This window comes from Amblyomma americanum, chromosome 9, assembly GCF_052857255.1.
Source record: "Amblyomma americanum isolate KBUSLIRL-KWMA chromosome 9, ASM5285725v1, whole genome shotgun sequence".
In the NCBI taxonomy this organism is placed as follows: domain Eukaryota; kingdom Metazoa; phylum Arthropoda; class Arachnida; order Ixodida; family Ixodidae; genus Amblyomma; species Amblyomma americanum.
The window spans coordinates 89,754,059-89,826,147 of NC_135505.1; the positions used below are offsets into that span (position 1 = coordinate 89,754,059).

The following is a 72,089-nucleotide window of genomic DNA, read 5'->3' on the forward strand; positions in this document are numbered from 1 at the left end:
GCGCTGACGGTTCGTTTTTAAGGCGTCCGCTTTGTGTTGCCTCATTCTTTCCGCGAAGTTCTTCGTTTCCCCAACATACCAGGCCGGGCAGACCGAGCAGGGGATTTTGTATAGAACGCCTTGGGCCCTTTCTTTACGCTGCTGGTTTTTCGGGCGGGGGAGAAGGCGTCCAATGGTGGTAGTCGGTTTGCGTGTTTTCAGCACCTCTTCTTTGCCAAGAATCTGAGCGAACATCTTGCTCACGGCTTTCACGTATGGTATTCGAACGCGTTTTCGCTCCTGGCGCGTGCTTGGGGAAGGATTAGAGCTTTTATGTTTCTCTTTTTTGTTTTTGGCTCACGGGTCCTTTGAATGAACTGGTGTGCTCATTTTTGGCAGATATGAGACTACTTGGTTTTGCTCGTTTCTTTTTTATCCATGTGTAGAACGCCACCGAGGCGGCTGCGTTTTTATGGAGCAAAACGCTCAGGCGCCCATGTGCTGCGCGATGTCAGTGCACGTTAAAGATCCCCAGGTAATCCAAATTATTTCGGAGCCCTCCACTACTGCACCTCTTTCTTACTTTCTTCTTTCACTCCCTCCTTCATCCCTTCCCTTACGGCGCGGTTCAGGTGTCTCCGCCGATATATGAGACAGATACTGCGCCATTTCCTTTCCCGAAAAATTCATTTATGTGAAGAACATATGGTGTCGGCTCTCTTCAGTAAATATATAACAAATGTCTTGTGGGGAGTGGGATGGTTCGGGTGAAATGAAGGCACATACCGTGTGGGTTGGCTTTCTGTGTACTGAAGACCGGAAGCCTTTGTCGTGCCTTGTGAGTAGAACGTCGCGAAAAGGCAGACTGTCCTGCTGCTCACGTTCAAGTGCAAATTTTATCTGCTCAGTTGAATTGAACTGAATTCAAGAAGCTTCGCGGCGAAGCACCAAATGAAACGTAGTGAAGCGCGTCGTTTCGTGGAGCGCAGTGCTTTACACGAACTTGATGCAAGGAAGTATCCCGTCCCAGTTCCCATGGTAATCGTCGGCATAAACCGAAATCATGTCGGCAACGGCCTTGCTAAGCCGCTGAGTCAGTCCATTTGTTTGAGGATGAAACGCTGTAGTCTTTCGATGGCTGGTGAGACTGAGCTGAAGTATCTTGCTCTTAAGTGCCGACATAAACGCGGTTTCCCTGCCATTTCATACGACTGTTGGGGCACCGGGATGAGGCACAATATTGTGAATGAAGAAATGCGCAACATTTGTTGCAGCACTGCGGGGATGTGCTTTGGACTCACAGTAGCGGCTGTGATAGTCAATGGCAACAGCAATATACTGGTCATCCACAGAAGATGGCCTGAGTAAGTCCAAACTTGCTTTTTGAAATGGAAGGTGCGGAGGATCGGTAGACTGCAGGAGCCCGGCTGGTTTATTACGCGGCGTCTTCCGGCGCTGGCACTCACGACAGGTTCGTACGTAGCGTTGGACAAGTGCAGAAAGCCTGGGCCAGTAGTACTTTTAAGAGCGTGAGCTCTTACTCATCACGTTTGGACATTTCGTGGGATCTGCAACCACCCTTAGATCAGAGCGCCATCTGTGGCAGCAACTGCTCATTACGTTTCGATTTTTCGTGGGGTTTCACTACCATCGTGAGATACAAGCGCCATCTGTGGCAGCAACTAGGAAACTGCACATCTCTCATTGAGACTTGTAGCACCGGCGGGAGCGCAGCCTGGCGGCGCAACTCGACAACGGGCAGACGTGCATCGTAATTTCTCTGATAGCTGGCGCTAGGCTTCGATAACTCCGCAAGGTGGAAAAGTTTGTTTACTTTTCCGAACCGCTGAGGGTTTCCTTCACTGGCCCTGGTAGATGCGGAAAGGCTTTCGTTTTACGCACGGCCAATAAAGCTGACGCTCGTTACTTCAACGTCTTCCAGACGGTGGTGGCCTTCTTTTTGCTTATCCGCACCAGCGTGCGGTAATATCGCAGATTGCCCGAAAAAAGGTGTTGGTGGCGCGCACTGAGAACTTCTTCACAAGGCATAGGATGCAATGCGAGCAGTTAGACAGTGTCCTTTGGGTCGTAGTTCTTTTTGTAGAGGACACCATCGGCCAATAAAAACGGTGACAATCCTCGCTTGAAGAGTCGGGGTGGAGATGGAGCGCTTCCTTCGAGGTGCTCGATGGAGGGCAACAGTTCGGAGCCGGCTCTCTGTTGGTAGGCGAGGATGGACGTGGCATGATCACCGAGGAAAGGTCAATCACGACTTTTCCTCGCTCGCACACGATTTTGTGGCAGGGAATACGAGCGTGCTTTAGACAGCATCGCTGTGTCTCTGGTCGGACCTGTGCACGATGGCTACATCAAATTCTTGTAACCGAAGGCTCCATCAAGCAAGCCACCGAAAGAGATCTTTCAGGTTAGCCAGCGAGCACAGTGAATGATGATCGCGCACGACCCGAAACGGGCGGCGATAGAAATACGGATGAAATTTCGCGACTTCCCACAGCACAGCGAGGCGAGGAATTGTCTTCGGAACAGGACAAAGTGCGACTGGCGTAAGCAATCACGATTTCTATGCCATCCTGGCAATGAACAAGGACCGCACCGAGGCCAAGTTTACTGACAGCAGTGTACAGTTCCGTATCGGCCTCCTCGTCCAAGTGCCCATGCATAGGCGTACAGTGCAGACGGTACTTCAGTTCCGTGAAGTCTATTTCTTGGTTCTGTCGCCTAAAAAATGGTTTGGCGTCTTTCATCAGTGGGGTGAGATGCAGAGCCAGCTTGGAAAAATTTGGAAAAACCGCCTATAGTACGCGCAGAGGCCCATAAAACGACGAAGGCTCTCTTTGTTTGTTGACTTGGGGAATGGAGCTTTGGCGGCCGTCTTGTCAGGGCCTGGGCTAACACCTCGAGCTCTGACAATGCGACTGAGAATCTTCACCTCACTAAAGGCAAAGTTACATTTTCTGTGTTCAGAGAAATACCGGCGGAACGTATGGCCTTGAAAACAGCATGCAATCGCTTCAGATGCTCATCCAGCGTGTCGGTGAAAATCCTGACGTTGTCGAGATATGCGAGGCAATACTGCAACTTAGGCCAGAGAGTACGGTTTCCAACATTCTTTGGGAATATGGTACAGGCCAAAAGTGAGCACATTAAACACATATAAACCGTCAGAAGTAATAGAGGGAGTCTTCTCTCGGACGTGTTCGCCCACCTCTATTTGCCAATACCCACTGTGGAGGACATGTGACGAAAAGAAGGTGGCATGGCACATAGGAAGTCATCAATGCGCACTGCGGGGGTGCGCATCCTTTTTCAGGAAGTAGTTGTAGCTAGCGCCTGTAATCCATGCAGCACCTTAGGATGCAATCTTTCTTCGCGAAGGGGATAACAGGCGATGCCAAGGGGCTCGTGGACGGTTGTATGACGTCGTCCTGGAGCATTTCTCTAAGTTGGCGGTGGATGGCGTCACGTTCTTTTGAAGACACCCGATAAGGCCGCGGACATAGTTGTCTTTAGTCGTCGGCAACTACAATGCAGCGCTTGGTGAGCGGTGTCTGTCGAACATTGGAAGTTGATGTAAAACAGTTGAGGAAGGAATAGATAAGGCTTTCTACGCACCGTTTCTGACTGGCCTAGAGGTGCGAGTTCACGTAGGTCGTCGTGGTTGTAGCCGTCGCCTCGTCGAGGTGCGCATTGGTGGGGAAAGAGTACTGGCTGGTACACTCCCGAAGTTCATAAAATAGGCCACTACCAATTTCATCGTCAAATATGGCGGGTCACGGGTAAAATTTGTCACTATGATGCCGGTACGGCTATTGGTAAGTTCTACAAAGCATCGAGCTAAACAAACTTGCCGAGCGAGGAGCAACGACAGCTTCACTTCAGCAATGCCATCAGTGCCGGTGCCATAACTACACTAAACTCTGACGAACTTTCTCGATCGTGGAGGGATTATTAAGCGGTCATTTCAACGGGTGGCTGGGCGAAAAATGGTACCGCAAGCTCTAGAAGGTCAATGACGACTCCATACTATTGACGGAAATTCATGCCGAGAATGGGATCTTTTGAGTAGTCGTCTAAAAAGGCACAGGTGCCAGTGAAAGTGATACCGCAGACGTTGTATGGGGATAATAGTGTTTTGGAAATTATAAAAACTGATTTGGCGTTTACTAACGACTTGCTAAAATCTCTAATTGCAACTAGCGGCCTAACTCTACAAGATACAAAAGTTGACTATTAAATATTAGTTAAGCACCTTACTACTTAAAACGATTCACCGACTTCCTAGTGTCCGCAAAAACTGGTAATACTCTGCCACAGAAGCTATAGTTTTACACCAAAAGCCTCTATTTGAGCATTTTTCAATGTTTTCATTGAAACACCTGGTATGTGATGGCTGTGTAGGGATTTATTGTCGTCTAATAAGGCACAGGTGCCAGTGACACTGATACCGCGGATCTTGTTTGGGGATAACAATGTTCTGTAAATTCTAAAATCTGGTTTGGCTTTGACTACCGACTGGCTAAAATCTCTAATGGCAACTAGCTGCTACTGTAGCTACTCCTCGGTACGATGGACGCTCCACTAAGGAGCTTCCGTATTATGTATATATCCTCGGGGTCTTTAAAGTGCACTGACGTCGCTCCGCTGAGAGACATCTTGTTCCTTTCACCCCACCGAATTGTTTCCGCCATAGCGGGACTCTCTCCAACAGCCTTGCTGTCAGCACCCGAATACCAAGGTATGAGGGACTGGACAGTTTGCTCTTTGCCGTATGGTACGTTCTTGTGACAGCTGTGATTTTATTGCGTAATTTCCCCTTCAGGTTGCGGTAAGCGGGCGCTGTATTTTTTCAGGAAACGTGTAAAACTTTTTCTCGGACGTTCCAAGCAATCTTACAGTGGCCGTAGTTTTTGTTGCGCTGTCAACGGCGTTTGGCGCTGGGATTTTGTCCACGTGTTCCCCATTGCGACCATTTGGTGAAACATTTCTGCGTTAGCCCCATAAACGCGTCGCAGATATTCAGCTGACACTGGTAGATCTATTGGAGAGCGCAGAACAACCTGCAACATGGTAGCTTGTCGTTTATAGCTCAGGCTGCCCGGTGTTGCGAAACATCTCAGAGTGAAATTGTTTCGTGCGCTGTGTCGAGCGCTATGTTCTCTTTATGACTGATTATGTGAAGCGGGGCAATTGCACTTTTTCGTTCGTGTTCAAACGCTCCACCTTAGCGCCAAAGAAGTCACCCTGAAAGCGTCACCCTATTCGTCTATTAAAAAGTTATGCTCGCCTTAATATTAAGCAGTTCTGCGTGGCCCACTGCACTGACACAGCATTAGAATAATTCACCTTTGATAAAGTGCAATTAGATAACACAAATTATGAGATCATTAGGTATGTTTTCATTAATTTCTTAACGGTGACTGTTCAGCTGTTCACGCTTTGTTGGACTGCAACAACATTTCTAGCGATTTCTAGATGCGGCGAATTATCTCACGCGCCGACAATAAAAGTATTCGGTGTGCTATAACATTTTCAATCTTGTTTGCGATATCGAATTGGTTGTCAGGATGCTTTTCTTTACAGAAACAATATTGCTGGTTTTGTGGGGGGATAACAAATTTCTTGGCTCTGTATGCTTTCTTGGATGGACGTAATGATGATAGACATGATCATGAATGGATATAACGTGATATAACAGATACAAGCTTAGTTGCCATAACTCAAAACTCTTTCACGAGATCTCGAACTTACCTGCTCTCTATACTTCATTTGACTAACTGTACTGCTGTAAGTATATTCCTGTCGAAAGCGAGGCTGCGTACGAAATGGCGGGCTAGGTCATGTTTTACACCTACCTAAGTGGGGTTCACCTTCGTTTGCGGAGGAAACTTCCCTAACATTCAGCCACTGATGGCGCATCATAACTAGAGTGACATCAAAAATCAGCAGCATGTTGTAAAGATCACGTAAGCAGTGTAAAAGTCTCCAGCCTCCGGAAGAGCCAGTGTGTGCGAGTTCATTAGCGAGAATTGTACTCGTCGGCCTTCGTGGCTTTTTTTTCAGTAAGAATGTAGTAGGAGCAACAGCATTGCTTCTAATGCCGTCATTAGATGCATAAAAGGTTTATTCTCTCTCTATCTCTACTATTTTATCTTAGTCACAAAATTTGACTGAACTTTGAGGCAAAATTTAACGGCTTCAAATAAGGCGAGGCTGCCTTTGACTGTGCGCGGAAAAAGGCGAAGACTTTGTGCGAAAATGCTTGAAGTGAGCGGCTGCGCTGAGAGTTAGATAGCCACCCATGCTCACCCCCTTCCATCGCTTTTCGGGTGTTTTCCTCGAAAATGCCACTTCCTCGCCGTATTGCAAAGGCCGCTGGTTGAATAGGACCAGAGCCATGCGCCCGGGAGACCAGGCAGACGCCGCTCGCGTTCTGATTTCGTCACGAAAAACCTATTCTCTCTCTTGGTGCAGCGGGAGCGAGGAAGATGCCTGGCTTTAACCCGAGTGACCTTGAAAACGAACGATCGTGGAAACAATCTATTCTCGAAGACCAGAGCTGCCGTTGTAATTCATTCACCGGGAAAAAAAAATCTTCTCAAGCTAATGGTGCAAGAAAAACCATGTTCTGAACAAACTTCGAAAAATGCAGCTAGGATGACACATTACCTTAGCACTTAGCAATGCAACTATTTTTTACACTTATTAAATACATGAAGTTATGAAAGCCACGTATAATTGTGACTAGTTCCGATAAAAATGCTCTATCTATCGAGATGCTACTCGTATTCTCCAATTCTGCACATTCTATAATTGGCCGCACTGCGCCCTGAACCCCAACAGAGCACAGCATTAAGAAAACAAGGTCTACTGATCCACTGCGGGAAAACAATACGAAATAAGAAGAAAAGTAATATTAAGACGCTCTGAAATAGAATTCTCGGCATACTTTTATAACAGCAACTCTAAAGACAATTCGGCATTTAAATTGGCCGCAATAGTAGCGACACCCACAATTACGGCTGAAATAAACTTTTCAGCTTCTTTGAAACAAATATTACTGCAAAACGTGATTCAAAAAACAGCACCTAGGAGGTTTGAATTTCTGATATATCGGTAATCATGTAGAGCTCGCCGAAACGCGAAACGCGAAGCTCATGATGACACTGGGAGCTTTTACTATCCATATCAAATATCTTGGTGCCAGGCACAACCTGGCACACCGAAGAACATGCCGGCAGACAGAGGGACACACGAGCTAATTGTTGATGCGTTAATTTGGATTTAAGGTAGCTGAGCCTGTAGTAACGGTGAATGAGCAGTAGCAGTGGCCATTATGTAAAATTGCCGAGATATCCTAGGTTATGTCCTTCAAATCATGGCATGTTTTCCACTAGAGAGATGTTTCCGTTTTGTGAGTTGTACATGGGCAAAAGTGTTCTGTGTTGTACGCCCTTGGTTCATAAACGCATGCGGTCTCAATTAAAGGTCACTGTCAAAGGCCGAAATATTTTGCTGCCACAAGATGAACAGAGGTCGCGCTGAAGCAACAGCGTGCGTTATTTTTCAGACATTAAGTATATGACGCGCTATTTTCCAGTGTGAAGTGAACTCGAAATGAGTTTCGTGAGAATCCAGCGCCCTCTCAAGTTGGTCCTAGGCCTTTGCGTGCTGTGCATCTTCGTTGGACTGGCGACTGTGAAGGAGCGGCTCGGGCCTTCTGGCACCTTCCTTTCTGAAACTGGGATGGACGCCAGTATGCAGCGCAACGTTTCTGCCAACGCGGACGCAGGTGCTAAGATCTTTGCCATCTTAAAGCAAGTCAAGAAGAAGCTCATCGGCCATACTGAGGATAATGCCACCTCTGCTCAAGCAGATACGAGGCTTAGCGATTCGTCAATCAAGAGACCAGTTCACAAGTAAGTGACAGCCAAGGGTGGCCACCGAAAAGCAGCTTCTGGATGCCAAGCAGGATCCACTGTTCTGAATACTTCGTTTCGTATAACTATGCAGTAGTGCATTAAAATAGTGTAGGCCATTACGAGCCAATATCTACATCTTGTGCTGACTAGAGTCGACACTTCTCATTAGCATCGATTACATTTAATAACCGATGTCGAGCGGCATGTTTTACAAGCGCGTTTATATTCGGTGGCTAATTCTCAGCGTTAATCTAAAATTAACCTTATGTAAATTTATGCAGCTTATGTAAATTTATGAAGATGCCTGCCTGTTGGCAGCACAGATCGGCGGCCTCTTCAGTTTCTAGTTTTCTGTGGAGTGGTGGGTACATCGTATGATTCGGTATATAGTAGCTTAACATCATAGGGCTGCCGGGATAGGTTAGAATTAAGTTCTCTACCTCGAATGTGTTCAGGGCCCAGTAGTTTCCCTAACTTCGGGCTAATCTATCAGCACCTATTGAAATTGTAGGCCGGTTAAGTCCTGTTTGGTCTGCTCCATTGAGTTTGGTCAGGATTTAGTGTGCGTTCTTATCAGTCCTTCCTCTTCGGAAATTCCTGCATACTTTTTGAGAATCTGTTATTATTGCCCGCGGTTCCCTTGGTTTTTATTCCTCTTGGGTTGCCGGTGCGACAGCGACTTCCTCCGCTTCCGTCTTATCGTAGCGATGTAGGTTAATGATTCTAATCGATCGATCCCTGCCTGCTGCAAGCGCTTTCTTAGTGTTGCCTGACTGCAGTTCGGCGTCTATAAATCACACACCATTCGTAAATTTCAATTTCTCTGCGACGAATTGGGCCCTTGCCTGTCGCATTCCGGAGTTGAGGTTGGTGGTCATGTTGTTGGGGATCGGGGTTATCTGGTACCAGCTTCTTGCGGCGCGGGATAACTATGCTACTTTTTTGTGCTTGGAGGTATCCGTTGTAACCGAGTCTCTCTAGTTCATTGCTGCTTGAGGGTTGTTGTAGAAACTGGGTTCACTGCTATATAAGTCAAGCTTTGGCTAGTTTTTGAAAAGTGTTATAAAGTCCGAGGGCCAGATATTTCCAACTTCAAATGTTCTTTTGTAGGCGCAGGGTTTTTCTACGCTATTTTAATGATTGCACCTGCATTTTTCTTATCCACTCATTTACTTTGTAGTAGGGCCGGCTCTATGTTACCCTGCTGACTACCAGACTCCTCGTTAGGCACAGTGTTCCTCCCTTCATTCCGCTTCTTCAGGTTTGTTACTCGTGCTATCATACGGCCGATGTGTTGGGCGGTTGTTTTGAGGACGGTGAGTGCACGTTAATATTTTTATTATATTTGACCCACATTCCTAGAGTCCAAACAATCGTTGTCTCTACATCAGTCCGTAATAATAATAATAATAATTGGTTTTTGGTGGAAAGGAAATGGCGCAGTATCTGTCTCATATATCGTTGGACACCTGAATCGCGCCGTAAGGGAAGGGATAAAGGAGGGAGCGAAAGAAGAGAGGAACAAATAGGTCCGTAGTGGAGGGCTCCGGAATAATTTCGACCAGCTGGGGATCTTTAACGTGCACTGACATCGCACAGCACACGGGCGCCTTAGCGTTTTTCCTCCATAAAAAACGCAGCCGCCGCGGTCGGGTTCGAACCCGGGAACTCCGGATCAGTAGTCGAGCGCCCTAACCACTGAGCCACCGCGGCGGGGCTCAGTCCGTAATCGATTTCAATTTCTAGGTGGAGCGTACGGTCCTTAGCGTTCAATTCACTTTCCCTTAAATATTATTTTGATTTCAGATTTTTCGCGCGATCACTGTAGGCCACTTTGACGCGCATGCTTCTCTAGGGCAGTGGGAGGTGTTTGGGCAAAAAAATTTCGAGCCACCACGGTGGCTTAGTGGTTATGGCTATCAGCTGCGGATCCGAAATGCGCCGGTTTGATCCCGGCTTCAGCGGTTCCATTTCGATGGAGGCGAAATGTTTGAGACCCGTGTACTCTGTAATGTCAGTGCACATTAAAGAATCCCAGGTGGTTGAAATTATCTTGAGCCCTCCACTATGTCGTATTTCATATCCTGAACCTCTTTGGATGGTCAACCTAAAGTATTCGGAGTGTTTATGCTATTCTCGAGCTTCAGGAATTCCCCATTTTTTCCCATTTCCTAGGAGTGACATTTTTGCTTCTAAGCATTTTATGTTAGAAATAATTTTTTATAGTCAGTTTGAGTAATCCGAAATAATATGTCGGTATTGTTGAAAACGGTGTTGTAGCTTAACGTTGAATGGGTGCGTTTCACCTTTTTTAGGATGGTTATTTTTCAATAATACATAATTAAAAGCTTTTAATGCTGCATGGACTCCGGGCAGATGAATACAAACGAGTGCATGGTGAGAGCTGATTGATGTGCACGGGCCAATTACCTCTCTTATCTTCAGAGAAAAATGACACGCGGTTAATTGGTGCATATTTCCCCTAGTTTACTATCCCGGTTCGGCTCACCAATCGTCATTACAAACGTTTTTCGATCAAGAGATTGTTTGGAACGTTTTCTGATGGTTGCCTTGTTAGGGCATATTTGGTTAACAATAAAATAGTGAAGTCGTCTGTGATCTAAAAATTGACTCCTACCATGAGAGGTGAAATATTATTTGGGAATATCAAATCAATGAGCTTTCCAGGGCGTTAAAGAGCAATGCACAAGGTGGAGTAAATAACTACTCCATTACATCACCGAGCAGGCAGTTGTTGTATAACGAACGGTAAGTAAATTGTATTATATCTATTAAAATGTGACCTAAAGAGTTTTTGTTTGTTGCTATTGAAAGTTTACGGGATCCGAGTTCGTGACAAAAGGGTTCTTAATATGCGGAAGGTCAGCGCTAAAGACAGCCAATGGTGGTGTTTTGTTTGAAGCAAAAATGGAAGTGTGAATTCTAAAGAAATTGATTGTCTTTTTGTTAGAAACGTGATGTCGCTATGATGTTTGTATGATATGGCGTTGGAAATAAAGAACATAGACTGCTAAAGGGGCGATCGTTGGGCTAGCGGTCAAAGGTAGCTTTCATTCGATATATACATGGTGTTAGCCGTCGGCAAAAATAGATATTGGGTCGTGGCGGAGTGCGTCTGGTCTTCTAAGCTCCCAACAAACTGAGCTCGTTGTGCCAAAAAGTTAATGGAGGTCAGCAAAAATAAGTTTAATGCAATATAAAGCATTGACGCAGTATTTGAAATGTAACGACAAAGTTATCTATGAAATCCCTCTCTTTTGCGGTGCTACTTACGTCCGGCAGACCGATCGCTGCATTAACGATAGATTAAGAGAGCACGCAAATTACTTGAGGAATAGCACAGCTGTCGCTATTCCCAAAAACGTGAGTACTTGTGTTGGCGTTCGTCAATCCGGGCAGTGCAAAGTGCATCAGTGCATAAATTGCATCAGTGCAGCCAATCGTTGGGCCAGCTGCTTAATGGATGCGCAAGTTCCTTTCTTAGCTTTAATTTCTTGGTAGAGTTTCTTCAACATGGGAAGGCTGCGGACACTTACATTTTCATATTATCAACATCGCTTGTGAATTCTGCGTTAGTGAGCAATTTTATTGCAAATATTTTACTATAGGCAGCAGAGGTTGCAGCGCAGAAGCTTTTAGAAGTTTTCAATGAGATATAATTGACTTGCATGTAGACCACAAGATAGCGAGGGCTGTTCACTGCCGCTACCTCGACTGCCAAGTGGCCGATGCTTTCTGTTGTAGATCGTTATGTAGCTTGGTCCGGCGGTAAGAGATGGAGGGGGGGGGGGGGGACAGTTTAACGCAGGGGGCGATTTAGGTTTATTTCATGACTGGTGATGAAATAAGCCTTATTGACTGACTGTGTCTTTTTGACCGTCACACGTCTGGGCCATAATGGAGGGGTTCTTGTACGGTGAAACAGACATGTACGTACACCACAATATATTCAGGGCCGTTCAGTGCCGCAATCTCGGCAGCGAAATAATCGATAAGTTCAGGCTCTAAGCTATAAATGCAGATAAAAAATGAGGTTACCATAACGGAACATAAAAACATATCCTTTTACGGAGGAAGTCGCAAGCTTGATTCGTGTGTTTGGAGCTGAGGGTATTGAAACTGGCTTTCTGCAACTCAAGTAGTATAAGGCATCCTGAAAGCACAGTACGAGATGCCATAGCGGAACCTCGTGACATTAAGTGAAAATAAATAAAATGCAGTTTTATGTCTATTTTTCGACACAAGACGAAAGGGCTTTTGGAGATAAATGTAGTATAGCTTAAAAATACAGAACAGAAAAATATAGAATATACAGAAGAATTTCTAACACAGCAATTTGTGCATGAGCCCTTCTTGTGCAGTTGATAAATAGGAAGTGCAGATAAGAGAGAGAAACAGTTTGTTTTGTGTTATTGATTTAGTAGACTCCTGTGAACGATCTGCCATTCTTTGCCACATATGGAGCAAATCTTTCCAATATCCAGCTAGCGGAAATTTTAGGGCATGCTGTGCGCAATTTAGCCCACCGTCCCGGCCTTGCCCGCTATTTTGCTATTGATACGTGCCCTATGAGAACGATTTGCTGCAAGCTGCTTTGAGTGGTGTGGTGGAACAGATTGTTAAGGTGAATTGTGTTCTTAAGCGAAACATTTAAAAGTATTCGACTAATGTGCAGTCTCCATGCCACGTCACACATATTGTCACCGTTTACTGTGTGGGCTAGCAGTACTCAAAGTGTCAACGTTGGCATAACCGCGCTTCATACTTCTTTATCTTTGGTTGCAGTAACATTTCATGCGAGATGTATTTTCGCGCTTTCCGTACTCTTTGCACACGTGCTTCGTGCGGAAAAATCTAGCGGTGTAATCTGTGCTACGCTTAGACTGCCCCAGTGCAGGAATTCATGCGTGCTGGCCGTTGTAGTTAGGTCATAGCAATACAGTTGGCATGTCAATTTTTCAGATTAGAGCTAAAATTGTCCGTACACCCCCGGCGACGGAGGAAATCTGGGACAACTGCGACTAGCGTGAGATTAGGCGACGAGCGCGTGTTTGCAAAGAGCGTATCCCGTGCGCTCTGCCTGCTGCACACTTGCAGGGCGCGTGCTGAGACAGTGTCACAGAACGGGCACAATTTGGGAGGACTGGCTATGGAACGGTGCCGGCAGGCAAGCTATGAAGTAGGCAGTGAAAGTAATGAGGACGCTACCTCTGTCACAAAAATAAGTGACATTTAGCATAGCGCGTGCCGCTACCGTAATTCCTGCCGCCTGCCTAAGCTCGCGCGTTGGTTGGTCAAGATTCATCAGGCATTCTTATCCAAGGTCTCCGGCACGTCGCAACATCTGTCGTGTTCGCATCGATTTTGATTAGTACCTACTTGTCAGGCGTGGACCCATGTTGCGAGCATGTCGTGATATCTGGCGTCATCACGAAGCGCCATGACGAAGCCATTGACGCTGCTGCCAGGGTCTGACCATTGTATATGCTAGCGGTGCATTCTCTCTGGAGTAAAAAATCGCCATTGTGAAGCCGTGCGCATCTGCCTCCGCAGCTTCTTTATTGTAAGTAATCATCAAATACCTGGCGTAATTCTTGCGGCTCCAAATGACCCTATTCCAAACTAGATCGTATAGGAAAAAGAAACGAGAATTTATCGACCTTGTTAAGTGGCATCTTGAGCACATGAATGGTCCTAGATCCAAGTGCACGGCCCTAGATGAACAGAAGGGCAGAAACCGTATGGACAATTGTTTTTGTAGAAATAATTGTGAAAGTGTAACTGTTAAATGCATTCCTGCATGAAACTAGAGTGGTACATGTGCTCGTCGAACTCTGGTCGCTGACTTCTCTAAGTGCCACAAAATGCAAATGAAAGTCTTTACAAGTGCAATTTTGGCCTCTACTTATTGCCTTTTTTTCTCTCTGCTTAGCTTGCAGTTTATCCATGTAACATTGCGTTTTTTTTTCCGTGATTCAGTATGCCGGACCTCCATGTTGAGGCGCTGTAATTGGCGCATTCGCTTTTTTCTAACACTATTCTCTACGCACTCTTTTTTTGGTTCTCTGCAGCGACAGAATGACGTTGGTGTACGCCATCTGTAAGGATAACGTTAAAATCGGCATGAATGCTATCAAATCTGCCGTGGCTTACTCCTCGTCACCGATGCGCATAGTCATCTTTGCAGACAAGGAAAATATTAAGGCGATTCCGAGAGCGGTGAGTATGGACACAGATCTTGTGTCTCGATAGATAATCAAGCAATATTTTTAAATGCCTTACGACTATTTATTACCTTAAGTGAAATGAAAAAGGCATGTAATTTTTTTAAAGGGCATCGAACCTCCTGGAAGTTTTTAAAATATTGTAATGATGTGTATCTTCAGCAATAAATGTATTTAATAGCCCCAGCGAGAAATACTGCCTTATGCGTTCAGAAACACTTTCCCTGAGCAATATACGCGGGATATTTTCATGTGCGCATGGCGGCTGCGTGCGTACTGTTACTCTACAAGGCGCCATCTGTCGGTGCTCGCTGCTCAGGGAACTGTGGGTCGCGTGGGCGCAGTGCGTGGAACGCATGCTGTGTGGACGCGGTCTTTGCAGCAGTCGTTGATGCGCTCCATCACCTAACGTATATGGATGTGTGGTGTGCATCACTACTCACATTTTTCCTCTGTCAAGCTCTACCATGGTTTTCTGACGCACATTGTTACGCATAACTTAACATCAGAAAGGTAGTAGAAAAGGTAGGGTGCGGACTGAAAACTCGTATTTATAAACATATTTCTGCGCTGCTGTGCCACTTCTTGCTGTCCTTTACACGAGCTGTCATATATAATGACAATTTTATGCACCAGAATGTGCATTTATTGATTTCACGCGATGGTGTAGTGATGAACAAGGGAACCGGACCGGGAAGCTTTAGACTTAAGTTTCTCCACGAGATATTAACTGGATACGTTTGACAAGAGACGGATAGTATTAGGTATAATTCTTGATTTCAGCAAAGCTTTTGATCTCGTTAACTATCGAATACTGCTTCGGAAACTTAACTGCTATGGGATTCATGGTAAGGCTTTATCACTATTAACATCTTATCTACAGCATCGCAAGGAATTTGTTGTTATGAAAGGACACTTCTCAGATGTTAAAACGGTGACTACAGTAGTTCCCCAGGTAGCATTCTTGGTCCGTTTTTTATGTTATATATTACAGACTTTGTTTTCAGAAGTGAACCTGACAAATACATATTATATACACACGATATAGAAATGTCCTTTTCCGGAAGCAAGGGCTCAGACTTAAGTTCTCGTGCGAATGGCGCCCTTTCGCAAATTAACAACTGGGCATGTAACAACCGTTTGAAGTTAAATTCCAATAAACATAAAACAATTTTATTTAATAGACAAAACACGAATATTGAACTGCCTTCCCTACTGCTCAACGAAAATGTACAGGAAGTTGTACCCTCTTATAAAACTTTAGGAGTTTACTTCGCTGGAAACATGTCATGGGATAGGCACAATGACCATTTGTCCGGAAAATTATCTAGCACCATCGGTCTTAAACGTCGCTATTGTATGACTTTCCCCACATCCGCTAATACCTTCTTTTTAAATCGCTCTTCACTTCATATCTTTGATTAAATACGGCATACTTGTGTGGGCCACTACAACTACAGAAAGAGTGCACAAGTTATTCGTCTAGCAAAAACATGCCATAAGAATTATATGTAAAGTGCCATACGAATATCCCACAGCTGACGCATTAAAATACTAAATGTTATTCGCGTGGACTCAATTTATGCTTAAGGTTATGCAAATGTTACAGGTCAAACGTCATAAACAACATCCGAACCCTGGCCGAATTAGCCGAATTACATAGAAACATAATTTCATACCGCACAAGTCATCCTGAATCCTGGAAAATTGCTAAATGTCGTACAATTTATTGAAAACAGGTGCTAAAATTCACTTTGTCTGCTACCACAAATTAGCTACTACATAATGACATAGATGTTGCGAGATTGTTCAATAAAAATTTGCGCAATATCTTTAGATAGTTAACGCATGTGTTTTCTGATTATGCTTATTTTATTAACTAGTCCTGCTTGTTCTGTATCTTTCTTTGCAAATACGACATTAAGCGTTTTATGTTTAGCTTTTTTTGCCCATGTACACATTGTGTCTACGAATCGCTTATATATGCTGTGTAATCTTCCATTGCCCTCTCTCTGCCTATATTTTTATTGATATATGTACTCATGTTGTGTAACATAATAGTGGGCGCCCCTGCTGTGAAAGAATGGATGCACTGGCTTAGTCAAGCCAACATCACCTGATGTTGAATAAAGATCAAATCAAACGCGTGTTTTTGATCGTCAATAGTTCGTCTTCAGCATTCATGGGCTGAGTTTACTATTCTTTTAAGTAAAGACATCTTGTGTAAAGACATTTAAAAAGACAGCTACGATTTTAGTCATTTTCATTTGTCGAAGAAACCGGCGGGATAAAACGCTGGCTTTAGTACCTTTGTGTTGTTGGTATCTGCCTGTGTCACAGCAAAATAAACGATATTTTGTTACATTCTATGACTGTCAGCCAAACGGCTACAGGACTCTGTCACACGCGCCGAGACCTTCCAATAGACTTAAGCGACTTCGCGCAGCAGAATTCGTAAAAGCTGTCTTCACTGCTAATTTACGCAAAATATTATAAATGAAGCACAACTGCGTTGTTATGCGCAAGTTAGCATAAAGTACGAAAAAGCTTGTTTTCTCTTACCCCAGAGACTCAGCCGAACTCACGTCGAAAATTGTGGATGTGACTCTCGCATCAGCACGCAGATGGCAACACATTATTGCGGGGGTTGCGTTATGGCCGGCAGGAACGATTACGAGTGCAATGGAATTGTAACTGGATGCCACCCAGATACCTAATGCTTAAAATTCACTTAAAGCATTTACTACGCGATTCAGCACCAAGACGACAGTGATAGTGCGATCACTTGCTAATTGCCGGGAAATATAACTCTAAGATTATGCTAAATGTCCTCTTTAAAGCATCAATTTTCTTTTCTGCTGCAATTAATTCTTGCGTGCGCTTATCCTTTTTACCGATTAAAACAGCCTTGCCATCGAGAGGTACGCACCATTTGCACATATTGCAATGCGCTACAAGCAGACCATCTTGTTCATTTTTTTCCATTACATTGCCCTTGTGCTAAAGGAGGCGAACAGCACAAAGTAAAGGGCAGAAAGAAGGACACACTCTTTTAATTCATGTTATTCTGTCTTTGCACACTATGCACAATTTTCGTGTTAATTTGTATTCGCGGTGTGTGAGTCTATATTCTATATACTATCATGATTTTGGCGACAACAAGTAGTAAGGAAAGCTTGACAGCACAACACTAGACCAGTCAATAGGCAGCATGCTCTTGAGGAGGGGAGCCGGTGAACTTAAAGGTATCCCTGTTCCAGCCCCTCAAGTGTCAACGTGTTTGACCCTGAGCGCCGTTTGGCATTGCTCCCTTCTTATAAGACGCGCACGCGCAATGGCACATAAGCACAAAAGAAATTTCGAACCTGGGTGGTCACCGTGCGAAATAGGGCTTCAAGCGCAAAGCATAGATGATCCCTGAATGGGGTAGGGTACCTCCTGGTTACCGCCACTGACTCGCCGCAAAACTTTATAAGGACCAAAATAGAGACAAATGAGCCTTTCGGACCAGCCTCTGCGCCGAAGAGGGGTAAGCACCCAAATCTGGTGGCCAGTATGGTTGAAGACTTGACTGTGCCGGAGGTTTGTACCAGCGCAGTTTTTTTAACTTAACGCTGTGCGATGTGGAGGCGTGCTACTTAACTGGCCTGCTCGGTGTTTCGGAAGAACTGTCCGGCCGCGGCTGAAAGTTTTCATCGCTCGCGCAAGGGGGCAGTGCATCCAGCATCATCTGAACCTCCCCGGCTTCGAGGAAGGTGTGAAGCCTGTAGTCTATTGGATTGCCTCATTCTAGGCGAATGTCACGTACGGCAGGATCATGTCCCAAGTGTAGTGTTCGACATCGACCGATATACATCATTGCATGTCCACTATGGTGTTGCTAAACCGCTCTGTCAGCCCGTTTGCTTGCGAGTTGGAAGCATTACTTTGCAATGGGTCGCACCAATAACGCGAAAAATTTCGGCCGTCATCTGCAAAGTAAAAGCCGTTCCTCTGTCAGTAATGGCGTAGGTCGGGGTGCCGCACCGAAGTGCAATTTGGTTCATGACGAAAGCTGCAACTTGAGACACTAACTCTAGATAAGGCCTCGGTCTCGGCGTGTCGAGTGAGACAGTGAGTGGCAATGATGAGGCACCTGTTGCCCCACGAGGGCATAGGGGAAGGGCCGAGATAGTCCATGCCGAACTGAATGAAAGAAGTATACGTTGGTGCAATAGTTTGAAGGAGTCCCTAAGGCTTGAAGGACGGGGACTTACGGCCCTGGAACTTGCCGACAACCCTGGACATAGCGTGAAAAGAGTGGCGAAGTTGGCCCAGTAGAACATATGGCGTATTCTGGAGAACGTGCGAAGGTATCCCTAGTGGCAAAAAGTTTGTAGAAGGAGGCAAGCCCCCGAAATGGACCGAGACAATGCACATAGACAACGATGTGGTGCGCTCCGTCGCAGCAGGCGTGCATATGGGTCCCGCAGGTTGCCCAACCAACCCAAGAAGAGGTGGTCTGCGACCGCTTTGAAAGGGCAACCATATATTTAAGGGACAAATTTTGCAGCGGCCACAATAATGGACAGGCAATATCCTTCTTTTGTGCAATAGTTAATTTTGGCATGCGACAGAGTTCAGCTTGCATAAGTGATGGCTTGTCGTTACACGAGAACTTCGCCAAGCCGGTGTTGCTGGCATCGGTCTGTATTTCAGTTTCACCTTGCTCATAAAAATGGGAAATAACAGCGGCGTTCGGAGACGAAGGCGTAGCTCGGCAAAAGCTGAGTCTTGCTCGTGGGTCGGAAAAAAGGTGTGTTGTCGCGGGTGAGGCGCGTCAGCGGTTCGGCAAGATCAGCGAAATTTTTCATAAAACTCTGATACCAGCTTCAAAGCTCTAGAAAGCGGAGTAAAGTTGTCTTGTCTCCTCGGGTTGCCAATTTCCGCCACAGCTCCAAGCTTATCGCGGTACGGCTTCACGCCGACGGCGCTGACGACATGGCTGAGAAATTTGAACTATAGCTAGCTGAAGTGTCATTTTTGTGGCTTCAGTGTCAGGTAAACTGAATGAAGCGCTTCGAGGACCGTTTCATGTCCCGTACCCCCAAGGTTAGCAAGAGTTCTAGCCCTACATTCGTCGACAGGTCAGTTCACCGTGCCGGCCGCACGGTACGAGGCTTACCACCTGAGATTTTCCCATCGGAAATCTCCGGGAGCCACTCGGCGCCACCTGTATGCCTGGCGCGACTACACCCGACTACACGCTACTGAAACCTCGCATCCCAAAGGCCTTCCGAGTCGACATCTTTGAAGACGTGTATTGGTTGCAGCACTGCGGGATAGTTGCCGCGTTAACCAGCGGAATGACAACACCCAACTCAGGAACGTATACTTCAGCCTTAACGACGGCTCTCCGGCGTGGTTCGAAAACTGCGAAGGGTACCTCCCTTCCTTGAGTGAGTTTTGGCGTCGTCTCCTGGGTACCTGAGGCAAATCGGAATGCCGCGAACGGCCAGAACGCTCTATGAAATCTCGCATTCAGTTCCGAAAAGATAATGTGACAGCGTATGTAGAAGACATGACGGGCCTCTTCACGTGCGCGAACCTTGCAATGTCCGAGGAAAAAAACCTGCGCCGCATCACGCGTGTTGACAGAGAAACTTATTGGTGGCCTCGCACAAAGCCCTCCAAAAACTTTCACCGAGTTTCTCCCGGATTATTTCACCATTGCAGAAATGCCTTCAGCAAAGAGCGTCTGCGTAAGGTCGCACCATGGCCGCTGCCTCCGTTTACGGTGTGTTCCCACCGCATTGCACAGAAGCCATTGCATGGCGGAATCTGATCCGATTCACTGCGCGCCACGGACTCCGGCAGCTGTACGTCGTACGTACCACGGACCCAGCTCCACTGGGAGTGTTACCTGAGTGGAGGTGCCCACTGATGAACCCCGCCATCTCCATCTCCCGTCTCCTCTGAATCTCTCACCATCTCAAGGACGCCGAAAACCAGCGAATGCCCTGCTTCCGCGTCGGCGGCCTTCGATCCTGCTCCTGCTGAGGCGGTGCCACGGCTGCCTGCACCCTTGCTCCAGTACGTAGAATACCTCCTATTGTCTACGCAGAAAAGTACCGTAGGATGCACGCCCTATCGACGCCCATTGTACTTCCACTGCGTCCAACTGCATCACCTTATTGGCGCTGCCTCCATCACTGTCTGTGCATAGAAAGCTTTCCTAGCGATGCTCCTCTACCCCGAAATTTGGAAGGACTGTGCGAATTTAGGCCGATACTGATTTCTTTGAAGAATAGTGCTGGTTTTCGTGTCGTCCACCGCAGCTTCGGTCCTCATCTCCCAGGGATCAGCCTTCAACATTCACCGCGTATTCTGACCGGGGCAGCAGAGGACCGGTCGCTCAGCCTTCGGCGGGAAAAAAGATGCTGGCAAACTTCGGGGGTGGACTTGCTTGACATCGCTGTGGCGGAGACTGCCCGTCGATACGGACACGGCTCAACGACGTATGGACGGTCAGAAGGTCTGCGGTCATCAATCACTCCGATAGATCCACGCCATTACATCGCACACGCAACGTCACGAATTGCCAGGGGAAGAGCCTGCTAAGATGGACACTTGTGAACAATCAGCGTCCCCGGAGGCTAAAATTTACGACTGGTTTTCCTTCGACATACCTTTTTATAAACGGTGGTCGCCATGGTGGAATGTAATTGGATATATATGCTAATTATTCAATTATAATTAGCCAGCTCACCACCGCTCACGCACTGTTGGCTGTAACACAGTTCTGTACGGCGAGCTTTGTTCTGATTACACCTCTCGAAAAGTGGACCACCCAAATTCAAATGAAGAAGTCTACGTTTGGGGTCAGCTGTCTTGTTATGAATAATTGTTCATGATACCTTTTCTAAGGTGTAGATTTTCTACTTGAAAATGGGGAAATTGTTGGCTTTGAGGTGGCAAGGTCACGTTTTCAAGTGAGAATGCTGCCATACACCGCAATGCTACGCGATCAGTCCAGATGGTCCATGGTTATACGGACACTGTCACCCTGCTGCCTTGAACGAGCGTCTTAATTGCTGTCGAGTGTGACGTACTTCAGGACGGTGGCGGGATCGCCGGGGCCAACATTTCATTACTGCCCACGCAAGGCGTGCACGTGGTCTGCAGTCTGATCCAACTTCGAAATGACCTTTCACAGGTACTCGTTACCAATTTTACGCAAGATCATCGGCACCTTCTTTGCGGCACTTCCGTAGCATTTTCCAATTGCATCTGTGATGATTCCGAGTTCTCCTCCGAAATAATGCGGCCCCTATTTCCCTCAACAGTCCCGATGTCAGCTCTCTTTTTTTATCCAGAAAAAGGAAGCAGCTGTGTGCCCTGTTGAGTTTCAGAGTGTTTCGCCTCTTCATCGAAAGTGCCTCAATCTACCATCACGAAGCGCGACATCCTGCCGCTCGATTACGTATACCCAATCCGTCAACAGCCCTAAAGCACCTCGTCGACAGTGCCCGAAGCCATTAAGTCTCGAGCTATCAAGATGGGCGGAGATGGCGTTAACCAGCCTTCCAACAGCGCATGATCACCGCCCCTAATCCTCGTTAGAAACAAAGACGGCTCGTTGCGCTTTTGGGTTCATTACTGGACGCGAACACAGTCATCGAGAAGGACGTTTACCAGTTGTAACGCGTTGACCACTCTGTCCATCGCCTTCGGCGTGAAAGGTTTTTTTCATCCACCCACCTTAAGTGTGGCTACCGTCGGAGTAAGGTCGATGAACGGGACTGTGAGAAGACGGCCTTTGTCACTGCCAACGCGCTTTATGAATTTAAAGCTCGACGTTTTGGTCGCTGTTCTGCACCTGCCATATTTCAGCGGGCAATGGACAATCCTCGCCGGCCTAAAAGGGCTGTGTTGCCTAGTATCTCCAAGAGATGGTGGATTTCGCAGACAATTATTCAACACGTTGAGCGCCGCCTGGCAATATGTCTCTGAGCTTCTCGAAAATAAACGGATGGATGGATGGATGGATGGATGGATGGATGGATGGACGGACGGACGGATGGATGGATGGATGGATGGATGGATGGATGGATGGATGGATGGATGGATGGATGGATGGATGGATGGATGGATGGATGGATGGATGGATGGATGGATGGATGGATGGACGGGTGGGTGGGTGGGTGGATGGATGGATTGATGGATGGATAGAGGGATGAATGGATGGATGGACGGACGGACGGACGGACGGACGGATGGATGGATGGATGGATGGATGGATGGATGGATGGATGGATGGATGGATGGATGGAATGACGGACGGACGGATTCCTGGATAGATGCACGCATAAAAAAGAGGCACAGGGCTGAATGGATGCACCCGGAACCTACATAAGCAGTTCATAGATCCTGCAGGTTCCATATTGGGAACCCCTGAAGCATCAAGTTCTGGAGCCAGAGCAGAGGCGCGCCATATGGCATGGCAGGTCGTTCAAGCATGCAAAAAAGCACAACGAATGGTGCCCACTGGCAACGTTGAGGTGTGTTTCATACTAGTAAGGAGTTTACTTGAAAACAGCCCAAGCTGATATTCCCGCCACAAATGTCGGTCATCCCAACCTACCTTGAATCCCAACCTGTGTATCAAATTGCTGGCCTAGGCGAACAAAATTTGAAATGCAGTGTATTTTTAAATTAATACCTCCAAAAAGCTCACATTAGAGGGCATTGATGGACACTCGCCAATATCAACGAACTACCAGAGGAGAACAGTTGACTTCAAAGGCTCTTTAGTTCTTTGAAAGTGCACACATTTGGCTTTTCTCGTTTAACTGCAGGGAGGCTTTATTCAGCGCCGTGACAGCTTGGAGAAAACGTCTAGATTTGCGATGCGACAGCGTGTAGTATATTTTTACAGTGCTAGCTATTTACTGCCGCCGCCGTGCGGTGCGACAGCACCCGCTGGTCTTCCTCTTCGTCTTCTGCGCTAGCGTTGTTTGGCGGAGTGCGCAGGCTGAGCAAAACCTGGTGTGCCCTTCTGCCCTTTGTGCTAACGTGCTACCGGCTCTCAGTGACAATATGTAAAATATCAAACCAGCGAAAGGTTTTTGTACAGTTAAGAAGGAATATTGTACTTTGTGTTCTCATTTAGGCGGATTTAGGCCAGTTCCTCCACCATGTTCGCTAACAATTTGTTCAAGAACTAGTAACAGTTAGTTCTACAGGAGGGACTTATTCATATTAACGCTTAGTCCGAAAGTCAGTAATGTATACGTTGAATGCTTTTACATGGCCGTCAGTGTTCCCAGAAAAACGGGCGCCGCCTTCCAAACAAATAAGACCTGTCCTGTGTTTCATTCGAGTCCACACCGATTTCATAATACCTTGTAACGTGGCTGCAGAATTACAAATCGAAGGTATTTGTGTTTTCATCACGAACAGGCAGTCTAGCTGATGAATTTTCCTCACTTCCAGAGTGCACATCAGCCTCATGTGCATATTTCACATCTTTGAAGAGATCGATGTTGCATGATATTCCGCCTAGGTACCCTTTTTTCTTTATCTGCGGCAGCGAGAGGAGACATTTATTTTTGTTTTCTCTCACTAATGTACCAGAAAATTCCGGTGATGTCTTGCTGAGCACAGCAGGTGACGCCGCCGGTCATTCCGAGGAACATATAATGTAGACTCGACACCATTTCCCTAACTTTCCTCTGAATGACTCTTGTACTCGTGACAAAGATAGGTAATATATGCTAATGGCAGGGCATGAGAACTTGCCCTTTTTAATTTTGTCTTATTTGTTTGGTGTTTCGCACTTGTCTGAAAGCGAAGAGACTCTCTCCGGTGGTTGAAATGTCTTTTGCGTCTTTCTCTTATGTGCGCTTGGCTTACGTTTAAGGCAGACATCGGAGCTTTTCGCCTCGGGACTCCTCACACCTGGTCCAGCAGTCCCGAAAAAGTGCAGAGTTTTATAATTTTGCTCTGTTGCTATGATGCCAATTTTCGTTAGATATAGCTATTTAAAAACACATTAGCATGTTTATAGTGAAGTAGAGCCTTCCTTCTTCACCGCCTATTCGTCTAAGGTTCAATTAATACATCTGGCACGACTCGCACGAGTAGAGCGGTTGTGCTTCTCTGGGTTAGGGTACTAACACTTATGAGCGCTGAGGGCATGTAGGATTCGGCTGTCGGTTTTCGTAGTACCACTACTTACATCTACTGGCAGATGGTCACCACCTAAACGCCGGTCATTAAAGCGTTTCAAATAAGAAAGGCAAGACGTGAAATTCAAATCACGAGAACAATGCTTTTATAATAAAGGATATTACTACTCAAGACGTTGCCATATGCATGGCTTTGTGGACGAGCTTGTTCCTTGCTTTCTACTATACCATTTAAGATTTCAACTGTAGCAATGCGAATATTCCCGCGCATGCTTTTTAGTTTATTGCTAATTTTTCGAGTCTGCGTTCCAACAGCCACAATAAACCAGCAGATAGGTGTACGAATCTGTTAACTCTCGATATCCCAGTGCAACCATGCGACCCCTTAACAAGTAAGAATCGGCCCTTAGACCCTCAAGAGGAGCCGTCTAATGGTGGTCAGTCGTCACTTCTTAGGCGCTGGTTTGAGGCTGACTACTTAGTGTGTGGTGAGACATAAACGTGGACGTGCGTCATTAGTTTTAGGGGGCGTCTTCCATTAGGTCTTAGCCAGTTTTCCATTTGGTCTTAATCTTTCTGGATCCACTCAAACTTGCACCACGGCCTGTCTAATCGAGTTAGTCCTTGCTCTTAAAAACAAATGCCGGGGTTATAGGGTGAACTTTTCAACGGCTGCGTGGATGTTGATGAAAATTACTAGGGTTATAGATTCTTATGCTGTTACGACACAACTGTAATTTATTATTTGAATTTAAGTGTCAAAAATATATTCGAATAAAAATTTCTAGTTTGAATGTCAGTTGAGAAGATATTTTTAAAATAGTTGTTATATTCACTTTTCGGCATAGATGACGTAAAAAAAGCTTTGTATCGAAGCTAAGGAAAGCAAGTACTGTTTTACGATTCGTTTCTCCTCAAATTAAAGCACTCGAGAGAAACTTCTTTTCTTGTTTGATCGTTATTTCAGAATTTCACTTTTTTCCCCAAACAAGTTCATCAACGGAGTGGAATAAATGCCTCATATTATTTTCGAGTACATTTAGCGTCAGCAGACACCTTGAAACTAAATTTTCGATGAATAATATGAAAAGGAAAGTTTTCTTGAGTGTGCGTTTTTTCTGGAAGAGTAACTCAGAAACTGGCCTCAGATATTTTAGGAACTGCAAATATTTTTGGAAAGCTTTTCTGTCAAATAGAAACACTTGCCACATAGGTACAATGTTCTTCTTTGATGCAGTGCTGTCGAATAGCAAATACTCATATCCCTTTTCTCTTATTTCTTTGTCTTCCGCCATGGTCGCGACTCTCTGATCGAGCGTGAAAAGTCGCAAAAATTCGGCAACAAATAAAAATAATTGGCCCAGGCAGCAAAAAAACTGTAGCTTTCTAACTATTAAAGGCTGCGAAATCTCTTGAAATGCCATTGGCCACATTTTCGCGCCCACTGACTTGATTTCTTTTTACGTACCAACTACGGCCGGCAAGGCCACCGGCAATATGCATTTATTGCTTCCGTTCCAAGGAGTGTCTGCTGCGTTCTTGACGAAATACCTTGGCAGGTCAGGAAGGGAAAAAAATAATGGCGATATATCTGTTTGCCGCTGTCCATATTGGAAACGAAGTTTTTGCTCTTTGCCGGTAACCGATGAAAACACTGCATTACCTTCACTTTACTCGGGTAGTTCATGATCAAATGTAGACACACTTCCCTTATTTATTTGTGCACCTCGAATAACCCAATTAAAAACAAAGTATATATTTCATCAAAATCAAACTTTCGCTCTAATTTGGAGGCTCTGGAGAGCCTAGTCCAATTATTGTTCTCGGTAAAAAATGAATAACTTGCGCTTTCTGCCATTTTATTTGCCTCGGCCAAATTAAGACGTTCTAAGTTTTAAATGAAGAAGAGCTCAAATCATTTCGCTTTGAAACATTTTTAGTAACAGCAGTTCCCTACAGGGTTGAACGTCATAGTTTTTCAGCGCAACGGCACACAGCCAAAGTAAAGAAGGAAAAGAAGAAGGACGAACAGAGCGCTGTGTTCATCCTTCTTCTTTTCGTTGGCAGTGTGCCGTTGCGCTGAAAAACTATGAGCTTGAATCAAGAATACCGACTAGCCCAACAGATAACTCTACTGAAGTACATCCCTACAGGGTAATAGCAGAGGCGTCGTTCAAATATTATTTGTCACACGATACCTCCGGACACCAAAGCAATTGTAATTTTTTTCACTTCACTTTGGGACACGTCCTAGCAGAACTTAACTCAAGCAAGTCGCCTGTATAAACGTAATCTGCCCTAGGCAACTCACTCGACTAGTCGAGGGGAGCTTTGCTAACGAGAGGAAAAATTCGTGCTATCTGTGCGGCTGCCGGATTGCAATCGAAGGAAAATAGGCCGTTTAAAAACAAGCCCCTGTTAGGCATCGCTGAGCTGATCGATGGGCGCCTGGTTCCTTGGCAGTTAGAACAAAAAGCGCGACAATTTTAATCAGATTTGAGTACTTTTACTACTGCTGGTACTCTATATTTTAATGATTTGCCACAATTTCGTATCAATTCTTTCTCATGTGCTAAGTTCCTTTTTTCTTCTATATACGCCTTTGTGTAACATTGTGACCCGTCTACGCATGGTGCAAGTGCTCATCGTGGCCACCCAGTGTTCTTAAAAGGGTGCGGGTCGATGTGCTGCCAGCGGCTTTCCCAAAGGAAGAAGAGGACAGATGGCGTAACATGTTTCGACCGTGCGCTACGCAGAGGCTTTTCGTGCCGGTAAGTGGCCTTCATTACTAGCCTGCATTTGTAGAGGGGTACTATTTGTTGCCTGATATTTGTGGTGTCTCAGTTATTTCCACGTGCACCAGATGATATTAAATTCCGTACTTAGGTCAGCCTCTGCGCTCATCTGTTGACAACATAGTAACATGCCTTCTAAAATACACCATAATGTTTGCAACGAATTCAACAATATTCCTGCAGCCATTCATTGTGAATAGCATAAATATAGCAGGAAGCTATTTTAAATCTATTTCAAGCAATCGTGGAAAAAAATTTGGAGAACTGGATATTGTAAGGTACTGTTAAGGAAATATTGAAGACAATGATCCATTCTTCCTATGCGTAGCAAAACCTTCCTTTGATCTTAAATCTTTGGCAAAACGCCAACAATTTCACATCAGTAACCGACCAATGACAATTATTGAGTTCAGCAATAATTTTCTAGACGTTCTTTCGAACACACAAAGTGTTTCGTATGCTGTGTTTAAAAACCCACTGAGACAGAATGGCAAACATTCTTTCGGGACCTTTGACAGTTGTACCAGTCAGCAATCCTAAGATATCTACGCGGTCGCTGAGCTAAAGCATTCAAAGCATTAACGCTCGGTACTGAGATTCTGATCAAGCAATGTTCATCCGCGCAGAATATCTTTTGTCCATTGAATTAGTCCCGCTGATCAGCTGAGTGCTGACATCAATTTGTGCTTGCGTAATTAGGGCTCGATGCTCTCACATGCACAAACACCATCCTAGCTATGAAGAGGTATTTGAGTTTTAGCTCAAATTATTCAACATCACACCACGTGAAGGAGGGTGTTCGGTCTTGCTTCGTGTTGGGGCGTGTTTACAACGTATATTATTTTCGCGTCGTGAAATCTTAAAAAACCTTGTACTCACACTAATTTATATTTTTTATTATTTTTTATTATAGATAGCTCAAGGGCCCTTGAGGGGTTTACATGAGGGGTGGGCTAACAACCTGGTGTTAATAGAACATAGTTTCGATGGCTTTCTTGAAATGGTCCGGGTTTGTAAGAAGGATGGTACTGGTGGGAAGACTGTTCCAGTCACGCGCTGTTTGGATGAAGAAGGAATTAAGATGGGTCACGGTGCGAGCAGGAGGTGGGCAAACGGCCTTGTGGTGGCTTGTGCGGGCTGAAGAACGATGAGCAGGTTGGATAGGACAGTTGTGAGTAAAGTTATGATATATTTTGTGATACAAGTATAGCCTTGCAACAATACGGCGTTGCTTGAGGTTAGGTAGGCATGCATTATTTTTCAGGGAGGTAACACTGGTGGATTATAAGTAGTTTGAGTAGATGAATCTAACGGCACGATTCTGCGCAAGTTACACACAGTGGGTTAGGTTAAGTTGAGCGGGGTCCCAGATGGCTGATGCGTACTCTAACTTTGGCCGAATTAATGTTTTATAAGCTAGCAATTTAACTATTGGTGAAGCTAGACATAAATTACGACGTAGGTAGCCGAGAGTTTTGTTAACATTGTTAATTATCCGCGTTATATGGGTAGACCAGTTAAGGGTACCCGAGATGTCAACACTAAGATACTTAATGTAGTTGCGGGGTAAAACACTAGAACTGTTAAGAAGATAATTTGGGGTAGGGTACTTTTGTCGTCTGGGAAAGGAAACAAGCGCAGTTTTGTTAGTGTTTAAGACCATCAGCCATCTACGACACCACTCCGCCAGCCTTAATAGGTCACATTGAAGAGCATTATTATCTGCTGCACTATTAATAGAACGGTAAATAACACAATCGTCGGCGAATAAGCGGATGTTTGATGAGATATTATTAGGCAAGTCATTGATGTAAATTAAGAAAAGGAGAGGGCCAAGAACTGTACCTTGCGGCACACATGAGAGTACGTCAGAGAGTGAAGAGATTTGTTGTTGGCTTCAACAAACTGCTGACGATTAGTGAGGAAAGCCTGTATCCAGTTAAAGACGAGCGGGTCAAGATTTAGTTGTGAAAGCTTTAGTAGTAGGCGTTTGTGAGAGACTTTGTCGAAAGCCTTCTCAAAGTCGATGAAGAGAGCGTCAACAGGTATGTTAAGGTCTACATTAGTACTTATGTCGTGAAGGAATAAGGCAAGTTGAGTGTCACATTTCAGTGAAGGAAGAATGCTGTTGTTATAATTGTTCTAAACATAATTGTAGGCAGTGAACGCTTTAACTATTATCGGCTCTGCAGTCACTTCTTCCAGATGAAGATGCCGTCATTTATGCGGATACTGACACGATGTTTATGCATCCGGTTGAAGATTTGTGGCGCCTGTTTTATGCTATGAATGAACAGAAGCTGGCAGCCATCGCACCAGAAACCGAGGATCCTGCTCTCAACCCATACCGCAATACCTCACTATATCCATTTGTCGAACCGTTTGGTAAGTTGTCCTGAAGAGATGAATGGTCTGGAAAAAACGACAGCTCTCTGTGATGTCTTCAAAACGTGTTCTAAATGTCTGCTTCTTAAACTGATTCCATGATGCATGCATTAAAATTGACATATTGTTTACCACTCATTAACGCGAGATTCAGCAAAAGTTGTCAGTGTCGTTATAGCTTAAGATATGTTGTCGTAAACATATGAGAGCGACCTTAAATCTGTATACTTTTTGTGGGCTCTTATGTTTTCCACACACGGCTGGTTTTCATCTGTCCACTCTGTAATCAGCCGCTCTAGAAGCGCAGTGCCGCAAATCATGCTCTCATTGGGCGGCGAGTTTCGCAACAGGTGCCGCAAACGGACAGTGCCTCATTCTCCCGCTCGCGCCGCACGCCTCATCCTCCTACCGCAGCAGTCGCGTTCCGAATGGCTACTGTCGTATGCGTTTCTAGGCTTTCGCTACACCCTCCTCCTAACAGCCTACGCTCTTTCCACATCAACCCTGCTTCTCATTCTAGGGTAAGTACCCTCCTATTGATTTCCACGGCAACCATATACCGGTTGCGCGTTCTCACGCTCTAAGCCATATCACCCTCCGCTTGGACATATTCCCGCTCGCATCACAACCTCCTCCGTCCCCGGTCTTACTGCCAGCCTCTAATACACGGGAGCACGACTCGCCTTCTTCTCAGGCCTGGGTGCCGGGGGCAGAGAGGGAGGCTCCTTTTCTCTGATGGGAATTAAAGGTGTTTCAATCACTCAGTCCACGTTGACCGCCTTCCATTTCGTTATCGTTGTAACCATCCTCTCATTAAGCCTTCATACACTCTCTCCATAAACTTTCCATTCATATTAACTCTCCTCGTCCTCCCAGGTCAACTAGCCTGGGTGTGGTTTACGTGAAAACTGACGGCCAGTTGCACTTCTTACGTTCTCGCAACACCCTCCTCCTTCCAAGGTAACCATACTCTGGTTGAGACTTCGTTCTCTCGCTACCTTCCTTTTTTCACGGTCACCACCCTCCGGATGGTTCCTGTGGCAGCCATTGAGCGTTTATGCACTTCTCCGCTCACCTATTCCATCCTCCTTGCACGGTAACCGCCCTCCAAATGGTTCCCGTAGCAACGCAACCACCGGTTACGCCGATGATGACCGCTACGACAGGCAACTACGACGCGAAACACAGGAATTGACGCTTGCAGCTATCGCTGTAAAAGAAAGGCGAATAATCGGCATTCCAGGATAACACTAGCGAAATTTTACTTTTAACGCGCCAGCGTTAAGGCTGTCATTGTGTTGAAAATCTGGTGTCGTCATCGGCGTTATGGGCGATAATTACGGTGGTGTGCATTTGCTCAGGCGGCCACCCCCGCAGTAGCAACCATGGTGGTAAGCTAGGTCCATGGTCTTGTGGCTTCATCACAACGTAACCTCCGGATGTTGAGCACACTAACTACCTTGGCAGATAGCAGTTATATGAATTGTGGATGTTGATCGCTAAGAGGAACTGGTCGCACAACACCCCCCCGGTGGCAGCAGGTGCCATCTGAGGGCAGTGGTGCATCCGTGCACAGCTATACCATTGCGTAAGGAGTGGTTTGAGGACACGCAGGGGCATATAATGTAAGTGTGAGAATGATAAATGCTGCACATATGTGGTATAATTCACTTTCTCTGTCGCGTCGTATCTTTGACGCGATTCTTGTGCGTCATCTACAATTTTTCATATGTGAGTAGTTGTTACAGTGCATTAGTCGTTAACTCCAGTCATTCGATTTTGCAGTGGTTTATAGTCTAATTAATCTCTCCCCAGCGTTTAGAAAGCACCAAATCACGCTGATAAGAAATAAAGGGCATAATTCAATCAAGAAGATATGGCAACCAGTTCTTCCGTAGTGGCTCTGAAGGAAGCCTTTATTGCCCGAATCTCGCCGATGCTGCAAGTCGATGAGCAGCGCCACAATTATGGCGCCCAACTTTATCGACGCGCGATAATTAGTTTATCAGGAGTAGAAAAAGTGATAATAAATATGCACCACAATTTTAACAGAAGATTATTATAGTGTTCCTCCAGAATACGACGGATATTTTTCCAGAGCGGAAAGCTGCCTGCGGTGCTGGTAAAAGTCGACTTCAATTTTTCGTGTGCTTCCTTATTAATTACCCATGAAAACTAGGGCACGGCTACGTCTACTATATAGTTTGTGTTCACTGAAGCACTTCACCGAATCAAGTTGTAAGGCCAGCGTTGTTGTGAACGTGCCTCCTTGTTCTAGTCCTGCGTCTGTTTCGCTGGTTACACCACTGCGCCATTGCGCCCCGCCTGGAGAGGTGAAATTCTTACAGAAAAAAACGAAACAAAATATCTCCACCTAACTTGTATACGCCATCGCTCTTTTGGTCCGGTGCTAACAAATCCGAAGCAGGTGAGGACGGGAATGCGGGCAAGCTTGGTTCTTTGATTAAAAAGTAGAAAATCTGCCCTCACGGGCCGTGTAATAAACTCCGGTTGTCTGAATCGACCAGAACTCGATGGCTAACAAACTGCCATGCCACTTGTGGCGTTAACATGTGCTCCTCAGCGCTGTTCACAACACAACTATAGAAGAAAAATACAAAAAGTTGCAGGACGCCACTGCTAGCTCGGAACTGTGGAGCGGCTGTCTTCTATACTTCGCTATGTGGCCACTTAACGTTAAAGGTATCGAAGCGAGTTTTTTTAGCTACAATTAGCAAAATTCTCCCGGAATGTGTTATTGTCGACTATATTTCTGAATTTTAAACCAACTTACTACTTGTTTTCCTTTTTTTTCGCACTTTCTAGCTAAAGCCTACTGTTTTCTCGCTTCTCCGCGTCCTCAGACGCTACTCCTGACAACCGTTGCATAACTGCCAGCTGATACACAATCTAGAAACCATCCTCAGGTGGCCGTGATTTCACACTGCCACTCTTGCGTAATGCAGACGGCGGTGTTTTAGCGCATTTAGCTTGCCAGAATTCGTTCCTCTCAACCCATTCTTCCTCCCTGGCTGCACAGTACGGTTCAGGCGCACACTGTGAGTCCGACGCTATCCTTTTCCCTTTTGCGTAACATTACCCTTTCCACCTCTAGAGGATGACATGCACTAGAATATCCCGGAAGTGCCGCAACTTCACCGCCTCCTCGCCTAAACTTTTCGTACCCCATGTACAAAAAAGGGTAATGAACGTTCAACCTTAAGTACTGTATTGCCGATTCTTACCAACTAACTGGTGCTGATCAGTGGATCTACAGTGCCAGCACTAGGAGAATTTTCCTGGGTCAGCCTAGCCATAATGGCATATGTTTCAAAATTCAACAAAATATTCTATTCATGGGGAGAGTCTTGTCCGACCGATACAAACTCTCCACTGCACGGTGTAGTAGAAATGCACGAGAGATAAAGAGAAAAACGTTCGCTGCCGTTTCAAAGCACCTGGCCTGAAAGCATAGTGGTAGGCGCTCGACGGGCGCTTCGGGGGATTTTAAATTCGATTAAACTGACGACATGGTTTCTCGTAATGCACTTGAATAGCAAATTTAGGTCTGGTAATTACTATCGAGCGATTGTCTAATTGTCGTGCGCCTTCAGAGAACAGAAGCTAGAAAAATGTACCAGTCAGTCATGTGCTATTTTCGGCCTGATTCTATTTATCAGCGCCGCCTTGTCGTTGTCATTTTTTACGTTCTGTTGCGACGCCTGCTGTTTTGTCCTGCAGTGTTCTTTAGTGTAATAGCAGTGCATTACCCGCACACTTTTGAACCGGTGCTCCCTGCGGGAGGCGGCTTTGAGGGTAGGCATATTTCCTGGAGTCTCTTCCGAAGAAATTACCCAGCCTGTAAAGCCGCCGTAAATACGCAAACTATTAAAGCAGCCGAAGTTTTTTACGCACACGTAGATGTTAAGCACATTCTACTGCTCACGTTAAGGTCTGGAGCTATGTCTGCTCGTGAACATTTCTTCAAGAGAATTACATAAATAATGAAAGAAATAAGGAGGAAAGAAAGAACGATCGCATGGAGAAGTGTGTGATTGACTATGGCTGCAGTAAAGGAGTAGTGAAGCTGATCCATATCTGACTTCTGAGGTTTAAAAAGAGAAGCAATGAATTGTGAGTTTTTTCAGCGGAACCTTGGATGCCGCGACAACCAAATCTGGACAAGCAACCTGGGGCAAAACAGAATGTTATCCGAAGAATAGCAAAGGGGGAAGCAAGAGGAATTAAAAATGGCTGGCAATTGAGATGCATACCAAGTAGCGAGATTAAGAATCTGACAAGGATAAGATGAGCATTTATAATTTGTGAAGGTTTATTGAAGATCGGTGTTAGAGTAAGCCGCATCTTAGTGCGATTATTCCATGCTCTTGGTGACTGGCACTTTGTCTTATATGCCTTGGTCCCTGTGTGTTTCTCTTGCATTTTGCGCAGGTCTGAACGCCGGTGTCATGCTGATGAATCTGACGCGCATGCGCAAGATTGAATTCGAACGCCATATGCTGGCAATTCACCGAGAGTTCGGGTCGCGATTGCGGTGGGCAGACCAGGACATGCTGAACGTTTTCTTTGCGCGCAATGCAGAACGCCTTTTCACCCTGACGTGCAGCTCAAACTTCCGCTACGAGCACTGCAAGAGGAAGCCTCCCTGCTTTCACAGGCCTGTAGCTGTGATTCACGGCTCAAAGTTGATATTCAAGGAAAATGTGGACCTCGCCTTTACAGCCCTTCAGACCTACATGGAAAAGGTGAGCGACACGAAGCAAAACCAACCACTAAGCTAGTCACTGCCTAGATATGGATTCGGTAGCAGCCTTTCGACATGCTATCACCTATGATGGCTGCGCGCAAAGAATGCTCACGGTAAATATAGGCTGAGCCCAGGAATAGGATTGAAGACAGCCCTGTTATAATGTATGGAGTTTTCGAGAATAAAAATGAGCCAAAAAGGCTATTCATATATGTAAGTTTCATCATCATCATCATCATTTATTGTCCCTTAAAGGCCCCTGTCGGGGTATTACATAAGGGGGGAGCGTATACAAGGTTGATGTGGAAAAACAAAAACAAAGGTCACAAAAATATAACAATGCAATATAGGAACATAAAGAGAAGCAAGGAACGCGAATAGTTAGAACGGTGCATGTAAAAAATGCCTTTAGGCCACAAGCACCACACACGTCGGCGAGAGGTTTGTTTATATTCTTCCTGCCTTATTATAGTCACTTTTTCATTACTGGTGCTTTTATTTTCGCTGGTTTTAAATTCATATTCAGTAAGTGGCTTCATTAGCCTTACGGTTGCCTGTGGTAATGTGTAGATTCTGGTGACTTTTCAGTATCTAAAATTGTTTTCTACGAAACCGCGGAGACTAGATATTGAAAGCAGTCTCTACCAGTGGACATGCTTCGTTCGAAAATTGTCTTGTGAGTGTGTTGCAGGTCCCAACCTTCAGAGAAGAGCAAATGTTATCACCTCAAACGTTTTTCATTTATAGGCTTCGCTTACCTCTTTATTTACCCGCCTGTTGTCACCACTAGAAGCTCGCTGTTCGCAAAGTCTTAAATGGTGCAGGTGTACTCTAAAGAACATAAAAATCTGCTAACCAGGGAAGCTTTTCCCTGAAAACGAAGTGAAAGAGAACAGAAGGCTTTAAATAGCCCCGAAGCAAAGGCCACAACGCTCAACGGAGAAAGAATGTAATAGTATTTATTTCTTCCTATATTTGGAAACTTCTCGTGCAAATGTTAAATAACCTTTTCAAGGTTTCTAAGCTTTACATAGCTTTAGGTATTTAGGAGCGATGACTCATCATGATCTCTGCTGTACCGTATTAAAACGGCGATTTGTGAAAAAAATGCAAATTGCATCAAATAATCCGAAACAAATTGCATACTGAACATATATGTGCGTCCAGTTTTGAAGCAAACCAGCTTTCTTTGGGGCCCTCATCAAGTGTAACTACGAGAGCAACTCAAAAACATTCAAAGCACAGCAGTGTGTTTCATCTATTCGGGTCATCGGATAACTGATTGTGTTTCTCACATGCTGGAACGCTGTGGTTTGGAACTGTTAGAAGCCCTTGAACAAAAAAAAAACCTACTGAAATTGTTTTCTCAAATAGTTTGTTATAAACTAGAGATCAATAAAGAAGCAGATAATCGCCACCCTCTAAAACTCAGTACGCACATGAAACACAGGGTCTTAACAAAGACTTATAAAGCACGCCTAGATAGCTTTCAAGGTTCTTTCTGCCCTGGTTGCATTCATTAATGGAATGGCTTCCGGACTGAAAAGTTGTACCACATGTCAAAGAGTTTGAATGTTTTTAGGAATTACACTGCAGGCAAATTGAGGAATAGGAAAGGACCATTATTTTCTCATTTCTCCTATTCCCATTAGCGCTTTCATTTATGTTTTGTTATTCCCTGCCGTTTCTGCGTTTGTACTTTTACCGTGCGTTGTAATCGTGTTTCCAGTGCCTGATATCCTAGTATTGCTTTGAATTTGTCTCCTATATAAACCATAAAATGAGAGCTAGAGTATTCTTAAATAATCTTAAATAACAAATAAATATATTAATGGCGACATTCAACAAAAGTAGCGGGAACTGCTATTCGCGGTAGGCTCGCCTATATATTCGGATTACGTGTAGTAACATGGCCGGGGTTGCAGCGAGATCACATTCATATGGCTTTCATGTAGTTGATGAACGCATGCAAGACTTGAAGTATGGTTCTATGCTGATTGGTATAACACATATTAAAAGTCGGCCTCAGCCCAAGCCATCCGCATATACTTCGTGCCTCCCTCTCGGAAGTGGTGTTCCTCGAAGATGCTGCACAATGAAGAGCGGAAATGTATTCCCTGTGCTCGATGCGCCAGCGATATGCTAAGATGATGCCAGGTGACGCAGAGAAACCGAATTTCGGAAATCTTCGTCTTATTCTCCTTAACGCCCTCGGAGACTAAAGACAGCTATCTACAGTGCAACTGATGTCACGCAGAGTGCGTGTGTGCATAATTTCGCGCTGTCATGACGTGTCCTTTGTCGTGCCCCGCCACGGATACATGGTGGACGTGCAAAGGAAGATTTTGCGCTTGAGTAACAGGAGACGAAAAGGCTAAACTTTCAAGATGGGACTAATTTTTTTGATAAGGAAGAAGCCCTGCACCGATGCCGATGGATGAGCTTCCATATTCTAGGACATTCTAGAATGGGCCTTGAAGCCATAAGTTCTCCGACTAAGAGATGTCGGCCGCGGTACTACTCAGCTATTTGCCACGAGAACAAGATTACGGCATCTATCATACATGGCTCGGGCACACAACCAGCATTGTTTGACTCAAAATTATTCATGTTTTGTTTTTGTTTTCACAGCTGGCTTTCTTGTCCGTATTTATTCTCAACCGTCTTCGTCAGCCTTGAATTTTCAGTCTGATATGGGCGGGCTGGATAGATGAAATTATTACATACTTTCGAGTTGAGGAATACTGACATCCTGATATTCAAACCCATGCAGCATCTTAACAATGTACTGTGAGGGGGACATTTGGACGGGTATATTTGAAACAAAGATGATAGCGTTCAAATACCACGTAGGAAAAGCGAGATCAGTGTGAACGCTACATTTGCATCTGAATAAATTGAAAACGCATTTCTTCGAAGGGTAAACCATTTTTAGGTGGGCAAAGCTCAGCGGCTATCCCCAAAGAGTAAATGCTTGATTTCACCACCGTGTTGAAATCCCGAAGAAGGCTGGTTTTCCCCCTGATAAACTTGAAGCGTTTTGCAGGGGCTGTGAAGAAAAAAGCAGAAAAAATTGCACATTGCCCGCCCAAGCGAATCTGCAGAGAACAGAAAACAAATCTCTAAGGCTAAGGCTTGTGTAAACAAGCTGTCGCAGAAGTACGAAACTTGCGTAGATGTTCAATTTTCTGCACTCCGAAAGCTATCCAGACTTCGTGGTCTTGCTGATCACAGGAGGGACAATAAACCACTCTGCGGAGCAAATCACAGAAAGGCGTATGTTTCTTGCGCCATAGACTTTGTATAACGGATTCCTCTCCGCTTGTGGCAGAGTGTACATAAGGCAGAATGCTAAATTCCTGAACGTAAGGCTGGGACAGCATGCCTCGTCCATTCATCGGAATACTGACGACCTTTTACGCACACGCTTAAAGTGTTGTAAGTACTGTACTCTTTCTAAATCGCACATAGCATTTGGAGTGCGCTTAAGATGAGTTGGCCAGAGAATTCTTGGAACCGCATGAAATCTGCAAATGCCGCAGTGAAACGTGTTTTAGGCAAGCTTATTTTTTCGCTTGATAACGGAAGACATATTTTAAAGATGTACATTAAAAAACTTTCTTGCACATTCATTGTTTTCAATATTTCATGAGCCTACATTTATATTTTGTTCGCATGATTATTTCTGCAATTTTTTTTCATGCTTGCGCATGTGTGTTTTTGCTCATAGGGACGCATTCTCATTTCTTGTGTTGCAAATGTAGCATCCGGCCTTTCCTCGCCTTTACTGCACGAAGTTTTAAAGCTGCACTTTCTGTTCCATAGACTTAGCATACCTGAAAAATGGTGTCTACTTCATTGTTATGCTATTTTTATCTTGTAGTTGTGATCTCCAATCTTTTCTGTGAACATATTTGCTGGCCTATTCCAGCACTTCAATGCCAATCGTAAACTGCTGGTTCCTTCTGAGTACGATGATCCTTCGCTTTCCTCGTTATCATTGCCCCCACCCTTGTGTAAAAGTGTAAATTCTGTGTGACGAGCTGCCATTCTTTAACATTACAAAACCGGGTAAAGCTATCAGCATTGACATGCTGTGGAACTGTGTTATCTAACGTAGTTAAATAGTTTTTCTTAACGTAATTAAGCAGGGTATGACAGTTGATTACCTTCGGCACATTTCACGATAAACTCATCGATGATTCCAATTTCTGCTATTGACGAGTACCCATTCCTAAAACCAGTCTGCTTTCGTGTTCAATTGAAGTCTTAAACAGTTCTGATTATGATCGCGGTTGCCTAAGCAAATAGCTTGTGGTAATTGAAGTCTTAAACAGCTCTGATTATGTTCGCGGTTGCCTAAGCAAATAGCTTGTGGTAACAGACAGCCGTATGTACCTTTCCCAGCCTTTAGTACCTTCTTTCTCCCGTATTTGCGAGAAGAAGCAACAGACAGCCTTTTGTACCTTTCGTGGTATTCAATTAATTCTTTCTCACATATTAGTCGGGTGATTCATTGGGCGCCTCCAGTGCACTCGAGTTCATGTGGATTGCACAATTCTTCCTTTGGCATGCACTTTTCTCTCCTTCGCAGTTTTCAAATACTGTGGCACGTAGTCGGCGATGACTAAACTTTTTCTAGCACCTAGGGCAAAGGAAAAGCACGCGCATATCACGGTATGCACGCATGGTTGGCAGGTGGCAATGCACGGCATATAATCATGTCGAAGCAATCTGCGCAATATGGGCGCTCGAGCAAGAGGAAGTCATAAAGGGTGCGCTGCGGCAGTGAAAAGTACCATTTAAAATCAAACAGTACGCATTTCGACCATGTCTAGGTCATGCGACATGACCGAGGACAATCTAAGTTGCATGAACGGTTCTCTCTCCTACCCAGCGTATGTACACTTGCAAGAGATGAAACATTCATTTCCAGAAAGAAGCACCTGATGACGCTGCTGGTGTAAAACGCAACATAATAGTCCTTTCTTCTACGCTTTACCAGCCATTTAGAATGAAAAGGCATTGTTTGGGCATTAAAGATACACGTATTTTGCATGTAATAGTGCTTGCATTTAACAGCACTTTTTCTTTTCATCTATTTCAGTACAAACTGGATGAAAGCCTCGTGGACCATTTCATCCGTCCCTTGAGCAACCGCCTCCGACACCTAAACACGGCGTGCTCAGAGGAGCTATTGAAGCAGCTTCCGTTATGGAAGAAGGCCGCCTTTCGCCTAGACAGTGTTTCAAGAAACGACAGGATGCAATAACCGTAAAAGAAATAAAAACAATGAATGGCCACTGTACATCTCCTTGACATTGTGCAGTGCATCGCTTAGCATATACAAGGAAGCACTCGTGTTAGGTGAGCAGCAGCAATACCGTTCCGGGGGTGTTTTCCACATGTAGAAGACTGCGAGTCTCATGATGCGGTGCAAGTCAATACGCATGACAAACAAGTAGGGTGCAGGATTAAGAGAATGCAAAATAATAGCCCCTTTCTGCACCACTTTCGTATAACAGGCTTGATCCGGTTGTAATACACAAGAAGCCCAAGGGCAAGTCTAAATTTGGGCACCTCAGTGTGCAGAAAATAAAATAAAAGGGAGGGGGAGCTACTGAAACACGTCCCAGCCGCGGAAGCGGACCGAGCAGACTCCCTTCATCTCCCCAAGGAAATAGCAGGACGGGATGTGATATGGGAAGGAGATATGGGATATAGGGATGTGGCTATTTTAATTAGAAGGGAGTAGGGACAGTGGAAATTTTTTCGTATTTATGATCCCTTTGAGATACTTTTCATGCCTCCGTAGAAGAAAAACGCTCAAATTCTAACCGACAGTACGACCCTCGGCCTCCAAGCGTACTTCCATGCCACGGAGTACGAATAACAGGCGTACCAAGAGGCACCAGCCATGCCAGGAAGACTTATAACAAGCCTTCTTATTTCAATTTACTCAGCTGAAATTGTCGTAGCGCCTCTATTATACAATGACTTTTCGATGCCCTAAGTCGCTTTTAAAGTGTAATAGACGCCGTCATCAAAGGTACAGCCAGTGACGACGCAGCCGAAGAATGTCTTGGCATGCATGCGTGTGGTCGCGGCGGCGACGATGGACTGAATAACCGTCGCGCCGTGCATGAGCTGTCTGTGCTGATGCAAGCCTCCGAGGAAAGACCCCGAGTGGTGCCTTTACCGACCATTAAGCTATGACGAACATGCAGTGAGTCGAAAATGAAAGCGCTGCTTGGCGTGAATGGATGCGACGTTTGAAGACTTTACGTGCTCCGCTTCAAACTCGTATTGTAATGCCAGCTCCTAATGCAATGTATCGTAAACGCGAGTTATTATTGTAAACTTGTTTCGTAAACTAGTATCGGAGTGTAATGCGTGCTCGTGACATCGTGTGATTTATTTATTTATTTATTTGTCTTTTATTTGCAAGTACTGTTGGCCGTGGGGCCGTTACAGTAGTGCGGCGTGACATTTGAGGAGTAACATGTTCATTTGCGATTACAGAAAATTATTAAGGCCATCTACACAATCACATTTTTTGCAACGTAATGATTTTATTTTTATTATTTTAGGCCAAAAACAAGACAGTTGTCTTTCTTATAACATGCAGCCATTCATACATGATTTAAATTCACATAGATCCCTTCTATGAAGCAGAAAAGCAGGCATGGCTTCGGCAAAGATATTCAAGCAACTTAGGTTAATGACTAAGAAATTTTAACGTATAGTTATTCTTCAAGAGAACTTTTTCAGCTTAGAAATCAAAGTGGCTAAGATATATGCTTTACTTTCCTGAAGATGTTGCTAATTAGCTACAGATAGCATGTTCCAAAATTTTAGATATAACAAATGGAACAGTCAATGCTGACTTTTATCTGCCGTTTTGGCAACCAGAATCACTGTTACGATCCTTGATTTGTTTTCCGGTCGGACAAAAGTCTTAAGCATCACTGTAAAGCTACACGAGTGAACATATGCATGTGTGCCCCACACACAATCAAAATGCGTAGTTTTTATTTACCTGTAGCTTGCGACAACATAGCTTTCACGCTGTAAATATAATTCAACAAATTCTGCTTGAGATAATCACTATACAAGATCAGAGTATCCTGCTTCTCTTAATATACGAAGGCCCGTGTACTGTGCAATGTCAGTGCACGTTAAAGAACCTCAGGTACTCGAAATAGCCTGAGCCGCTTAAGGTCGTTAAACTGCCCTAAACAAAGTATTCTATTCCAGCCTCAACCAGGAACAGTCCAAGAGGTATAAGCCAGTTTACCAACTCCCACATGATGTTTTGTTTACACTGAAGGTGGCCTGTGTGGCCTTTTACTCAGTACTAAGCAACTACTCTGTTTTCATCCACATAGACACTTATAGAATTTTTTGGACTAGTGAACATGAAACTCAAGGAACATTGTGAAGGAACGTTGTGAACAAGGAACCCGCAGGGGTTCCGAAACGCCAATAACTCTTTCTTACAATTGGCCAATGACCCAGGACTCATTCAATCATTGACCAGCTGTCAGCACAACTCTCCAGGCTTTTTCGTACTGCTACATTCCGGCTTGTGCAAACCTAGATGAAATATCAGCTCAGTGAACACTGCTGAAATAAAGCTGCTGGCCCGCTGTCATTGTACAAAAATAAAGCCGCGTGTTGTGCACAGTGCTATATGGCTTGGCCCCTTCAGATGTTACCACACGGTGCAATTTCAATTTTACCTTCTCAAATAGACTGAAAATTATGTCAGAAAGAAATCAGTATTGTTGCACGGTCTTCTTTTCTGTGAAATGCTGAACTGATGCAGTTTGAAATGATTTTACATATTCCAAATTACAGCGAATGACATAATTTTCACGTTTATTTAGATTCGTATTGAAAAGCAGTGGGCTAAAATATTGAATTTTTTCATGCATGCACAATTCCGACACGCACTTTTTATATCCATAAAAGATAACTATCTTTTTGAATAAAAGTTAGGTAGGGAGACAGCAAGGAGACCTGTCAGTCAGCGACAATTAACTATAGTGTGCATGGAATAACGAAAAAGCTAAAAATAAAACAAACACTATCGCGTGCTAGTTAGAATAACTGATTATTTAGTTTGTACCTGATCTAAGCTATGTGAATTTCCCTGTTGTAATTACAAATGATTGAATATGTACTACTAACTTAGCTTGCTCTAGTCCGGTGTCCTTGGAATTTGCGATACGAATCGCGTCGTTCTGGAATCGTTATGCACGTTTTGGTATAGCGTAATTTTCAATGCGGACAATCTTCGATTTTTAGGGGGCAAAAATTTAAGACCTCAGTGTGAATGGTTTTTTGCGGAGACTATAGCCAGCGATAGAATCGTGTCACGACCATGGTGGGGTGCTGTTTTTTTTCACTTTCTAAAGTACAAATGAGCACAAACGTTAACCGTTTCCCGCGACGCCGTTTCATATAAAGCTCGCCTGCGGTGGTGCAAATTTTGTTGTGGCTAAGTTTGCGGACATCAGGGTCGGCCGCGCCGAGATCCAAAGCTATCACAGCTGATCGCTATTTTACCTTCTACGAAAAATCTCGCAGCTAAACATGTCTGGATGTCTCGACGTAGCCACAGTCAATGTGCGTGTTCGTACCGCAAGATATTGTCATGTTTTGCTACGGCACATGCCTGTGCGGCCGCACGGGCGGCACTAACGAGCGTGCGCGCCAATCTGAACGCTGGAGTCGTCCGCTCGGTTGCATGCAGCAAACGTGATTGTACACCACCTCAACCGCCCCACGCCCTCACGCTTCCGTGCGCACGGTCGCAAGTACTCTTCTGCATGCGGCTGAAAAGCGATTGCGCAGCCCCCCTAAAACAGCGAGTCTCGCCAGCCAAATGGTGATCCGCTCAGACGCCATATCACTAGAGTTCACCGCCTGCAGACAGTGCTTTCGTCATCCTTCCAAGCTGGCGCTTTACTACAGACTGCAGCAATATGTAGAGGGCGGTGCTTTGTTGCACTTGTGTCCCTGCTACGAAAAAAAAATTATCCGGAAACTGCAACCCTGAGAGACACCTTCTGACGCACACGGGGTAAAGACTGCACGCCTGCTCGCATCTCGTGCTGAAAGATATGCACGCAGCACTACCAAGCCCAGAAGCACCAGAGTGGCGTGCACAGACCCTGGTACCTGCTGTACAGGACGCACTGTGGGATTGCCTTACTTTGCTTCAAGGACCTGAGACACCTTATCCGGGCTCGGCAGGGTTCGGCTGAAAGAGGCAAACCGCACTGCAGCGAATATATACGGGCTTTAATGAGGCTGCGCTCCTAGGGGGCGCCAGCGTACTGCGGGCTAGTACGCTGTCCGTGGTCGTTTTTTTTTTGACCACTCGTATTATCAAGCTCGCCTCAGAGTAGGCCACCACCGGAAGTGATGAGCAAGATTATAACGCATTGTTGTATGCGCAGTGTGCAGATTCGTTCTTAGAGCTCTGCGGTTAGGTAAGTTTAAGCGTTTAGCGCCTCGTTGTCAAATCTTGCGGTTGGGCGGCTGCAGTGTGGCTGGAATGGCAATATGTGTTGTGTTGGTTCCTCTCAGGTGTATTATGACACGTCGGCTCCTTCCAGCAGGATTCACACTATGGTAAAAATACACCATCGCTAGCAACACGTTTTCTGCGGGCGCTCGCGCGTCCTGGGCACTTCTGGCACCGATAGTACATCACTTTAGCTTGTGGATCTTAGCTTCGTTCCTTGCACTGTCGCTTGATATGGATGTTAAAAGTTTTCAAGTCGCAGATAGGCAAACCGAAGGCGACCTTTTTATCAGGGTGGTGAGGAGCCGGGTCCGAGAAGCGGCGACAACGATAGTGTTTAATAACGTGCCAGATATAACTTCAGGCTATAGGCTGCAGTAAGATAGTTTTCCCGGAATGCACATGAAAAATGGAACTGGAAAATGACAATTTCTTGTTAGTGCCGGTCCCCACCAAACTCAAAAAGAAAACAAGCCGATAGTCTCCTGTATGCGGTATTTTCCGGTTTCAGCTTCCGACCCAGACTTTAGAGGCCATAACGTTAAGAGTATCAATAAAAAGGACTACGTACTGTCTTTGCAAAATTCTTAATTAATAAACTGTATCAGATAATTATAACTTTTGTGTTACAAAGTGATGAAGCGAAAGAAAAAAACAGTTGCTCACTGCTGTTGTCCTGTGTCGCAACAGTAGTATACCGTTGCAGTTTGCGAGTCTTTTTTTTAGGCACACATTCCTCTTAGGACCAAGACCAGAAAGTTTTTTTTAGTTATTCTAGAAAGAAATTCCAGGCGCAGTGGTGATGGAAATTGAAAACGTCTTTCAGAAAAGCTTTTTCTGCAGCTTATATGGAAACTATGCTTTTATCAAGTAAGTACGGTTAAGCTCATGCCACTATTTACGAGCATTCAAAATAGCGGTGATTAATTACGTGGCGCACGTCTCACGGGGGTGCTAGAATAAATCGGGATTTTGAGCATTTTAGCTAGCGGTTAAACACTTTTGTGCACCTCTGATTCCTCGTAACTGTTACACTAAACAATGAAGGCTCACATTATAGAGCGAAGGCTTTAGTTTTTCTTTCTGCCTCGGAAACGTCACACTGGTTTTTGTGCGAGACTGAGCCCAGGACAAAGACAAAAGTAGGAAATACTTAACAAAAGACTCAAGCGCCTTTTAGACCACAGTTATCGACACATATACGTTCAGGACAAAACATCCAGGGACCGGTTTGCATTTGATTTGATTTGATTTCATTTATTTATAACCTCCAGGCCAATCGTCATTACAGAGGTAAGTGATGAAATGCAAACAAAATAAAGAAAAGAAACAAACGCAGCAAAATATAAAATACAAGATGTTAGGCTCCCAATTCAACGATGTTAGCTAGTGCATTTTAAAACGTTGATGGTCTTAAACGGCGGTGATAATGGTTGGGAATCCATGTTATAGCAGTCACGGTGCGAAACATTTGTCGAAAAAAACGCACAGTTGGCCGTGGAATAGGGCTGCCAGCCTGAGGGGGGGGGGGGGGGGGGGGGGCAAAGAATAACGTCGGGGAGTGGAGGAACGCTTGTAAATCATTAGGGAGATATCTTGTATTATTGTGTGTGGTGCATGAATGCTAATTTCACATGCGAGGTTCTTAAATCACGTTTTCCTTATTCGTAATTTCGCCGCTTTCAAACGTTTCGCCTGTTCGCACAGTTTTTGTGTACGGTTTGTTAGAACGACGCCTGCTCGTATTTACTTTTTTAAGCTGACGGTGCATGGTTGTAGTAAGAGTCACAGCTGTGAGCCATGTTACAGGAACAATGGGCACGCAACGTCTGCGGAACGAGCTTAGCGATGTGAAATAGCGACAGCTACTCTATCTGTTTTGTGTTTATATGCAGCAAAATAAATATTCATTTCACAAAGCACTTGGTGTCGTTTCTGGATTGGCCCTGTTTGACGAAGGCCGCGGCGCAGCTGCGTTAATGGCCAGTGAAAAAGGTGCGGAATGCAATTTTTCATCTTTCTAGACCAAAACTATATAGATAACAGTGCCGAACAAGAATACGCGGCAGGCCGCAGTGCATGCTAGCCTTCAAACTGCGCGCCTGAAACCGAAATCGGAAGTCCCCTCACCCGGCCGCTTGATGCGCTAAAGTCAATTCGGCCGCTGGCCATATGTGAGTGCCCGCTCTTTATGAATTCCTTTCTCTATCGCTTGTTCTCAGGAGAGGAGCCCACCGCGGGGAGGGGAACGTCACCCCAACCCGCGCCTAAGACCTCTGCTTTATCTCCTCCTCCGCCTCCTCTCTGATTACTGGGCCAACACTGGTACTTAGGCCGAATTTTGCACGCACTCTACGGAACATTGGCGCACCGCTTCCAGGGCATTCATACGAGGAAGTGAGAATGCGGCTGCTGATAGTCACACTAAGAACCGAAGGCGCTGGCAAAGATGCGCTTTTTCTCGGTATATGACTCCGCAGTACGAACCGCTCTTTCTCGGTGGCGGTAAGCTAGGACGATAAGAGCATTTTTTAGGTCAAGGCAGTACTCTGCACTAGAGAAAGGCAGGGTGCATGCCTTGCTGCTGCCTCGGTGGCTCGCCCGGGGAAAGAATCATCAATGGCAACTATAGTAAACGAACCCGAAACTGCAGCGGTACGTAAAGTCCTACAAGCGCGTTTTTGCTAGCATGACGCAGATGAGTCCCAGAAGCAACAAAATTTCAAAAATTCGCGGTTTATTTGCGGCGTAAACCTGCCTTAAGCAATTTCAGAGGAAGTTGTGGTGATGGTAAAACTTGATTGGATGCACTGGAGCGGGTTTTAGAGGAGAGTGGAGGGTTTCACCGCTTCCTTGCCTGCGTGGTAGTCCTCATTCCGGGACACCACTGGCGGTAGCCGCTGCCCGCGCTCTTGGAAGTAGAGCCCTCTGGGACTCCAGGTCAAAGCAGCTGGAGAAAATCGCCTCACAGCCCTGTTTTGTTTGCTGATTTATCTTTTTATTTCCGGATTTTTCAGGCAGGCCCATACCATATGATATGCGTCTGCCCACATCTCGCAAAATGTACAGTGCCCCGAGAAAGTTTGGTCTATGTGGCTCTGGGAACGTTTGCCTACTGAGGCGCAGATATGCTGTAATGTCCGCATATTTGGTCAGCGGATTCGGTACAGGAGTCCCGACAGAGTCTGGGAATTCACTGGAACTCCGGGGGAGAGACGCTTGGGCAGCTGTGTGAGCAGCCTCGTTTCCTTCTATTCCATGGGGTCCGGCCACCCATACCAATTGTTTTGTTCTCTGCATTGAGCTTTGTTGCGCGCCTGCTAAAATTTTGCCGGCAAGCGGCGCTATTCTTCCCCTTATATAATTTCGACAGGCGTGTTGAGAATCAGACATTATGTGCATGGCGTCGGAGTGAGTGATTGAGAGCGCTAGCGCCACTTCCTCGCTAACGCAACCTTAGTAGTTTACACCGAGAGTCCGCCCACCTGCTTTCCCTCGTGTATGACCGCGACGGTGCAGATGCACTCTTTCGTAGAGCCTACCGCGTCTACATAGTACGTGGCATTTTTGCTGCCATAATACTTCTCTATAGATCTAGCTCTGGCTTCTCTCCTACCTTGATTGTTATCGGGATGCATGTTTTTTGGTATTGATTTAACTGGTAAGTTCTCTCTCCAGTCCCTGGGAATGCCCCTTAGACCTTCTGTTGTTGGTGGCAGCGCTATGTGCAGATCCACGAGGACTCGTCTACCAACGTTGGCCGTCGACAACCGCATTATTTGGCTTGTTTGGTGAGCTTCGAGTAGCTCTTCCAGCGTGTGATGCATTCCTAGGTGGAGAAGGCGATCAGTGGACGTCATGGAGGGGAGTCCAAGCGCCGTCTTGATGGCCGCTCTGAATAGTACGTCTCATTTCTTCTTGTCGCTCAGCAGCAGTTTGAGGTAGGGCACTACATATGTTATTCCGCTAATGACGAAATCCTGCACCAGGCGTAACGTCTCGTTTTCCATGAGTCCATGGTGCTTGCCAGATACCCTGACAATCATCCTACTGATATGCTTGCACGTGGACATTACTTTGTTAATCGCTATAGTATTAATACCTTCGTTGTGGATTTGTAGCCCTAACGCGCGGATGTCTTCTGCTCCGAGACCCGAGTTCCATCTCTGTATATTTGAATTTTGCTTGCCGATTATTTATCCCCGTGATATGAAGGAGGTCTTCGTGGGTGCACACCTAAGGCCACACTCTTCGGCATACTTATGTACCGCTGACGCTGCCTCCTCTAAAGCGTCCTCTATCTTTCCAACACTGCCACCCGACGACCACAGAGTGTTGTCGTCCGCGTATATGGCGCGTCTCACGACATATGTCGGATTGAGCCTCCTGAGGAGGCCCATCATGGCTATGTTGAAGAGCAGAGGCGACATTACCACCCCTTGAGGCGTGCCTCGCGTTCCCATCTCTGTGGGTCCGAATTTAGTTTCGTCTATTCTGATATCAGTATGCCTTCCTGTCCATAAGGTAGTCCTTGACGCACTGGTAGTCCGCTTTCCTCACTTTGTGGTGTTCAGATTTTCTAGTATCTTACTGTGTTTAACGTTGTCAAAGGCCCCCTTCAAATTCAAAGCTAAGATATATCTGTCCCGCTGACTGCCGTAAAGGGGCCTATGACTCCCCTATAAAGTTGTAAAAGCACGTCTTGTGCTAACAGGCGTGCCCGGAAGACGAATATAGTTGTAGAGAAAAGCTCCTGGTCCTCTATGCACTTAGTCTTTCTGATTTGGTCACTGAGCGGCCGTGCCGCTGAATGACGTTCAAATACTTCGAGTCAAGGTGTAAAAGTTGTGGAAGTTAGGATGCAGCAGAATCTAGAGAAGAGAAATGGGTCTTAAATGGTCCGCATTGATTTTCTTAACCGGTTTGGAGATGAAAGTCACTATTGATGTTTTCCACTCTTCCGGTATTTTTCCCCTTCCCATATCTTATTAGTGGTGTCTGTGAGGTCCTCGATAGCTTTTCTGTTAAAGTTTTCCAGCAAACTGACCTTTATGCGGTCATTTCCCGGTGCCGTGCCTCTCTTCATACTGGCTAGGGCCGCTTTGGCCTCCTATTTAGTGAATTTTGCATCCAGCACCTCTTTTTCTTCTCCGGTGTACATCAGTGCGTCCTCGTGCTGGTCTATCGTGATACATATGTTCTTCTCTTCTAGGGCTCTAGCGAGTTGTTCATTTGTACCTTGAAATTCGTGTAATGCTCGTCCTAAGTTTCTACTGTTCTCCCCCTTTGTTTGACTCGATTCAATGAGGCACCTCAGTAAGCTCCACGCACTCTTCGAGCCGAGAGTGCCGCTCATGGAGTTACACTTAACTATCCAATCGCCTTCTGCGAGAGACGTCGCGTATGCCTTGGCCTGTTTGCTGAGATCGGGTATTAGAAGTTTCCATATCCGATTATGTTTTTGTCTATGGCATCTCTTAGTGAGAGCGCTCCTGGCCTCCCACTTTTGCATGAAATGGCTGTACACCACCGGTGTGACGTCATTTGTTTGTACCGTGGTCGCATATTCTCTGCTGCCTATGAGTGCCTCAGCCCAACCTCGTTAGCCCCCTTCTTGACTAAGCTCTGGAATTTCGGAGTCTATGAATTTGGTCCAGACAGCGAGCCGTGCTAGACCCCTCTTTTTCCTGAGTTTGTTCGCTTCAATCACTACCTTTAGGAGACAATGATCACTGCCTAGCGTCTCGTCGGTATTTACCCATTCGTACCTTTTTTTGCGTTCCGCACTAGGGAGAGGTCCGGGCATGCGTCATGAGTAACGCTGTTTCCTATTCTGGTCGGATAGAGAGGATCTGTGAGAATGGTGAAACCCATGTCAGTAATAGCCTTTGCTAATTTCCTGTCTTCAATGTGTTCCTTGTGGTACCCCCAATGATAGCTGAAGGCGTTAAAGTCTCCCACCACTAGTAAAGGTGCCCTACCAGCTATTCGAATTACTTTGTGAAAGATCTCCGAGATAGTGTCCTTAAGTCTTTGCGGTCCACTACATGTATTTAAAACAAGGGCTCCTTGCTGGAGACGCTTGTTCGGAAAGATTTGCACGAATGTGTGCTCGATTCATTTTTCTAATTGTAAGTATACATTATTGGCCGTACATTCTTTATGTACGAGGATGCAGGTGGATGGATCTACTTGGTGGGTGTTATACGATCTAATTTTGACTTCTGTGCCAGCGCCTTGTATTGCAATGATTTCCGCCCTCCTTTCTAAGGTTTCCAGATATCGATATACTGTTTCTTTTTTTCTTTTCAAAACCCCTGCAATTCCATTGTACAATGTGTAGCCTGTACTAATTTCTCTGAGGTTTAGTGGCCATTTCTGTTAGTTTTCCTTTAGGTTAGTAATCCGCTGGCGTGCCGTATACGGTACCAGTCTGTCGCTACTCTCCCCCAGCTTCCTGTTAATTTTGACCTTACAGGCACTAAGCTGGGCTTGTATCGGCTTTATCAGAGGTTTCATCAAACTTTGAATTAAGTTTTGAAGAGTATTTCCTACTTTCTGAAGTAGTGCCGCTTCTTGCTCTTTCAATTCTTCTCGCCCTATCTACATTAAGACCTGCTCCATTAAACGTTGATGCGCTCCCTATTGATTGCCACTCGCCTCGTTCGATGCAGACATGGGTTATTCGCCACTAATGTTGCCTTCCTCATGCAAAGAAGACTTCGACAAACTGCACTGAATCGTTATGCCTTTAATTTCCTCCCTTAGTTGCTCAATTTCTTGTTCAAGTTTGATATTCTCTGCCTTTAGCGATTGTACAGCCAACGAAGGAGGGGGGTAGGGGGAACAAGCGAATTTTGCGGCTAAATGTAGCGCCGCCCCCAAGGTAGATGCTGAGTGGTAGCACTACTTACATAGCAGCCCATACGTTCAAGACATGGTGGCCTATGGTGCGGAGCAAGCGCCTTCTTCGAAGAGCGAGACATACTAAACAACGACGCCATAACTTAAGAGTTAAGACAAATCTTCTGACGTGTAACCACATGTGTTTTGTCGGCACAAATAGATTTTCGAATGCCTCTAGGCCCTTAGCAACACGCGAAACAAAGCCAAGGAAAAAAGACGCGACTTGTGCCGATTACAAACGCCATTTCTCGGTTGTAAGTTCACGTTGTATCTTTTTCCTTTTCCTTCGCCTGCTGAGTCACGCTAAATTGAAAGGTGGCAACGTACTAACTGGGCAAGCTCTTTATCTTAATGCTTGAAGGACACACACACACACACACACACACACACACACACACACACACACACACACACACACACACTCACACACACACACACACACACACACACACACACACACACACACACACACACACACACACACACACACACACACACACACACACACACACACACACACACACACACACACACACACACACACACACACACACACACACACACACACACATATATATATATATATATATATATATATATATATATATATATATATATATATATATATATATATATATATATATATATTAGCAGACAAGGTAAAGTAAATGAGGCACCCGTTTGACAAACTTATGAGGGGAGCGAACAATCACCGAAACCGAGGTGCATAGGTGAACGTTATTATAATTTTTTTAATGTGTTGTGCTTCTCAGTGGGATACCAATAATTGGATTAATAAATCGCTTAAAGAAGATTACTTATAAAGCAGCAGAAAAAAACAACCATGCAGCCGGTGGGATCCGAACCCACGACCTCTGAATATCGCGTCCGGTGCTCTTACCAACTGAGCTACGGCGACGGCTGTCCAATCTGCTCCTCTGGTGGGTATTTATGTTTATTTGGTGTACGCGAACCTTGAGAGTGTTCACCAGCGCCACCCTCGAGCATATATATATATATATATATATATATATATATATATATATATATATATATATATATATATATATATATATATATATATATATATATATATATATATATATATATATATATATATATTCTTCGGGATCTGTTTTTGTGCACTTAAATTTGTAAGCAATACGTTATGAAAGAATTGTGTTGACGAAGTTTCGCAGACAGAGACGACAGAAGGAGGGTTTCTTGGAATCCTGTTTATTGATTAAAAACCACCGCACAAACTCAAACGCTTAGTAGTGACGAAATAAGACGTGGCTGAAATAACCGACGAGAAAAGTGTCATGTGTAAATAATGAGCTGATTGTAAATATAGCGCTGCACTTTCCCAGTGGAAATTCGGCTGCCTTTAAGAAATTATAGAAGGACAGGCATTTTTTCCATAATGTCAAAACCTACGCAGGCAAGATTAAGCATAGAATCAAGCGCTCACATAATAAGAAAGCAAGAGAAAGGACGGTAAAATGAGAAATAATGAACAGTGCCCTTGCAGTCGCCGGAAGCGTTCAAGCAACTAGATGCCCCATGAGACTACCAAGGAAGATTGTAAGAAGACAGTGAGCTCATTAGAGACTGTTCTGTGCCCAAGAAACAATTATAAATAGCACCTGAGCATCCCAGGTTTTGCAAAGGGCCATTACATGTGACATGTCTACAATAAGAACGCAATATAAAGGGGCAGCATTCCATCATCACAACATCTACAAAATTATTGTGGACAATATCATTTCCTGTCATATTTTTCATTCCTCATTAACACGTATGTATCTGCACGTTCAAGGCAGCATTCATATCTTGCTTGCAAAAGATGGGGCGATAGATTCCTCTGTTATCAAAGCGTATTTCAATATTTTGAGGGACAAATATAAAACATCTGTATTCTTCAAAGCACTAACAGGCGCATTTTGCTCGCGGTGTTTCTTTACTGCAAAAACAAATAAATACTATGAAATATTTCCCTCAGTAAAAACGTCACAATCCACAATAATTCAGTCCCAATGCAGGTGCCAAGGTATTGATAGATTTCAGCAGTACGCAACATGCGCTTTAGTACAATTAAACTATCGAGCGATCATCCGAAAGTAACATATGGCAAAGCAACTGTAGCAGCCTACTGTTGTAATGTGTGTCCGGCGGAGTCGTTCTTACTTTGATACTTTCCTGCGTAGCAGCAGTCATTCACGTGCGTTGGACTCTCATCGAACTACACCCTCTTTCCGAAGGCAGCAGCTTCAAATACGTACCATTTGAACTATCTCTGGTATGACAAATACAAGCGTGCACACGTAGCCGACGAGAACGTTGGCAGGAGGAAAGAATGTAATCAAACACTTAAAACTAACCCTAATAAAAGGCGAGCAATCGTACGCAACGAAGCCACTAGATACGCAGGCTGGCAGCTAGCGGCAAACAAACCGCAGAATAATAGAGATTGATGGCATAACAGCCACTGCCCACTACTGTAAGAGAATGCGAACATTAGTTTTTTTAAAAAAAAAACAAAGCAATCTATCTCTGAAAATTTGCGCAACTAAAAGATTTCTAACACTAGAAACTATAGTTAAATCTGAGCATATACAGCATACAAATATATAAGTGACAATTTTAACGTATTCCTGCTACTTCAGTTCCGCAGCAGTGACGTCGCTAGTGGTTGGTTATAGACCACTGTCGAGTCCCACGTCCGCGACATACGAGAGTTCTCTTTTCGTCCCCGCGTGCTTTGCCGTATGAAGGAAGTGGTATGGAGCATTCTGAAAGGCCCGCTCGTTGCACAGGGCCTGACTCCTACATGATAATCATCATTGGCACGACATAGACGCCGACAGAACGCGAGGCGAGCAGAGCAGTGGGACAGTCGCGCCATTTCGGGTACTGCACATGAGCATGGCAATGCTGAGCTTACCGCCCGGCTCGGCTAGGCCGCGCTGACACAGAGTTTTGTGTGTGTGTGTGTGTGTGTGTGTGTGTGTGTGCGTGTGTGTGTGTGTGTGTGTGTGTGTGTGTGTGTGTGTGTGTGTGTGTGTGTGTGTGTGTGTGTGTGCGCGTGCGCGTGTGCGTGTGCGTGTGCGTGTGTGTGTGCGTGTGTGTGCGTGCGCGTGCGCGTGCGCGTGTGCGTGTGCGTGTGCGTGTGCGTGTGTGTGTGTGTGTGCGTGTGCGTGTGCGTGTGCGTGTGTGTGTGCGTGTGCGTGTGCGTGTGCGTGTGTGTGTGTGTGTGTGTGTGTGTGTGTGTGTGTGTGTGTGTGTGTGTGTGTGTGTGTGTGTGTGTGTGTGTGTGTGTGTGTGTGTGTGTGTGTGTGTGTGTGTGTGTGTGTGTGTGTGTGTGTGTGTGTGTGTGTGTGAGTGTGCGCGCGCGCGCGCGCGGCGCTCTGCGTTTACTTCTGTCCACAACTGTATTTGCTTCTAGATTTTCCCAGCCGCTCGATGCTGTGGGCAGATGGAGCGTTAATTCCTGTATCAACCCGAAGGATTGCAACACCGTCACGGCGTTATTATCAGAAGACCGCATTTTCTAGTAGGACGGACGTGAAGATGCAAATACAGTATATCGCCGAAATCGCTACATTTTCTTGCGGGTGCTCCCACGACCTCGGCGCTTCTGTCCCTCAAAGTGGGTCTATTTTTGCTTGTCAGCTAGAAGAACTTCTATTTGTACCATGCGATGTCGCTGAATATTGTGGTTACAAGCTTTAGAAGTTACAGAAACGCTACTGAAGATGACTTACTTTTTGAGGGTGGTGAAAAGCCACAGCCCTCGCACCGGCGATAGCCCGATCTAACGTCACACTATACTATAATGCAGGCGAGTAGGTTTCCTGAGAAGAACTTGGGAAACTGAACTCAAAAATAGCAATTGCGTGGAAGGACCGCAGAGCAGAAAAATCGCTAAGACAAATGGCTGGTATTCAAGTGTATAAGCATTTCCCCGTATTCGCATAAAACCCAAACTCTATCGGCCTTATGGCTAAAAGGGTCCATAAACTGCATAATGGTCTACTTTTGGAACAGTCATAATTGGACAAAAATTATTTAGTAAACTCTATCAGCTATCCAGAGGTTTTTTTTTCGTTATTAAACGTTTCTACATATAATAGAGATAAAAGGGTTGCTAAATCTTCCTGCCCCGGTGTTCTGCTTGTATTTACAAGTCGCCTTTTCGACGGTACTTGGTCGCGTGAGAGATGGCGATACAATTTTTTCCAATATGTGCCGTAATTGTCATCACTTTATAACATTTATTTTTGTAGCTTCGGTTTCTAAGACGCCCTGATGTAGCTTTAAAGAGTAGGACGCTGCATAAAACACAGAACGTTATCTCAGAATGATAGTTTCCTGATCTGCGTTTTGGATTTTCAGTATAGTTGAGCAATATGCTTTTTTCTCCACTGATTACACCCAGTTCTTGCCTTCACCATATTTAACTTTTGATTCGGGTTAAGCTGCGCCGCCTAGCCGTAAGTAAGATAACTTTTATCAGCACTATTCTGTGCGCAGCTATGAAGGCCACCGTTTTGGTCCGTTCTGTTGGCGCAAAACATATGAATACACCATTCCATTCGGTAGGATTAATCGATGGTCTTCGCAGCAAAGGTTGAATTAGCCTCTGGCCGAGGTACTGTTCAGGCATTAGTTTAGTTTATGGGGAATTGACGTCCCAAAGCGACTCCGGCTATGAGAGACGCCGTAGTGAAGAGCTACGGAAATTTCGACCACCTGGGGTTCTTTAACATGCACTGACATCACATAGTACATGGGCCTCTAGAATTTCGCCTCCATCGAAATTCGACCGCCACCGCCGGGTTCGAACCCGCGTCTTTCGGGCCAGCAGCCAAGCGCTATAACCACTCAGCCACCACGGCGGCTCAGCCTATTAAAGGAAGTAGTGATTACCGGATTCTGGTGCCCACGAGACCAGCAATTGGACAGCCGTCGCCGTAGGTCATTTGGTAGAGCACCGGACGTAATATTCGAGTACCTGAGCTCGGATCCCACCGGCGGCATGGTTGTTCTTTCTGCTGCTTCATAAGTAGTTTTCTTTAGGCGACAGAGTAATCGAAGTATTATAATCACACTGATCAGGACTACAAAAAAAAATAGAAACATTCCTCTATGCACCTTGCTTTCGGTGACTGTTGGCTTCCTTCGTATATATATATATATATATATATGCCAGAAACCCGTCTTCAGAGAAACAAATCGTCGGATTAATGCGGGGATTGGCCACTATAAATGCCTGCACAGCTACCAAGGAGGCAGCGATCTTCAGCGCTTTAGACATATCTGCTGCAGAGGCTGCCCAGTTGCATTAATCTGCTGAAATCACTCATCGTACTCGATCAACGAGGGACCATATTATTAAGCAATTTAAAATAAAAACCCTGTGTCAACTATGGCGGTCATCCTGGGCATGTTAGACGAAAAATAGTAACGTTTCCTTTGCATCATTTTCAGTAGTGGCACACACTGTTTTTCACGCTTATCAATCCCCAAAAGAAGAGTGGTAGAATGGAAACGTGGACAAAACGTCTACCTGAGGAGTTGCGTGCTTGCATACTAACCTCCACAAGGTCGCCGCAGGTTGTTGTATAATTTCCGCTCCACAGTTTGTTTAAGCTGTTGAAATAAACAGTTTACCAAGAGCAGGGGGAAGGTACGTCACGGAAAGTTTTAAGCGAAGCGCACAGAGCATACCACCTTCGCTATTAAATGCTCGGGATGCTGCAGCACCTTTTAGCAGGCACATCTGAGCGAGTTACAGTTTTGTGATAAAATGTGAAAATGATTTCATCACATAGGGCAACGATTGGATTAATAAGCATTTCTTAGGCAGGTTAGGGCTTGGTCGCTCGTTTACCGCCACCCTCTGAAATCGTCTTCCCATAGGATAGACCCACGCTTTCAATAAAATTTGAACGAATTAGTAAATGACGACTGGAGCTCAAGACAGCATTTAGAAACACCTCATTATATAGAGCCTTACAGATCAACTCACTCAATTTTTCGTCATTTAGAAGAAATTCTGCCTGATGGATGGGTAGAGCACTTTGACCACAAAAGATTTCTATGCTCGACAGCTATCACCGCTACTATTCGTACGGTACTTTGGATGCTAGGAAGCTTTCGGAGCATCACTTTGTTGAAATCAGTCGACATTCCATCAACAAGGGCAGTTTCAAATTAACCGTACGTTCATGTGATAACAGCTGAAAGAATAACGAATGATATTTACTGCAGGTTGAAACAAGTGTTTGGGTGCCCGGTGTATTCATTCAGAGCTTGTCGGTGCTGTCTTTTAACAGCGCCAACGGAAGTAATAATTTCCTTGCGAGCAAAATATTTGGTACTGAACGTAATGAATAAAAGAGAAAAAAGCGTTGGTCTTCAAATGAAATAGGTGTTTTTCTGCATAATTAGGGGCGGCGCCAGTGCAAAACATACCAAGTAGTGGTGGAAAAAGAAATGCTTTAACCATTAAATATTCCTCTTGTAGCTTGCTGCATATTGCTATTCATTGTTTTTCCATCAAAGCATGTATATTATATAATGCAACGATTCTTTGAGGACAAGGCACACACCTTACCCCTACTGTGCTTTGCTAACTTGCATTCACTTAGATTTATTACATGTAATCTTTATTTACAGACCGAATGAAGAATGTGTACAGAGCAGTATGTTTATTTCACGCAGTATGTTATGCGTATATACATAATTATAGCTTGTTACACACTTGACGCGAACTCCGGCGCAAGCTTAAATGTAGGGTCACTTGGAGTAAAGGCTGAGCGTCGCTGGAAAATAATTGAAAAAGAGTTGCTGCGCAACATGTGCTATGGGCATAATCTGAAGAGGCAAAATGCCTCTGTAATTTGGGAACGATATTAGTCAATTATGAAAAAAGGATAAACAATGGTACATAAATATTGCGCGTGTTCCCGTGAAAAAAAGGTAAATATGTGACAACATTGTAAATTGATAACATTCACTTCTCTGCTTCAGTGAAGAGGCTACTCAATGATTCTCGCCATGACCATGCCGAGAGGCGTTCTGCAGCTAGAGCCGCGGCCGATATTGCGCAGCCGAACAAATACAATAGAAAGTAGAAGACAAAGAGTTCTTCCTCATCCTTTTTGCCTGCCACCTGTGGCATGAATGTGATGCGGTGGGGAAAAGCGAGTCCATGTTCAGTGATAGCAAGCAGTAGGTGGCGGTGCTGTTCTCTGCAAGGATAGGACGATAAATATTGATAGGAGCAAAAAATAGAGTGACAATTTCAATACCCAGTTATAGAAAGCCCGGTGACCAATGATTGATACAGTTTTTGCGCTTGAATTTCTATGCTGAGTTCAGAACTACTCCTTTGTTCTCTCTAAAGTGGTATGAACTTTTAGAGTTTAGTTTCTGGACTGTTCCCTACATCCTATCGTGAAGACTTGCTGCCAATCATAGAAAAAAGTTACCACTTTTTCTGTATGGTTTGTGTCCGATTGTGTCCACCTTTGCCCAGGCTGTTGAATCAATCAGTTCCTCGACTATACTACGATTGAATGACAACGGTGGAAATATAAAGAGAGACGCACCACTGAAACTAAACGTCGCCGATTACTCGTGCAGCAGACCTGAGGGCGCAACTAGACAAGCAAAAATACTTACCTCAGTGGGTTCAAAACGTGCATAGCGGGTACTTGATGCACAGTAGTCAAATAGTCGCCAGGAGCCAAATTCCACTGTGCAGCGGCAGACACCTCATCCTGGTCGCAAGTCGAAAATGCAACGTACTGCCTCTCCCGTACTTTCTTGTAGCACACGGACATATCGGTTTCATAGTTGCAACTTATACTGCACCGGTTAACCGCATTCAAAATGATTTGAAAGAGATCTTTTAGGCGATTATCTTCAAATTCCAGTTCACTAAATCCAATCCAATCCATGCTCAAGCACGGCCAAATCAGTCCGGCCTCAATCAGAGATTGAAGTTCCGAGAAGGATTTCACACTGCCTGAAACACTCGGAACACTTCGGGTTGCTGTAATGCTGGACAGTATGTAATTGTCGAGAATGAGCATGCCTAGGGCCCAGAAAGCAGTTGCCAAGTGTCGATGTATTAAAGAGTCAGCCGCAGAGCTCGCAGGACTCCTTCCCAGAAGTGTGCATGACAACAGCAACAAATAGCTTCCCACTTGGAACTTTCTTTGTGTTCCAAAAAGAAGCCGATAGCGGGTGAATGAAAAGATGCCTAATGTAGACGCGGTTCCGACCAAAGCGAAGAATAAGTAGCCGCATGAAGACCAGCTGTCCATAAAGATGATTCTGTTCCTCACTCTACGGCGGGTGAAGAAGCACAGCGGAACCGGCGAATATTGCGCATATGGGAAAACGTCTCCCCTTGATAAAATGCTGCTACCAGTAGGCAGGACGACTAAATCAATAGCCTTGTATTTGAAATCTCGCCAACGGCCCATTTTTTCGATGTGCAAGGTGTTGTTCAGGCTTCCGTATCCATCAATCAGAGCCAGAGCTTCAGACATTTTCTTAATGTCTGTACGCACTTTGTCATAAATGCCCAGAACAGCGCGAATCGTCTCTCCTTTTGGGAACCTGGGTATGCTTGGCGATCCGCGATAAAAGACCTCAAACGCACTTACTTTCCGGTGAATATTACACCGATGGTAGCGGTCTTCGGTGACGGTTATGTCAGTGGCACTAACGCTGACAAGCTGGCAGGGTGAATAATCAATATCTTCAAATAGCTCACTGCTCTGGTTAGTATCCATCACCCACTGATGTCTCACCTCCATGGATATTAGGAACGAGATGTCGAGCTTAGTCATATCTTCTGTTGCGGTGAAAAACGGTATAAATATTATCCTTTCCTGAGCTCTAAGCAGTTGGCGCGTTTTTGATAAACGGCCACAGCTACCACGCCTCCCTTCGTATTGATCTTTAAATTCACAATATACCTGTGAGGTTGTAGCTTTCACAAACTTAATCGCGACGGGCAGCTCCTTCGCTGCTCGGTAAAGCCTTTCTGTGTCTGACGAGAAATAAAGTAAGACTGGTCTCACCGGGAATCGACGTGAAGCTTCCATGATAGCAACCATAAGAGGATACAGCTCAGCAGAGTTGTAATCAAACAGGAAGGAGTACGGAACAAGTACATACATCCACAGAAATTTACTTCGCTTACAATTAGCCATGCCTTTCCGTACATTCCGCTGGAATGCCTTGCGTATACTGCAATTGTGCGCCTAACTCATGTGATATGGACACATAATTCTATTTTATGCAAGACGTCAAAAATAGAGATGTTACTTATGACAAATAATATAGCAATAATCTTCAATTAAATACATCATGTTGTGGCAAAGTGGCGATCTGCGCGCGCGTTTGGTAGTCCAAGCATTTTTGGCTGCCCTACGCACACTCGGGAGTGATGCACACTGGACTGAACAATCAATTGCAGATATGCAGGATTGGAAATAAAACCTTCGGTGGTCATCAATTGATTTCTCAAAAAGTTATTCGTCTTGCTTTCATAAACGCCAGCATATAACTGATTTCATTGATAACAGAGCCTATGCACGAATAACACTTTAAATTCCATGGGAAAGCATGTCTATGGGCAATGCTACGCCAAATAACAGTTTATCAGAAAAGGAATTCGCTGGAGTTACGCCCCGCAAGAAACTGTTGATAGGCGACCAGTAAAGAGGAAAACATTAGCGTTCCCGTTTCCCCGGTGGCATGGCACCACCATCTCTAACAAAATTGCAATCGACTAGAACTATTCCATGATGGAAGCGGAGATACGAGAACGATAAAGACTGTGGGTGCGAAAAAAAAATGTAAAGGCCAAAGTGTCTACAGTGCACTTTCGCCGGAGCTGCTTGCGATAGGACCACCACCAATTCTAGAGTTTTCTTTTATTCAAAGAGGGACTAAGTGGTTTCGCGAGTGCCTTATTGACTTGGACACTTTATATCATACATGAAGAAGCGGAAGTATTCTCTAGCCCGGTACTTTTCCCATTCAACCCGATCGAAATCCTGCTTGAGCTCATCCCGTAGGTTAAAATCATGAGGATTTTTATTCATGTGTGCCTGTACACGCTACCTACGTACGAAACATAAATACACTAAAATGGGGAAAAGTGTAAATGGTTCTTTGCGGACGCGGCCAGCCAAATTTTTTTTCCTTAAAAACGTGTTTTATCGCCTTTTATTTACTCTTTTTGTACCCCTAGGGAGCAAATATCGATCTTGTGCCAGGCATATTGGGGAAACATTGACCGCCGTATTTAGGATGAAACTTAAGTTCTGACTCAAGTTTATATTTTTAAGTGGCAGGAAAGTTTAAGTGGCGAAGAAAGTTTCAAAAACGGCACTTACGCCCCACTTATGAAAGCAGCGTTTCTAGATGTAAGTAGGCAACATGGGAACAAGGCTATGCAAACATTTCTGCATATCTAATAATTTCATGAACAAATAAAGAAGAGAAGCGCCAAAACAGCACTGTTATTACATAGTACAAGTCTCAAGTAAAATGTTAACAGCAACAAAAAGCTTTTTTCGGCTAGCTTTGGAGAAGCATTATTATTTGTCTGGCCACTAACACGGACGTCACTGTAGTAGCACGCGTAGTACTAATCCTGTCGACCTCGTAGTCTTCCCTCTAGCGCGCGTCCATCGCTTGTAGCATCGCCAGCTCTTTCTCTCTGCTTTATATTGTTGTCGCGGATTTTAATTATAAATTAACTGCTTGTATTGTGTATATTTTGGTTTCATATTTATTGATAGTGTGTAGGCATTTGTATTGTGTTGTTTTCTGTACTGTGTCGGTTTGGTGCTGTGTTGCGACGTGCCGGTGGAGGAGAAACCGGAGAAGTAGAAGATAAACTTCTCCAAAGTGAACGAACTCTTCTTCTCGACCTCGTTGAAACACACAAGGCCACGCTAGAAAACAAGAAAACTGATGCCGTGTCGGTCGCAGGAAAAAGAAAAGAATGCCAGATTATAGAAAATCAATTCAATTCTCATTACAACGGGCGCCCGCAGACGTGGCTCCAGATGAAGAAATAAATGTTGGGAGAACCTGAAAAATAAGTGGCGAAAGAGGAAAGCGGGCGACACCCGGGAGATATTTAAGACCGGGAAGTCCTTTTTCTAGCGATAGCTACATTACGGTAGCATTTCGAGCCTTCAGCGTGGCTAGCCGTGATGCTGGCGGCGCCGCCGCACTGTCACGTGGGTGGTCACGTAGTGCGGAGCGGCTGCCGGCGGCGTGGCGCCGCGGCTGATCACGTGGTTACTCACGTGGTTGGTCACATGACCAAGTTACACTCGGCCAGCTTTAGCTATCGCGTCACTCCAGGTTTAACCAGAGATAAACCACCGCCAATTCTTCTTTCATCCTCTATATGTTTTTTTGCTGACGCATTCAAAGGTTCTGTCCCAGATTACAGAAGTACTGTTCCATTGCTTGCTGCGTGCATTTTCTGCCTAGCCTTCTCCATAAAACTACGGATAATTTTTACGGCATTCGAATCGGAGGGAAAGCACGGATTTGTGCTTCGTAGAAAACTACGGTGAGCAGGCAATGTCGCGGGACGGAGCAGATGGAAGTCGATGAAGACGGCGCTCTCCATTGCACGGCGCGAGAGTGTGGTGCAGCTTGACACGAGGGGTGTTCGCTCCGACAATAGCCTAGTGGTGCAATAAAGAAAAAAAAGACAATAGCCGAGTTGTCTCGCTCAGCGGCCCTTAAAGGGGCTCTGAAACGCCTTCCGAGGAGAGCACATTAACTCACTTAATCATTGCACTGTGTTGCCATGAAAACCGGAGCCAAAGAATACTCTTCTAAACGCAGCAGACGACCCACAATCACGCGTCAAAGTTGGCGAGCCCTTCCCGGCGACTTTTTCATGCTCGCACCCTCCTCCGTCCCTCGCATCTGCGTAGACAATGTGAGAGGTGGCCATTGGTTAGATTCTTTGAGACGTCAGGCAGCTACCGTGGCCGTGGCCAATAAGCCGCTTATCTCCGGCGGGTCGGGAAGCTCCGCTCCCAGAGGGGGGTCGGCGAAGGAGCGCCTATCTTCCAGCGTGCAAAGAGTGACGAGAGGAGAAGGAAAGGCGCGGAGACGCTGAAATTCACATTTTAGCCACAGGTAGCTCAGTTTATACAAAGCGAATTTAAAAAATCTTTGCTGGACACTATTCGTGAAGTGGCGTGCTTCAATATACCATGCATGCCGCAACTTTATTAGAGCCCCCTTCAAAGCCCCTTTAAAGATCTGTTCGCGCAGCCGTGGGTTCGACTACGGCTCATTGATATTCATTCAATATTCGTTTTCTCTTTTTCAAGGTTTGACAGAAAACTCAGCTGAAGGCAGGGACCCCGGAACTTTTTTTCGAGTGGGTGGAGGGGGCGGGTAGGGTTTCGAGTTTTTTTAGTCTATTTATTTATTTCATGTTTTCATTAAATAATTATTCAATTTAATTTACTTTTTGTTTATATTTTCATACTTACCTGTTCTAACCTGTAATTGTGATGGACATAAATCTTCTTCAAGTGGGCAAATTTATATACATATAAAGATGTACACATGAGGAGTATTCGACTGCATTAAAAAAAGTTTCTCCATACTATTTCAATGCTAGTAATCATGCTCATGAACAAAGCTCAGTCAATTAACAGTTTCTGTTGGGACATGATTGATTTAGCCTACTGAAATTAAGCATTTTGAGGCTGGCTATTAGGCCAACGCGCTATGAGCCTGACTATGAGGCCACTGTGCTTTACATTAATAACATCCTAAAATTGAAAAGGAGCCGAAGACTTGGGGGTGGGGGGGGGGCTGCCCTCTCCAAAGAAAGGTTGGGGGGGAAACCGCCCCTCCTTGCCCCCCTCCCCTCCCCCTGTTCCGGAGTCCCTGGCTGAAGGTGAAAACTAGGCACACGGCGATCGAAGCACGAGGTCCCGTAGTTAAGCTTTCGCTTCAAAAGTGAAATGTCTGATGACGAAACGCAAAAGGCGCCAGTGTGCTGTGTGATATCAGTGCACGTTAAAGATCCCCAGGTAGTACTAAGAACCGAAAGCTGGGCCAGTTGGTGTAGATTTATGGTTAGGAGCGCATAAAACGAGGACAAAAACGAACGAGTAAACACAACACAAGCGCAGACTATCAACTGAATTTTTATTCACAGAAAGGAAGCTTTATAGGCCTAAGAAACACACAAAAAAGGGAACACAACAACCGATTTCCACGCGTGCAAAAGATACCAATGACATTTCGTTCCTGCGTGATATAAGAACACAACAGCAAAAAGAAAACAAAAGCAATCGAATCAGGCCAAACCCCCCTATTGTCTACTCGCACTTAAGAAACTGCGCAGAAAAGGAACCTCTTTATCCTGTGGGCTGACCGACGGTAATGCGGCACACGCGTCTGCCTCTTTTTTAATCAATTCAGATTTTATGCGCCCCAGCATACCTTATCACTGTGCCTAAACAAGATACTTGTCCTATCAAGGTGAAAAAAGCAATCTTTGCAACCCTTGCAGGGCAAAGCGAGGTTGAAGGGCGCAGCTGGTTTCAATGATCTGCTGTGATCTAAAGGGGGAACATGGAGGAGGGTGTGTTAGGGGTGGTGTTGGAGGTGGGGCATGAGGACATAATCTAAAAAATGAAAGCACTGCAACTATGTCCACGCCCACTGAGGGAAGGGATGAAGGGGGGGGGGGCGGAAGTATACAGAGATGGCGTCGGATGAAGTCAATATTGTTACGACGAAGGGGCAGTGGAAGACGAAGTGGCCTCTCACTTGAAAGGACGAGAGAAGAAGAGGAGGTTAATGCAGCTCCCTGTTCGTGTTAGTGCTCCCACTGCTAGGAACTCTTTATTCTAACCCCAAACACTTGTAAATAAATGTAAATAGTATTTCCCCGTAACATCCTTGCTAGAGGTGCGGCAAGACGGAACTATGTAGAGGACGATACCTACCACGGCCGACAATGACGAAAGCATCCCCCCAAGATTCGGCAGCATCGGTGTCCTCCGTCGTCCTCACTCACCCTCGTGATCCTGAAGCCTTCTCTGGCGCCGATGACGCCGACGTCGAGACTTGGCTTCGCAGGTATGCAAGGTGCAGCGCTAACAACCGCGGGGACCAAAATTTCATGCTTTCGAACATAGTTTTTTACCTTAAGGGCACGGCGTTCAAGTGGTATGATACCAACGAAGAGACACTGACGAGTTGGGCTGGTCGACCTTTTAAACCTTTTCGGCAAACCACTCGGCCGGCAGCTTGCAGCTAATATAGATCTTGCCAGTCGCACCCAGTCATCCATGGAGTCCTACGTCTCCTATATTCCACATGTATAGTCTCTGTGTTAGACAGCGAATACAAAGATGGGCGAGGCAGACAAGGTCGGACATGTGCTCAAGGGCATCGCAGACGACGCCTTCAATCTGCTCATCTACAAAAACTGCGACAAAATCGCCGACATCATAAAAGAATTCCGCCGCTTCGAGGACGCCAAACACCGAAGTATCACTCAGCATATCGCGCGCCTGCCCAACACGACTGCGTCTTCCTCCTGTCAAGATCTTTGTTCTCTGAACCATTTTAACTCCCCTGAGGACGTGACCCTTATTGTGCGCCGTGAGCTTGAAGCAATTGGTCCGGCTCCCTTAGCAACTCCTGTGGATGACCAGCCGTTGACTCTTAGCGAAGCCGTTGATAGGGCTTAGTGAAGTTAGGAGGACAGGTGAGGCGTATACATTACTAAAGGACGGACACATACTGTGCTATCGCGGATTACAGGATAGACGAGAACTAGGTGCGGGATTCCTCATTAATCAGGATATAGCTGGCAACGTAGAGGAGTTCTATAATATTAACGAGAGGGTAGCAGCTATATCAATTAGGCTGGATAGAAGGTACAAGCTGAAATTGGTGCAGGCCTACGCGCCCATATCCAGCCATGATGACTAGACCGTTGAAAGTTTCTATGAGGACGTACAATCGGCAATGAAGTAAAATCACACTACACTGTACTGATGGGCGACTTCAATGAGAAGGTGGACAAGAAGCAGGCTGACGACAATGCGGTAGGTGACTATGGGATAGGTTCTAGAAATAGCAGGAGAGAGTTATTAGTCGAATTCGCAGATAGAAATAATTTACGGATCATGAATACCTTCTCCGCAAACGAGAAAACACGAAGTGCAACTGGAAGAGCCGCAATGGTGAGACAAAAATTAAATCGACTTCATTCTATGCGCTAAACCTGGCATCGTTCAGGATGTGGCCGTCCTCGGAAATGTGCGTTGTAGCGACAAGAGAATGGTAAGGTCTCGAATTAGCTTAGACTTTAAGAGGGAACGGAAGAAGCTTTTGAAGAGGAAATCCATTAACGAGTTAGCCGTAAGAGGGAAAGTATATAAGTTTAGGATAGCGCTACAAAACAGATATTCGGCTTTAACTGTGGAAGACGATCTTGATGTTCATACATTGAACGATAATCTGACAGCCATCATTACGGAGTGCGCGGTAGAAGTAGGCGGTATGTGTATGTGTATGTGGCGGTGTATGTGGACTCACATGTTCCGCATGTACGCCTTGCTCTCCAAAACTGGTGCACGTCGTATCAAGAGGTAGTGGCAGAGGCTTGGAAGTCTATGAAGGGAACTGTTGTGGTCGTTTCATTTTACGTTAGATCAGCCGGTGGTGCTTCCTCCCGTATTAACCTTGTCTGGTTAACAAGTGTCCGTTGGAAATATCCCGGGTGTTCGATTTTGGTCGGAGGCGACATTAACGCTCCTCACCAGGATTGGGGGTACTCCACTTCGAGCCCTCGTGGCAGGCGTGTGCGGGATGCCTTCACGGATGCCCAATTTGTGCTGCTCAACCATCCTGGAACAGCAACACGGCCAGTGCGTCAAACTCGCAGTGCTTCCTATGCTCCAGACTTGACGTAACGGTCGGGTCCGGGTGCTCCCTTCTGGCACATGGAGCCAGACTGCTGGGGAAGTGATCATCACCCTATCATCATAGGCCTTCACACCTCACATTTCCGACCTTTACGCTACAAATGTTGTGTGATCAACTGGGACAGTTTTCGCTCCTGTACGGCCAATCTCTCCTCAGACTCTTCGCCAATCCCTGTTGAGCGCATACAAACAGCGCTCAACAGTGCCACAACTACCACCTGGACTGATGTTGGTCGACCGGCACCAGACCTCGGCCTTCTTAACTTGTGGGCAGCACGCCGTCAAGCCGAGCACGCTGCTACGCGAGACCCTTCTTCGTCACAGGCACGTACGCGATTGCACTATCTTACAGTTAAGACACGCAATTATGAACGCGACCTCTCTCGACGGCAGTGGTTTGCGTGGTGCAAACAATTTTCTGCAAAATCCTCGAATGCCTCTCTCTGGTGAGTATTCCGTCCAATGAAATGCGGTCACCGTTCGACTGACGCTGCAGCAACCGCATGCTTCGCCGCTAATTTTTCGCCAGATGAATTCGCCAAAGAAACAGCGCGAAAGTTTTTCCCAAAATGCGACGCTGTGCCTTCTTCAGCCGCTATATTTAATATGGCAGGCATCCCAGCGCATGTATATCAAATGCCATCCGATGTCGACGTATATGGAATTGCATGTCCATTCTCTATGCCTGAGTTGATGGCTGCAATACATGACGCGAAACGGAAACCCTCGCCCGGCCCGGACAATATTGTAGTGAAGAGAAAGTTGAAGTGCGAGTGCCGCGTGCCGAAGACGATGCTGCTGCTGGCGGACCTGTGTTCTGGTTCGTGTGTTGTTGTGCTCCGGCTATCACCAGCTGTGGTCGTCGCCGGCCTCTTAGTCAAGCAAGCCGTGGCAATATTCAGTACGAGATGTACAAGAACCTGATTAGCGTTGCACTCCCTCAACAACTAGACACCATAAACAAAGTATGGTTGTATGGCGTAGTGTCTGTGAGCTGGAAATCCGCTGTCGTGATTTCTATCCCGAAACCAGGAGAGACTCCGACGGACCTTGCCAACTTGCGACCTGCCTCCTTAACTCCTACGCTGTGCAAGCTGGCCGCACGATTGTCATGCTGGCTATAGCAGAACGGTTTTTGTCACCCAGCACAAATCGGCTTTCGTACATGTATTGGTACAGAGGATGGGTTGGCTGTCTTGGCATCTGCAGTTTTGTCATCTACCCGCAGCCGCAATGTGCGTACTGTTTTAGCAATTGACGTTGAAAAGGCATATGACAACATCAGTCATCCAGCCATTCTGAACTCCATTGACATGCTTCATCTCCCTTTGAGAGTGCGTAGTTTTGCAAATGATTTTTGGAAGGCAGATAATTTGCAATACGCCTCAGCGGCGAAGCTGTCCGCTCATTTGTTCCTCTCTGCGGCGTGCCCCAGGGATCAGTATTGTCGCCGACGTTATTAAATATTGATTTCATCCCGCTGACTTGGCGCTTACATGACATGCATGACATAAAATTTCTTCAGTACGCTGACGCCATCAAAGTGTGGAGTACTCACCAAGATCTCCATACTCAGGAGGCTGCCCTTCAATCTGCCTTGGATGTTCCCGGTAATTACGCATCATCCATCGGACTTCAGCTATCCGTGCATAAAACAACATACACGTCAGTCGCCAACCGCTAGGGATACCGTAAACTTGCTGTAAGTCTAATTCGTCTTTTTCTATCAGACACCCCACTACAGGAAAGTCCGAGTGTAAAAATCCTTCGCTTTATGATTCATCACTAAGGATTAGCGACTGCATGGCTTTCTCATGCAAAAAGGCAAGCTATTCAGACTTTGGGTTTGATGAGAAGAATTGCTCCTAAAACTGGGGCGCAGGCTGGTTCGTTGTACGGCAATTGGTGAGGGCAGTTCTGCTGCCACGTATTGTTTATCGAGCCCAGTTTCAACATCTTACAAGAGCCCAATGGGATCGCATTAAAGCCGTGAACCGAGAGGCTATGAGGACCATTGCGTGCCTTCTACGCATCACACCGGTTATAGCTTTACAAGAGAATGCGCAGCTCAATACCATAGCTGGTGCACCAGCGCCGTGATGCGCGCAGCCTTAAGGCCTGTCTATCGCACTCCACGCATGCACTGAGGACTTATGCAAAGTCACACTCCATTCTTCAGCCGCCAACACCAGTTCTTTCCCTATGGAAATTTGTATAGCTCAGCGACAACAAGCCAACAGATAATCGCCTGCAAACATCTGCTAATTTCGCATCATTGCTTCGCCAGAAATTTGAGGAACAACATGCTTGCCATCTCGCCAATGCTATTCACCGCCTGTTTACAGGAGATATTCCGAGTCATGAACTGGGAACAGTTGGGAATAAAGGTAAATGGAGAATATCTAAATAATCTGCGATTCGCTGACGACATTGCCTTGCGAGTCACTCAGGAGGTGAACTGCAAATCATAATAAATGAGTTAGACAGGCAGAGCAGAACGCTGGGTCTGAAAATTAACATGCAGAAAACCAAGGTAATGTTCAAAAGTCTAGCAAAGGAACAGCAGTTCACAATTGGCAGAGAGCCCCTGGAAGTTGTAAAGGAATACGTCTACATAGGGCAGGGAGTGACAGCTGATCGGGATCATGAGAGGGAGATAACTAGAAGGATAACAATGGGGTGGAGTGCATATGGCAGGTTCTCTCAGATCATGAAGTGGCAGTCTACCAATTTTCCCCAAGAGAAAAGGGTGCAACAGCTGTATCTTAGCGGTACTCACCTATGGGGCAGAAACGTGGAGGCTAACGAAAATAGTTCAACTTAAGTTAAGGATAACGCAGCGAGCCATGGAAAGAATAATGATAGGTGTAACGTTAAGCGACCGGAATCGGGCAGAGTGGGTGAGGAAACAAACGCGGGTTAATGACATCCTAGTCGAAATCAAGAGGAAGGAATGGGCTTGGGCATGGCATGTAATGCGAAGGCAAGATAACCGCTGGTCCTTAAGGGTAACGGAGTGGATTCCAAGAGAAAGTAACCGTAGCAGGGGGGGGGGGGGGGGCAGAAGGTTAGGTGGGCGGAAGAGATTAAGAAGTTTGCAGGCACAGGGCGGATGGAACTGGCAAAAGACAGGGTTAATACGAGAGACAGGGGGAGGCCTTTGCCCTGCAGTGGGTGCAATAAGGCTGATGATGAGGATGATGATGATGATCGAAGGCTTCAGTTCTGGAAGCTCGAAGCACTCCCTGGAGCTCTTCGATACCAAAAATGGCATCCTCTATCGCCGCAACTTCCGTCCTGACAGGCCCTCCCACCTTCTAGTCATTCCCCAGCAGCTGCGCTCTTCTATAATCGCAGAACTCCATGACCTGCCTGCAGCTGGACACCTTGGTGTGGCAACAACCTACGATCGGATAAGCGCCGCTTCTTTTGACCTGGCTTACACCGTACTGTCCAGCGTCACGTCACCACTTGCAACCTCTGTCAACGCAGGAAGAAGCCTTCGGCACCACCTCGCGGTCTTCTGCACCCTATAGACGTTCCCGTGGAGCCGTTCCCCCATGTAGGGCTCGACCTCTTTGGACCATTCGCGACCTCTGAATCCGGAAATAGGTGGGTCGCAGTAGCCACCGACTATGCCACTCGGTACGCTATCACCGTGCATTGCATAAGAGCTGCGCGACCGATGTCGCTGACTTCCTTTTGCACAATCTTATTCTGCAACATGGTGCCCCTCGTAAATTACTCACGGACCGCGGACTCTATTTCATGTCTAGAGTTGTTGACATCTTGCAATCATGTTAAACCAAGCGCCAGATTGCCACAGCATACCACCCGCAGAAGAACGGGCTAACCGAGCGTTTGAACGGGACATTAACAGACATGTTGTCTATGTATCTCTCTCCCGACCACAAAGACTGTGATCTCGCCTTGCCCTATGTGACTTTCGCTTACAACAGCTCCTGGCATGACATAATTGGTTACTCTCTGTTCTATCTCTTATATGGGAGACAAGCCGTCCTGCCTTTGGACTTACTTGACCCTTCCGCCGACCGTCCTGTCACCGCCTACGCCCGCGACGCCATTGTTCAAGCTGCCGACACTCGCCAAATAGCCCGTAGTCGGCTCCAGGCGTCCCAGCAAGCACAGAAGTCTCTGTACGACAATCACCATCGCCACGTCAACTACGAACCGGGGTCGCTCCTTCTTCTGCGGTCTCCTCCCCGCCGCGTCGGCCTCTCTGAGAAACTTTTGTCCCCTACTTTGGCCCCGAACGTGTGGTGCGTCAGGTTACCGACGTCACGTATGAAGTTTCTCCTCATACGCCTGCATCCGCATCAAGTAGACCACCCACCGATATTGTTCACGTCATGCGCCTCAAGCCATACCAAGTCGCTTCTCGACCAACGGCCTAGCGACGAGACGGCGCTCGTGCCGCCGGGAGTCATGTTACGATGAAGTTGCAGTGGAAGACGAAGTGGTCTCTCGCGTGAAAGGTCGAAAAAAGTAGAGGAGGTTAATGCAGCTCCCTGTTCGTGTTTGTGCTCCCTGATAGGAGCTCTATGTTCTAACCCCCAACACTTGTAAATAATTATAAATAGTATTTCCCCACAACAATATAATGCCAGACTCTGCGGTGTTCTTAAACGGTAACTGACAACGCATAGAACGCAGGAGAATGCACTGTGCCTGTTACGAATACAGCTGCCACAGCCAAGAGGCTAGTACCATATCCCCTGAGCCATTGCAGCAGGTGAAAAATTTCTAATCCATTAAAGGAGCTCTGAAAGGGGCTTTAATAAAGTGTCGATATGCCTTGGATGTTAAAGCACGCTAATTCACGAATATTAAGTAAGAATATTTTTTTAATGCGCTTTGTAGCAGCTGAGCTCTCTGTAGTCATAATTTGATTTCTCTCCTCTCATCGCACTTTGCACGCTGGAGGGTCGGCGCTCCTCCGCCGGATCCACCTCCGGGAGCGAAGCTTCCTGACCCGCCGGAGCTACGAGGCTTACTGGCGGTGGCCATTGTAGCTGCCTGACGTCTGAAAGAATCTGACCAAAAGCCATCTCTCAACTTGCATATGCACGTGCGAGTGACAGAGAAGGGTGCGAGCATGAAAAAGTGGCCGGGAATGGCTCGCCAACTTAGGCGCGTGATTGCGTTTTTTCTGCTGCGTGTAGAGGTGTATTATTTGGCTCGGGTGTTCATGACAGCACAATGCTGTGATTGAGAGAGTTGATGTGCTCTCCTCTAAAGGTGTTTCACAGCGCCTTTAAGTATTGCCTAAATTTAAATTTCACCCCGCATGTCTTAGTTGCTTTTTACTTCAGAATGTT

The 72,089-nt window shown here is 45.6% G+C and overlaps 1 protein-coding gene across 1 annotated transcript; it reads left to right on the forward strand.

Moving 5' to 3' along the window:
* Positions 1–7,602: 7,602 nt before the first annotated feature.
* On the forward strand, positions 7,603–39,591 carry LOC144105009 (glucoside xylosyltransferase 1-like). The gene is made up of 6 exons (XM_077638230.1): positions 7,603–7,916; positions 14,012–14,159; positions 26,973–27,104; positions 29,321–29,513; positions 33,966–34,279; positions 39,389–39,591. Exons 1-6 carry the CDS (start codon positions 7,615–7,617, stop codon positions 39,551–39,553), a joined length of 1,254 nt encoding a protein of 417 aa, XP_077494356.1. The 5' UTR covers positions 7,603–7,614; the 3' UTR covers positions 39,554–39,591.
* The last annotated feature ends 32,498 nt before the right edge of the window (positions 39,592–72,089 follow it).

Excerpts from the sequence above, each read along its gene's own strand:
- LOC144105009 (XM_077638230.1), top strand. The coding sequence starts at position 7,615 with ATGAGTTTCGTGAGAATCCAGCGCCCTCTCAAGTTGGTCCTAGGCCTT. Across the intron at positions 27,105-29,320 it reads CGCAGAGGCTTTTCGTGCCG|TCACTTCTTCCAGATGAAGA; the intron begins GTAAGTGGCCTT and ends TCGGCTCTGCAG. Across the intron at positions 29,514-33,965 it reads TCCATTTGTCGAACCGTTTG|GTCTGAACGCCGGTGTCATG; the intron begins GTAAGTTGTCCT and ends CATTTTGCGCAG.